A 72089-nucleotide genomic window follows, 5' to 3' on the forward strand; every position below is an offset into this window, starting at 1 on the left:
GAGGAGTAGGTGAAGTAGCAGGGTTGTTGGTGATGTTTGGCGGTGCAGAAGAGCTTGGAGGTGCTGAAGGAGGTGGCGATGAAGTAGCATCATCTTCTTCCTCAATAATTCTGGCAGTCACTGTGGCAGCAGAGGAAGAGAACTCAGAGTCTTCAAGGAATGGAGTTCCTAGCAGCACAGCCCTTCGAGGAGGTGTGGAGTCAAACTTGAATCTCTCAGTGAAGCCATCCTCTTGAAGATCAGCTTCAGAACACATCATTGAGAGCCCTTTCCATGTGCGGCGACATGTTTCATGGGCAACGAAAGCATTCTTGGTGGCAAGATTTCGAGTGCGATTAACATCCACCAAGAGGCTTTTCATCTGACGCTTCAGCCAGTCATGATGCCTATCCTGTTTCTGATGTAGAGCCACAAGAAGCTCTCGGTCATTGAGAACACGAGTGCGCTTCTTGGGTCTTGGAGCAGTGGCACTGTCAGTGGCTTCAGTTGAAGCAGGGTGTGGTGCACGTGTAGTGCCAGCCAAAGGATACACCCGAGAAACTGCTTCAACGCCTTCAACGTTCTGAGTAAAACTCTTATGTTCTCATGTTCTTGGGTCTTGGAGCAGTGGCACTGTCAGACTTAGAGGTTGCTTGGCAGGCTCAGAATATATGGCTTCAGTAGACATGTCCACGTTAGGCAAGAAGATCCGATGGTTGCGGGCTGAGGGCTGATACGAGATGGCGGAGTGTAGCTTGATCAGCCGCATGACCCAAGGGGTGTAGAACTTCAAACCAAACAAATCAATGCCTGATGCAACAAGTTGGCGTATGAAGAAGTCCTGTGCATTGAAGCATTTTCCATGAAGTATATAGAAGACCAAAGTCTTCATTGCACCCTGAAGCTTGGCATTGGAGAGTGCCCTTTGATAGGCCAGAGAGTTCGCCTGATGATGTGATAGATGGTTCTGGGCAGGTACTCAATGTCTTCAACGAAGAACTCTGTGGGATAAGCAGCATCTTGGGGCAATGGCTTCATCATGCTGAGCATTTGACTCATATCAGGTTCCGGCCACTGAAAGATGCTCCCAATAGCTTCAGCATGCAGCTGACAGCCTTGCTCGAAGAGATCGCCAGGAGTGGGCAAGCCAGTGAGCTCAATGATGTCAAATGCATTGGCTTCATGATGAACGTTGCTAGTCATCCACTCCAGGACCCAAGTCTTCGGATCTCTGCTATACCCTTTGATGTGAAGTGTGGCATAGAATTGTAGCAGTAGCTATTCATTCCAATGCTCTTCATCAGTAACAAACTGCAGCAGACCCACTTGCTTGAAGCAATCCAACGCTTCTTCTAGACAGGGCAGACCAGCTATAGTTTCAACATCAAGGCGCTTGTGTGGGAAGATGCGACTTTGGTTGTAAAGAATGCAAGAGTAATAGCTTCGCTAAGGATAGCTCCAGAACCGATCAGATGATATCCTTTCCCTTGAGTAGGGGTTCCTGGAGCTATTGAAGAACGTGTTGTCTGCCCTGAAGCCATTGATGTTGAAGGAACCAGGTGCTGATGCAGGACCTGGAAACCTTGGTAGTCTTGGGATTGGCTTCTGGACCTGAGGCCTATGCTCAACATGATAGTTGAATTGGGGACCGGCAGCAGACTCAGGAACAGAAGTGGCGGAATCAGTGGCTTCACTATCTTCTGAAGCTTTTGCTGGGGAGGGCTCCACATTAGCTTCATTGGTGGTTGTGGCAGCCTCAAGATTTTCATCCTCCACTTGACTAGCTGGAGGGTCGGTCACAGGCACGTTCTCCTGGAGAACTGCTTCTTGGTGGAACAAGGGATTGGGATCTTGTGGTACTTCTTCTTCTGCGGCTGATGCAGCCGGAATGTCTTCAGCAGAGACTTGAGGCCTTGGACCTTTGCGAAGCCTGCGGAACACAGACGACGCCTGTGGAGTTGGAGTGGGCTGGGCCTCATAGTCTTCTTCCTCTTGTGGGCGATCCGCCCATGAAGCATCCTGTGCAAGTGGCGTCAGTGGACGACCAATGCTGATGAGTTTGCTGTTTTCAAACTGAGGAAGGACTACATCATCTTCTACATTGTCATGATGACCAATGTCTTCAGCAGCGATGGGATCAGCTGCTGGAATGTCTTCAGCTTTAGGAGCCTCTGTGGAAGCAGGCTCATGAACTGTCAGTTGACATTCTGCGTCAGGATGAACCATAGAAATGGGTTCAACTATCAAGGGCTCTGTGGGAGCAGCCCGAGCTTTCTTGGTCTTTATCTTTTTCTTGGTGGGGGCAGTAGGAGAGGCTTCAGAGTGTTTCCTCTTCCTGGCTTCAGCCTCAGAAGTTCTTGTCTTCTTGAGCTCTGAAGCTGTTGACCGGCTCTTTGGCTTCGAGCCAGTCATTCTTGTTGGGAAGACAATCGGAACTGCTTCTTGCCTTGGTGCATCAGATTCAGCCGTAGCAGGATTCTTCTTCTTCTTTACGGCCATCCTGGGGTCGATGCCAGGATGCCCAAGTGCTTTGCGCTTCTCAGCCTCATTATAGGCTTGCACACATCTGTCAGCCAGAGTCTTCATGCGCTCACGCGAACCCTGAGCTTCTGCACGCTTCTTCACAAAGGCTTCCTTGAGCTCGTGCATCATTGTCTTGAAGTTCTTCACTTCTTGAACGCTGAGCTTGGCCATATGCTTCTTGAACTGATCCTTTTCATAGTCAATCTTCTGCTTCAGTTCAACAATGCGCTGGGCAATAGCAAGTTCTGAAGCAATGGCGCCTTGGAAGGCGACACTGAGGCCAATAGGTAGCTGCAGATCTTCAAAGCTGATGTTTGGCGTGTCAAACCACTCGTCAATGAAGTTGTGGATGATGGTGACATCAAAGAGAGGCAGATCATTGAAGATTTCTGCTTCTTCTTTCCTCTTGATGAGTTGCTCAAGAGCGTCATCTGCAAGATCTTCATCACTTGACAGATCAATGTCGTCATTGCGCAGGATGGCAGCAGCTGTTAGCTCTTTGCCAGTGTGAGACAGAGGCATCTTGGCCTTCTGGGGCATGGAGACGCGTGATAAATCTTCAGACTGCACACTGTCTTCAGGAGGTGCAGTTGCCAATGGCTTCGCCCTTGAGATTTTTGGTGAAGGGGCTGGCTTTGAAGCTTTTGGCTTCTTCAACTGCTTTGGCTTCGGCACTGCAGACGCGTCATCAGACTCAGTGTCAGCCGCAGGCTCATTCACTGCAGTCCCTTGAACCAAGATGTAGGTGATGAGGCCTTCAAGGTTGGTGAAAGGACCGATGACATTGGGTTCTGCATGTCATGTGCCATCTGCCCTTGGAGATGAGGGACCAGGGTTGAAGTCTAACCCAAAAGTCTTCTTGTTCTGCTTCGCAGTGTTTTGAGCAAACTGGAAGTTGCGCTTGAACAGATTGTCGTCACGACACCATAGCAGTGACAACGAGTGTGCATCAGCAGGCTGTGGTCCACAGACCATGCATGGATAGAAGCCTTGAGCAATGGCTTCATCTCTGGACCTGGGTAGAAGATTCTTGAATAGGATGTCTCCCCACGGTCTCTTGATGGCGTTTTTCTCAGCATACTCCTGGGTCACAAATCTGTATTTGAACCATTGTTCTGCCCAATATCTTCAAATCCATTGGATTCGGGTCTTGCGCTGACTGTAATCCTCTTCAGGATCTGTCTTGTACATTTCTGAGAGTTCATCTGGCAGATCTCTGGAGGTCTCACCATGACGCTTTCTGCCACCCTTCATTGCTGCCTTTTCTGAAGCCATAAACTTTAACTTGAAAGGCTTCAAGACGCTCAAAGGCTTCAAAGGTTTTCATTTGCTGGACCAACAGGAACTGGCTTCGGTAGAATTTATGTGATGCTGTAAGAATTCTGCAAATGAATGCAGACTATGAGAACCAAAGGATTCTCCCACGGACATGTACCTGTGATAGCATTAAGGTGCGAGGGAAGGGGAAGAGGTCATATGCATTCTCAGAAGATTTTGAAGATAAATCAGTTTAGAAGACATTGACCTCATCGTGCGAAGACATTCACTCATAGATAAGAAGTTGGTTCCAGATTTGTACGAATCCACAGATCAGTACAAGTGAGGAATCTAACTACTTTGTGAAGCACAAGTGAATATACTAGGCATGTTATGAGATGCAGTATGAGAGAGATCTAGCTTGTGTGAACAGAAACTGCTTGTGGTAGAAAGTGACAGATCAATAGGATCAATGGTGCTGTAAAAAGGGAGTTTTATTTACCACACTGAGAACTGCTAGACGGAGTGGGAGATGAGGCCGAGCAGTTCACTCTTCCGTGCCCTAACTTGGCGACGGAGGACACCTACGGCGACGGCGGAGAGGACGATGTCCGCGGTCGGCGTGAAGACGGCGACGGAGAGGTTGCGGCAGCGAAGCTCTTCGTCGTCGGCGTTGTCGAGAGCTAGCGGTGGCGCTAGGGTTCGTGCGAGGGTGGAAGAAGAGATAATGACCGCTGTGAGTGTGAATTAATAGGCACAGGGGAGGCACTGTGCTATTACACAGGTGCCCCTGGCGATTCGCATCTGAGGAACACGTGGCCAATATGTGGAATTTTGGGGTTTGTTCCACGTCCCACGCACGCCTGGATTATCGGGTGGTCGTTCCTACTTCTCCGGATTTCATGTGGAGGAATGAACATTGAAAACAGACTTAATGGTTGTCTGTGTATCTTCTGCTGACAAGGACGCAGAGAAGACATTCGACAGTTTCAATAGAATGCATATGACTTGGAGAGATAGAGTTTGAGATAGAAATCATAGAGAAGTTGGGGTCCGATCACATTCACTTAGTTCAAAAGATTCAACACGAAGGCATAGCTATAAGTGAATGCTGTAGAGGACAGAACACTAGCATATATATATATATATATATATATATATATATATATATAATCAACATAGTGAAGATAATCATGAAAATATGTTGAGTTCGAAGCCAAACCAAATGTGAAGACATTGCAAGGTAATGCCATGAGTGAAACACTTCAAAATAGAACGTTTGGTGGTGGCGTTACCCACCGTATAGGAAGTATTAGACCCAGACACGGTGCACAATTATCGTGGCGCACCGAAGTCAAATTCCACATTAATGTATTCACAATTAGAATGTATGCCTTCATTGATTGAAGATATACTTCACTTCGTGTGTTGTACATCTAAGTCATCAATATGCATATGGGTTAGGATGTGTGCCTGATCACAGGACATTTGAGGATTCCAGGATATTTAGCTCACACCATAACTTGTAGAACCACTTCTCATCCAAGGGCTTGGTGAAGATATCTGCCAATTGCTCTTAAGTGTTGACGTGTATGATATCAATGTCTTCCTTCACAACATGATCTCTGAGAAAGTGATGACGAATTTCAATGTGCTTTGTCTTCGAGTGCTGAACTGGGTTGTTGGCAATCTTGATGGCGCTTTCGTTGTCGCAGTAAAGTGGCACTTGCTTCAGATGAATGCCAGAGTCCTTGAGTGTTTGCTTCATCCACAGAAGCTGAGCGCAGCAAGATCCAGCAGCAATGTATTCAGATTCAGCAGTGGAGAGAGATACACAGTTCTGCTTCTTTGAAGACCAACATACAAGTGATCGTCCCAGAAAGTGACATGTGCCTGATGTAGACTTGCGATCAACTTTGTCACCAGCATAATCAGCATCCGAGAATCCAACCAGATCAAACTCTGAGCCCTTTGGATACCATAATCCTAGAGTTAGGGTGTGAGCCAAATATCAAAGAATTCGCTTCACAGCTAAGTGATGCGACTCCTTTGTTGCCGCTTGAAATCGAGCACACATGAAAACACTAAGCATAATATCTGGCCTAGATGCACATAGATAAAGTAAAGAACCAATCATGGAGCGGTATACCTTTTGATCGAACTCTTTACCATTGTCGTTAGGACCCAGATGATGTTTGGCTGGCATTGGTGTTGTGAAGCCTTTGCAGTCTTGCATACCGAACTTCTTCAGGCAATCTTTGAGATACTTCTCTTGAGATATGAAGATGCCATTGCGTTGTTGTCGTATTTGAAGACCAAGGAAGAACTTCAGCTCCCCCATCATGGACATCTGATATTTCTCTTGCATCATGTATCCAAACTCTTCACTATACTTCTGATTGGTGCAGCCGAAGATAATGTCATCCACATATATTTGGCACACAAACAGTTCACCATCATATGTCTTCGTGAAAAGAGTGGGATCCAGGGAACCAGGTATGAAGCCTTTGCTTTTCAAAAAGTACTTGAGTGTATCATACCAGGCCCTAGGGGCTTGTTTGAGGCCATACAGTGCCTTGTTGAGCTTGTATACCATATCAGGATGTTTTGGATTTTCAAAGCCAGGTGGTTGTGCAACATACACTTCTTCTTCAATCTTGCCATTGAGAAAGGCACTTTTCACATCCATGTGATAGAGAAGTATGTTATGATGATTTGCATAGGCCAGCAGTATGCGTATGGCTTCAAGCCTAGCCACAGGAGCAAATGTTTCATCGAAGTCAATGCCCTCCACTTGAGTATATCCTTGAGCAACTAGACGAGCTTTGTTTCTGACAACTTGACCATGCTCATCTTGCTTGTTGCGGTATATCCATTTGGTGCCTATTATGTTGTGCTTCCGTGGATCAGGACGCTTAACCAGTTCCCATACATTATTCAGCTCAAACTGTTGAAGCTCTTCTTGCATAGCTTGAATCCGTTCAGGTTCCATGAAGGCTTCTTCAACTTTCTTGGGTTCTGATATTGAGACGAATGCGAAGTTCCCACAGAAATTTGCTAGCTGAGTTGCCCTTGAACGAGTGAGTGGACCAGGTGCATTGATGCTATCAATTATTCTTTCAATGTGCACTTCATTGGCAACGCGAGGATGTACAGGGCGAAGACTTTGCTCTTGCTGTTCATTGTCGTTGTTGGAAGGAATGTCTTCAGGCTAAGCATTGTCTTCATGTTGATCAGGTGCTGAGATGATGAGTTCTTCTTCAGGATGAGCTTCAGAAGGTATAATTTCTCCAGTTCCTGAAAGTGCGTTATATCGACTAGAGGGGGGTGAATAGGCGATTTTTATGAAAGTCTTCAAAACGTGAGAGTTATGAAGACAAACAGTGAAGATTATGCCTATTACTATGCAGCGGAAGTTAGATTACACTAGTCCAGCCATGGTCATGTATTCAATAGAGTGAAATTGCAGTGAAAAACAGCTTCAGTGTAATAAGGATCAGGTAGGAAGAAGTTATGAAGCCAAACAGATCATACATTCATGTTGTGAAGACAAACGGTAAAGCAGGCATGTAATGGCTTCACAATGAATAACTGTAAGTAAAAGGAAGTGAAGATGAAACCAGTGACACTTTGAAGACAATGATTTGTTGGACCAGTTCCAGTTGCTATGACAACTGTACGTCTGGTTGAAGCGGCTAGGTATTTAAACCAAAGGACACACAGTCCCGGACACCCAGTCAAGGACACTTAGTCCAAGACACCCAGTCCTCACCGTTTTCTCCTTGAGCTAAGGTCACACAGGCCTCGCCCAATCACTCTGGTAAGTCTTCAAGGTAGACTCCCAAACCTTCACAGACTTCGTTCACCGGCAATCCACAATTTCTCTTGGATGCTCAGAACGCGACGCCTAACCGTCTGGAGGATGCACAATCCTCAAGTGTAATAAGTCTTCAGATCACACAGACACGAAGACTTAAGTGATGCCCAATTTACTCTGGCTCTGGGTGGTTAGGGCTTTTCTCCTCACTGGGAATTTTTCTTTCAAAGGCTTCGAGGTGGGTTGCTCTCAAACGACAAAAGCCGTGCACTGAAATCTGAGCAGCCAACCATTTAAGGTTGTGGGGGGTGGACTATTTATAGCCACTTGGCAACCCGACCTGATCTGTCCGAAATGACCCTGGGTCACTAAGGAACTGACATGTGTACCAACGGTCGGATTTCGAACTCACACGACAACTTTACTTGGGCTACAAGTAAAGCTGACTTGTCTGACTCTGGACAAGATTTTCTCTCATAGGCTTCGCTCGAAGACATAGGATTTGAATTAGGCATCACTTCAGTCATTCTGACTGGTTCTCTTCGACCCCACTTAACAGTACGGTGGTTCCTATGACACAACATGAATGAAATAAAACTACGAAGGATCTAGGTCTTCGAGTTCCAAAAGCTTCATAGGGAGTCTTCTCATGTCATTGTCTTCAATATGAATATCTTCATAAACCACCATTGTCTTCAATGTCTTCGTACATTTTTAGGGGTCATCTCTGGTAGTAAAACCGAATCAATGAGGGACTTCTACCTGTGTTTTCCTGCAATTCTCACAAACACATTAGTCCCTCAACTAGGTTTGTCGTCAATACTCCAAAACCAACTAGGGGTGGCACTAGATGCACTTACAGTTCCCATTAGCTTGATTGGTTCACTGGATGGAACTTTATCTAGCACACTTGGCAGCTGCTTTCTTTGTGAGCCGTTGGTCTCATCGAACCGCACATCCACTGTTTCAATCACTTTGTAATGAAAGAGATTGAAGACTCTGTAGGAGTGAGAATCCTTTCCATATCCAAGCATAAAACCCTCATGTGCTTTTGGTGCAAATTTTGAGGTGTGATGTGGGTCCTTGATCCAGCACCTTCCGTCAAATACTCTGAAGTAACTGACATTTGGTTTTTTGCCAGTAAGGAGCTCATAAGATGTCTTGTTCAGTAGATTGTGAAGATAAACACGATTGATTGTATGGCATGCAGTATCAATGGCTTCGGGCCAGAATTTTCTTAGGGTCTTTTATTCATCTAGCATCGTTCTGGCCATCTCAATTAGTGTTCTGTTCTTGCGTTCGACGACGCCATTCTGCTGTGGCGTGTACGGGCTGAGAATTCATGTGTGATGCCCAAGGTATCAAGATATGTATCAAGGCCAGTGTTCTTGAATTCAGTGCCATTGTCACTTCTGATGTGCTTTATCTTGGCGCCAAAATTGTTCATAGCTCGATTGGCGAAGCGTCTGAAGACATCCTGCACTTCAGTCTTGTAAAGGATTATGTGCACCCAAGTATATCTAGAATAATCATCAACAATAACGAAGCCATAGAGGCAAGCAGTAGTAGTTAGAGTTGAGTAATGAGTGGGACCGAAAAGATCCATGTGAAGCAGTTCGAAGGGTTGAGTAGTAGTCATGATTGTCTTCGAGGGATGTTTGGCCCTCGTCATCTTCCCTGCTTCACAGGCACCGCATAAGTGGTCTTTCTTGAACTTGACGCCCTCGATGCCTATGACATGCTTCTTCTTCGCAAGGGTGTGGAGGTTCCTCATGCCAGCATGTCCAAGCCTCCGATGCTAGAGCTAGCATTCTGAAGCCTTTGCTAGAAGACATACTGCAAGCTGTGGCCCTGCTGAGAAATCTACCACGTACAAATCATCTTTTCGATACCCTTCAAACACTAGAGACTTGTCAGATTCCATTAGTACAAGGCAACGATATTTTCCAAACATTACGATCATGTTCAAATCGCAAAGCATTGAGACAGACATTAAGTTCAAGCCAAGGGATTCAACAAGCATAACTTTATCCATGTGTTGATCCATTGAGATTGCAACTCTACCTAGACCCAATACCTTACTTTTACCAGTGTCAGCAAATGTGATGTGACTCTTGTCGGATGGATGTAAGGTTGAGTCCATAAGAAGACTTCTTTTGCCAGTCATGTGATTTGTACACCCACTGTCAATAATCCATTCTGAAGACGCTGGTGTCGTACCCTACAGTGCAGTTAGGGGGATAGGCTTCACCAAGAGCATTGTGAAGCAAAAACATTTGACGAACCAGTGGGTTATGAAAGCTTAGATCCAGGTTAGGACTAATAGGGAGAGTAGCAAGCGATTCAGGTATGAAGTACATAGTAAGACCATTTGGGCATTTGATCTTGCGCCCTACAAGATGTTTAAGGTCCCCAGCAATAGCGTCAGACGATTTTGGTTTTCTGCTGGAGACCTTTCCCTGCAAAAGAGAGTTAAGCCTTCTTAACCACCCACATCTTCAAGGGTGGTTTAGAAGCAATAAGTCTAAGTGCAGCATCTGAGAATTTTGGCTTTGAAGCCTTAGCAAACAGTCTTGCAGGCGGACAATAGTACTCATAAGAATAAGCAGAATAGTTCTTGGTCTTATGAACATGGCGGTTTGATGAACCACTCTCATATTCATATGCCTGAGTATGATTTTCCTGCAAAACATTTGCGTTAGTGCGACTCAGGTGAGTCCTCTGTCTGTATGAAGCCTTTGGATCGTATGAAGCCTTTGGTCTGAGGTTTGTCTTCTCCACGTGAGGTGTCATGATGACATTCACAGGAAGACTCTCCAGACACCTTTTCAGAACCCAGATCTTCTTCATAGGCGGTCCATTCCTGCAGTTAGTATCAATGTACCTGGCAAACACTTCACCATTCTGATTCTTAAACAGTATATAGTTTGCATCAAAGGATTCATCAATAATAATGGGGTTAGCACAAGTGAAGCCAGATAGATTGGATGGATCTACTGAAGGTTCCTTTGCAGCAACCCACATGGTTTTGGGGTACTGCTCAGGTTTCCAGTAAGAGCCATCTGCATTCATTTTCCTTACGAACCCTACACCCTCTTTCCTAGGGTTTCGGTTCATAATCTGCTTTTTCAGGACATCACATAGCGTCTGATGCCCTTTAAGACTTCTTTACATCCCTGTTTCAAGCAATGTCTTCAACCTAGCATTCTCATCAGCAATAGCGGTGGTATCCTCAGCAGAGGGGTTAGTTACCGCATCAACAGTTGAAGATATTGCAACAGTAGTAGCAGTAGAACATTCAGCAACAGAAGTAGCATTATCACGCTCAATGCATTTAAGACATGGTGGTTCAAATCCTTCCTGAGCGGGACTGATTTGTTTGGCGCGAAGTGACTCGTTTTCCGTTTGAAGATCTTCATAAACCGCTCTCAATTTCTGAAGATCTTGCTTCCTTTGAAGATAATCATAGGAAAGCTTTTCATGAGTTGTTGAGAGAGTTTCATGACGACTTTCAAGTTCCTGATACTTAACGTGAAGATTTTTTATGTCTTCAATTAAGGATTCAGATTGAGTCATTTCAGCACCTAACAGATCATCGCTTCTGTCTAACAGCTTTTGAATATGTTCCATAGCTTTCTGTTGTTCAGTTGCAATTTTAGCAAGTGTTTTGTAGCTAGGTTTTGAACCACAATCAGAGTCATCGTCACTAGATGTTTGATAGTGAGTAGTGCGTGTGTTTACCTTGGCACCGCGTGCCATGAAGCAGTAGGTAGAAGCGGAGTAGTCCTTGTCATTTCCATCGGTGTCGGTGATGAAGTCATTGTCTTTAGTGTTGAAGATGGACTTGGCAACGTATGCTGTAGCCAGACGTGCGACGCCTGAGTCGGATTCCTCCTCAGACTCCACCTCCGCCTCCTCAGAAGCAGACTCCTCCTCTGAATCCATTTCGTTGCCAACAAACGCTCGTGCCTTGCCAGATGAGCTCTTCTTGTGTGATGAAGACTTTGAGGAAGACTTGGAAGAAGACTTTGAGTATTTCTTCTTCTTCTTGTCATCAGAGTCATATTCCTTGCTCTTCTTCTTCTTTTGGTTCTCATTGTCCCACTGTGGACACTCAGAGATGAAGTGGCCAAGTTTCTTGCACTTGTGACATGTTTTCTTCTTGTAGTCATGAGCAGGAGCTTCATCATTCCTTGGACTTGATCGGGAAGACTTTCTGAAGCCTTTCTTCTTGGTGAATTTTTGGAACTTCTTGACAAGCATAGCAAGTTCCCTTCCAATGGCTTCAGGGTCATCAGAACTGATGTCAGATTCTTCTTCAGATGAGGAGACAGCTTTTGCCTTCAAGGCCCGAGTTCGCCCATAGTTTGGACCGTAGATCTCTATTTTCTCCGAAAGCTGAAACTCATGTGTGTTGAGCCTCTCAAGTATGTTAGACGGATCGAGTGTCTTGAAATCAGGACATTCTTGAATCATCAGGGCCAGGATGTCAAACAAACTATCAAGTGATCTCAGCAGCGTCTTGACGACTTCGTGTTTGGTAATCTCAGTGGCGCCGAGGGCTTGAAGCTCATTTGTGATGTCAGTGAGTCGGTCAAATGTGTGCTGGACATTCTCATTGTCATTTCGCTTGAAGCGGTTGAAGAGGTTGCGAAGGACATTGATTCTCTGATCTCTCCGGGTTGAGATGCCTTCATTGACCTAGGAGAGCCAGTCCCAGACCAGCTTGGATGTCTTCAAAGCACTCACACGGCCATACTGTCCTTTGGTTAGATCACCACAGATGATATTCTTGGCAGTAGAGTCCAGTTGAACGAATTTCTTGACATCAGCAGCAGTGACACCTTCTCCAGCCTTGGGAACGCCGTTCCCGACGACATACCATAGGTCGACGTCAATGGCTTCAAGATGCATACGCATCTTATTCTTCCAGTAGGGATATTCAGTTCCATCGAACATGGGGCACGCAGCGGAGACTTTAATTATCCCTGCAGTCGACATAGCTAAAACTCCAGGTGGTTAAACCAAATCACACAGAACAAGGGAGCACCTTGATCTGGTACCAATTGAAAGTGCGTTATATCGACTAGAGGGGGGTGAATAGGCGATTTTTATGAAAGTCTTCAGAACATGGGAGTTTTGAAGACAAACGATAAAATTAAACCTATTACCATGCAGCGGAAGGTAGGCTACACTAGGCAAACCATAGTCAAGTATTCAATGAAGTGAAAGCACAAAGACTAATAGCAGCTAGGTAGTAAGGATCAGGTAGGAAGATATTGTGAAGCCAAACAGAACACGCAGTCACTCAGTGAAGACAAATGATAGAGCAAACATACAATGACTTCACAAGGAGTAATAGTAAGTAAAGTGAAGTGAAGATGAAACCAGTGACTCGTTGAAGACAATGATTTGTTGGACCAGTTCCAGTTGCTGTGACAACTGTACGTCTGGTTGGAGCGGCTAGGTATTTAAACCTTAGGACACACAGTCCCGGACACCCAGTCCTGAACACGCAGCTCAGGACACCCAGTCCTCACCGTATTCTCCTTGAGCTAAAGGTCACATAGACCTCGCCCAATCACTCTGGTAAGTCTTCAAGGTAGACTCCCAAACCTTCACAGACTTCGTTCACCGGCAATCCACAATGTCTCTTGGATGCTCAGAACATGACGCCTAACCGGCTGGAGGATGCACAGTCCTCAAGTGTAATAAGTCTTCAGATCACACAGACAAGAAGACTTAAGTGATGCCCAATTCTATCTGGCTCTAGTGGTTAGGGCTTTATCCTCGCAGGGAATTCTCTCTCAAAGGCTTCGAGGTGGGTTGCTCTCAAACGACAAAAGCCGTACTTTCAATCTGAGCAGCCAACCGTTTATGGTTGTAGGGGGTGGGCTATTTATAGCCACTTGGCAACCTGACCTGATTTGTCCGAAATGACCCTGGGTCACTAAGGAACTGACACGTGTCCCAACGGTCAGATTTCAAACTCATACGGCAACTTTACTTGGGCTACAAGCAAAGTTGACTTGTCCGACTCTGGACAAGATTCGCTCTCATAGTCTTCACTCGAAGACATAGGTTTTTGGTTTAGGCATCACTTCAGTCATTCTGACTGGTTTTCTTCAACCCCACTTAACAGTACGGTGGTTCCTATGACTCAACACAAAAGAAAAAGAATTACGAAAGATCTAAGTCTTCGAGCTCCATAGGCTTCATATCGTGTCTTCGCTTGTCATAGTCTTCAATGTGAATATCTTCATATACCACCTTTGACTTCAATGTCTTCATAAAGTTTTAGGGGTCATCTCTGGTAGTAAAACCGAATCAATGAGGGACTTCTACCTGTGTTATCCCGCAATTCTCACAAATGCATTAGTCCCTCAACTAGGTTTGTCGTCAATACTCCAAAACCAACTAGGGGTGGCACTAGATGCACTTACAGTTTGGACCAAGCATGGAGAAAGAGGGGTTATGATGGAAGACAATGAAGAAGAAGAGGACGACGACAGCTATCCTGCCCATGGGTTCCCTGAATACGATGATACAACAATGAGGGAAGAAGCTGAGCCGGTAATGCGGGAAGAAGCTGAGCCGGCAATGCGGGAAGAAGCTGAAGAAGAGGCATCGGATGAGCCCTTTGATGATCTAGGTCGGGTCATTGCCGATGCAAAGAGAAACTGCGCAAGTGATTTGGAGAAGAAGAAGTTGCAGCGCATGTTAGAGGATCACAAAAAATTGTTGTACCCGAATTGCGTAGGTGACAAGAAAAAGCTGGATACCACACTGGAATTGCTACAATGGAAGCCAGAGAATGGTGTGTCTGACAAGGGATTTGGAAAGTTGCTGGTAGTGATAAAGAATATCCTTCCAAAGGACAACGAATTGCCCGAGAGTACGTACGAAGCAAAGAAGGATGTCTGCCCTCTAGGGTTAGAGGTGCAGAAGATACATGCATGCCCTAATGATTGCATCCTCTACCGCGGTGAGTAAGAGGATTTGAACGCTTGCCCAGTATGCGGTGCATTGCGCTATAAGATCAGCCGCGATGACCCTGGTGATGTCGAGGGCGAGCGCCCCAGGAAGAAGATTCCTGCCAAGGTGATGTGGTATGCTCCTATAATACCACGGTTGAAACGTTTGTTCCAAAACAAAAAGCATGCCAAGGCGATGCGATGGCACAGAGAAGACCGTAAGAAAGACGGAAAGTTGAGAGTACCCGCTGACGGGTCGCAGTGGAGAAAAATCGAAAGAAAGTACAGGAAGGAGTTTGCAGATGATGCAAGGAATGTATGGTTTGGTCCAAGCGCATATGACATTATTCCTTTTGGGGAGTAGAGCAGCAACCATTGCACCTGGCCTATGACTCTATGTTTGTATAACCTTCCTCCTTGGTTGTGCATGAAGCGGAAGTTCATTATGATGCCAGTGCTCATCCAAGGCTCTAACCAACCCGGCAACGACATTGATGTGTACCTAAGGCCATTAGTTGAAGAACTCTTACAACTGTGGAATGGAACAGGTGTACGTGCGTGGGATGAGCACATGGGGGAAGAATTTGACCTAAAGGCGTTGCTGTTCGTGACAATCAATGATTGGCCTGCTCTCAGTAACCTTTCAGGAAAGACAAACAAGGGATACCGCGCATGCACACACTATTTGGACGATGCCGACAGTATATATTTGGCTAATTGTAAGAAGAATGTGTACCTGGGACATCGTCGATTTCTTCCGAGCAGGCATCCCGTAAGAAAGAAAGGCGAGCATTTCAAAGGTGAGGCGGATCACCGGACGAAGCCTCGCCACCGTACTGGTGCTGATGTACATGATATGGTCAAGGATTTGAAGGTGGTCTTTGGAAAGGGTCCTGGTGGACAACCTGGTCTGAATGACGCTGACGGACGCTCACCCATGTGGAAGAAGAAATCTATATTTTGGGACCTGCCCTATTGGAAAGACCTAGAGGTCCGCTCCGCAATCGACGTGATGCACATGACGAAGAATCTTTGTGTGACCCTGCTTGGCTTCTTGGGCGTGTATGGGAAGACAAAAGATACACCTGAGGCATGGGAGGACCAGCAACGTATGCACGGAAAAGACGACATACATCAGGGTCATGCAAGCTACGCTCTTACCAAAGAAGAGAAGGAAATCTTCTTTGAATGCCTTCTCAGTATTAAGGTACCGTCTGGCTTCTCGTCGAATATAAAGGGAATAATAAACATGGCAGAGAAAAAGTTCCAGAACCTAAAGTCTCATGACTGCCACGTGATTATGACGCAACTGCTTCCGGTTGCATTGAGGGGGCTTCTACCGGAAAACGTTCGATTAGCCATTGTGAAGCTATGTGCATTCTTCAATGCAATCTCTCAGAAGGTAATCGATCCAGAAATCATACCAAGGTTAGAGAATGATTTGGTGCAATGTCTTGTCAGTTTCGAGTTGGTGTTCCCACCATCCTTCTTCAACATCATGATGCACGTCCTAGTTCACCTATGCGAAGAGATTAACGTTTTGGGTACTGTATTTCTACACAATATGTTCCCCTTTGAGAGGTTCATGGGAGTCTTAAAGAAATATGTTCATAACCGTGCTAGGCCAGAAGGAAGCATCTCCAAGGGCCATGAAAATGGGGAGGTCATTGTGTTTTGTATTGACTTTATTCCTGACCTTAAGCCGATTGGTGTTCCTAAATCGCGGCATAAGGGCAGACTGGATGGAAAAGGCACGCTAGGAGGGGAACAAATAATATGTATGGATGACATTCTCTCACTGAAGCACACTACACAGTTCTACAGAATTCCGCCTTGGTGGCTCCATATATGGATGAACATAAGAATTTGCTACGCTCCAAACACCCGGAGCGGTCTCAACACTGGATTACACGTGAACAAACCAGGAGTTTCGCCAGCTGGTTGCAGACACGTACCATGCATGACGCCTCTATTGAAGATGACCTGTACTTGCTGTCACAGTTACCATCTTCGAATATAATGACTTTCAAACGGTATGAGATAAGTGGTAATATATTTTACACGATCGCCAAGATAAGAAGAGCACCAACCAAAATAGTGGTGTCCGCTTTAACGCAAAAACCAAGACGGGAAAGGAAACATATTATGGTTATATACAGGACATATGGGAACTTGACTATCGACGTGGTTTGAAGGTCCCTTTGTTTCGGTGCAAATGGGTCAATATGACACGAGGCGGGGTAACGGAAGACCCGCAGTACGGAATGACAACAGTGGATCTCAACAATCTTGCGTATGCAAACGAACCATTCGTCCTAGACAATGATGTGGCACAGGTTTTCTATGTGAAGGACATGTCTACCAAGCCGAGAAAAATAAAAGATAAGGAAGCGAATGCATCATATGATGAGCCAAAGCGGCACATAGTTCTTTCTGGGAAGAGAAACATCGTGGGAGTGGATGACAAGACAGACATGTCAGGAGATTATGAAAAGTTTGATGAAATTTCTCCATTCACAGTGAATATTGACCCGAGCATCCAGTTAAATGATGAAGATTTTCCATGGCTGCGGCGCAAAGGGACACACACGAAGAAAAAGTTTCACACCCAAAGATCTGGGATGTGATCGGCTTCACTATCATCACTTTCTTCTATGTTTCACAACCAGGGGGGAATCTCTGTAATAGTTAGGGTAGCTAGTTATGTGTTTTGGCATTTGAAACGCGAAGACATTTTATGTGCAAGCAAATTCTTTCATGCATTTACTGATTTTTTCAGCTAAATGACCGTGAAATTGAAAAGCATTTCAAATGAACTCAGAAAAGGTTGAAAGTTGGCATGGTATCATAATTTCACCCGCATAGCATGTGCAAAAAGTAGAGAGGGTTACCGCAAAAACTGGATGCACTTCGTGTACAAAATGGACAATTTCTTTTGAAGTATCAGGGTTTCGGACAAAAATTCATCCGTTACAAAGGCATTTCATTTTTTAAATAACCTAAGCATTACCAAATTGAATATAATGATAAAACACACTAATATTAAACATAAGAAAAAAGAATCACTGAAAAATCTATTTTCAAAGTTAAGTTATTCACAAACTAGTGATTCACACAAATTTTAAATAATTCAACATTTAAACTATTCAAATTTGTAAACTACCGGTACTAACAGAAAGTTTGTAATTTTTTGTACCTAAAGCAAAAATATTCACAAAGAAACTCTCAATACAGCAAAAAAACAACTCAAAAATAAATAAAACAAAAATAAATAAAGCAAAAAAATAAGAAAAAAGCCCACCTACTGCGCCACAGCGGCCTGCATACGACTAGAAACCCAACCTGTTGTTGGGCCAGGATGCAGGCCCGCAAAGGCCCAGTAGGCCCACAGGGCAGCACAGAACATTTAGGCCCAGTAGGCCTGCTTTGGAGATGAGCTCGAGGGAGCTAGCGCACTGGGGCTTATAAACCAGTGCGGACGCCCCTCGGCTAGCGAGGTGGGACTAAACATGATGCACCGCACCTGCGCTAGTGCACCCCCTTTAGTACCGGGTGGTGGCTCAAACCGGTACTAAAGGGGGGGGCCTTTAGTACCGGTTGGAGCCACCACCCGGTACTAAAGGGGTGCCGTTCCCGCCTCTTGGCCTGGCTAAAACAGACCTTTAGTACCGGTTGGTGGCTCCAACCGGTACTAAAGTTTGTTCTATATAAGAAAACACTTCAAAAAATTTGTTAGTTTCTCATCTCTCCCTCTGCTTCTTTCTCCTCTACCCCGTCGCCGCCGCCCCTCGTCGCCGCCCCCGTCGCCGTCCTTCGCCGTCGCAGTCCCCGTCCCCGTCGCCGCGCCGTGCCCCGTCGCCGCGCCCCACCCCGTCCTCCCGTCGTCCACGCCTAGCCTGTCCCCGTCCCCGTCGTCGCCGCCCCGTCCCCGTCGCCGTCTCTGTCTCCGTCCCCGTCCCCATCGCCGCCCCCCGTCGTCGCACCTCGGCGGTGAGCTCCTGCCCCGGCCGCCACGTACCACACACACACATTCACACACACACACACACATTGTTATAGAAATGTTAGCAATCTTTCAGTTTTTTAGTTATAGAATTATTAGAAATGTTAGTTATATAGAAATGTTTTTTAGTTATAGAAATGTTAGTTATATAGAAATGTTAGTTATATTAGAAATGTTAGTTATATAGAAATGTTTTTTAGTTATAGAAATATTAGAAATGTTAGGTTTAGTTATGGAAATATTAGAAATGTTAGTTTTAGTTAAAAATTTAGAATTTGTATATATGAAATCACAATCCATCATTTAAAAAATGTTACTTTACTTTTGCGGCATATAGTATTTGTTGTCGATGATGCCCGGCCCGCATCCTCGCCATCAACCCGTTCGCGACGACGTCCTGCTTCAGAGGACCCATGTCCGGGACTGGGCTCCGCCGGGCTGGCACTGGGAGGTGCTACCTTCAGGGGCGCGACGCTTGGTGAGGAACCCGGCCCCATGTCCTGCTGTCGACCCTCATCTCCTTTGGTGGCGTTCGCGTGGGCCACTTTCGGTGCAGAGGGAGCCGGCCCTGCCGGAGGTGGTACGTCGCCGTGTCAGGGAGGAGGACGAGCACGTCCATCGCTACATGGCCGCTATGGACGTCAGGTTCTCCAATACCTGGCAGGTTCTTTGGGGAGATCACCCGAGCTATGATCCAGTGATGGTTCCTTCACTTTGGTTGTCCACCGCCAAGATTACTCTCTAGTATTCGATCTTTATTAGCTAGCTAGCTAGGTAGTGATGTATTCGATATATAATATTCGAGATGATTTATTCGAGATTATATATATTATTCGAGACGATGTATTCGAGATTATATCTATTATTCGAGACGACGTATTCGAGATTATATTCGATGATGCTTATTATGTACTATGATTGATTCAGTTTTTCCTTATTAATTGATTGCATCCATGCATTGTAATTTGAATATGTTTCTTTTGGATTAGTTAAATAAAACCTATGGCGGACAATACCGGCAGAGAGGGAGAAGAGGCCCTGTTCAATATCATACGCAATCCTCGCGGGCCATATGATGATCAGAATGAAGAAGATTATGACAGCTCTGAATATCTAAACAACACCGGGGAGGGTGATATGATATTCGATCGCGACGACCGAATTGATGAAGTCATGAACTATGAACATGACGAAGAAAATGTTGATCTTGAAACAACAAAGACCGACGAGGTATATATATTTATGTAAGCAGGCATTTGGTGATCATCACATGTTTTAAATGACTTGAAGATATATTAACGAATCGATCTTTCTTCTTTCAGCCATCCGGATCGAGCAAATCTTCAGGCAACAGGAAACGAGGCCCGAAAAAAAAGTTGAAGGAGGGCGTAAAGTACAATATCGGGGCCATCAAACCTAATGGTGAACCACTAGTGCCTAAGAAGATTGCGAACAAGTTCATTCGTCAGTGCGGAGTCCTTGTGAAGGACCAACTCCCGATCTCCCTTCAAGAATGGAGAGAGCCAGCAAAGCCACGTCCAAGAGTTACTTTTGTCGATGATAGACAAAAACTTTTGCTTTGGGAAACGCTCATGGAACATTTCTCCTACCAGATCATTTCACAGATGCAGATGTGGAGAAAGTCAAGGACGCTGCTCTTAGGAAGATGGCGGTTGCATTCAACAACCACAAGAATCATGAATGGGACAAGTACGTCAAGGGAGGAAGGAACACTCCAGTATTCGAGGGAACACTAGAGAAGCAAAGTACTCATTGGGACGATTTCGTGAAATTCAAGGATTCGGAATTATCTAAGGAACGGTCGAGAATAAACAAGGCCAATGCCACAAAAAAGGATAAGTTCCATAAGCTGGGGCCATGTGGCTATGCGGTGGGAATGCCTAAGTGGGATAAGTCTGAGAAAGAGATGGAGGATGCAGGTGTCACTCCAGAAACATTGAGCTGGCCCCCCAGGTGCAGGACTTGGTTCTATGTGCATGGGGGGAGTTGGACCCGAAGACAGGCAAAGTTTCGAAGAAGGCATGTCTAGACGGAGCCGAAGATAGGCTACTTGTTGCAATAGAAGAGGCTCGATCGGGGGTGTTCCAGCCCAACAGAGAGAACGACGAGCTTATGCGTGCCCTAGGAAATCCTGAACACCTGGGAAGAACACGAGGCAAGGACGCTATTCCGTGGTATGAGGGATTTTCAGACTAGAACGCCTACTACAGAACCTGTGCGAGAAAGAAGATTGTGGAGGAGAAGAAGAGGAAGATGGAGGAGGAGCAGAGGAAGATGGACTATGAACGCCTTCAAGGCCTAGAATCAGCGGACGCGGACTTGGCAATCAAATTCCAGCGGCAGCAGGAGCAGATCGACTCACTTAGCCAGCAAAGGGGGTCTCAGCAGCTGCAGCAGCTAGTGGATGATCCAGCATTGGATAGCACCATCCCATCCATGCCAAGAAGCAGCATGGGTTCCGCCTCGGGCGATGCATTGCTGGATAGCTACCCAGTGGATGACATCATGGAGAACACTAACTGCGAGCTACACTTCAAAATTAAGAACATATCCATGAAGGTGGCGGACGCCCTTGCTTTTACAAATCCCCCCGAGGCAACTTCCCATTGTAACCCGATTCCAGTGGGCTATGCTCGTGTCTTGGTTGATGAGGTGGTGGACCAATATTTGGGGCTAGAGCTTGACATTCCTGGAGGTGATGAGGAGCACACACTGGGAGAGGCCAGCCATCGTATCATCCTATGGAGAAAGGATTGCATCATCTTTCGAAGGCCACCGACACCGCGTCATCCGACTGCTCGTCGAAGTCCGCCACCGAGTTAGCAGACTCCCGCTCCTCCAAGTCCACCAATGCGTCAGGACACTCCTCCTCCAAGTCCGGCACAACTTCAGGCCACTCCTCCTCCTCCAAGTTCGGCAAAGCATCAGGCCACTCCTCCTCCAAGTCCAGCACAGCTTCAGGCCACTCCTCCTCCAACTCAACCACGTCAGCCATCTTCGCTGCCTCAGCAATCATCGAAGAGAGCCTCCTCAGCTATGGTGCGTAGCAGTACAAGTCAAGGTAGTACAGACGGAGGCAAGCGATTTCAATATGGTCCACGCAGCCTCGCGCCTCTTCCGTAGAGGCCTTACGAAAAGTCCGAGGAGGAAAACGCAGCCATATTGAAGGCCGAGGTGGAAGCCCATTTTGCACCGAAACCGCCACCACCGCCAAGGGAGAAAGTGCCTAAGGAAAAGATTGACCACTTCATTCGTATGGCTAGAGCACCAGCTCCCAATCATGTTGACACAGACTATGAGCACCACCTCAAGAAGTTAAATCGAGCACGTCTACAGAAAGAGGCGAGCTCGAGCTCAAGCAAATCCGCTAGCAAAACATGCGGTAAAACTGTTCCCCAGCTGGGAGAACAGGCGGCGCAATCAATCCCCCCGCTTGTTGTGCCAACAACACATGAGAGTAGGCGCGCCCAATATTATTGTGGGCAAACCGTTTACGTTCCTGAGCTAGGCGATGTGGTAATAACCGAGGAGCATATTGAGCAGGCTAAAAGCCTCATGATAACTGTTGGACAACTCCTCGATATCGAGCCCATGTCTCCGACTAGAGAGGAGGAAATAAAACAGAAATATGTCCGGGGCCAACCTTTGGTCGAGCCAGACGAGGTCAAGAAGCTCCCAACGAGAATGTATGAATTGCATCAATGGTACATGGACATTACCAAGATTTCCAATCGAGAGTCCCTCATGGTGAATGTCAAGAAGGATCATTACTACCATGAGAAAGCTATGTCCGTTGAGTATTCAGAACTATTTCAGTTATACAATCAAGACGCACTCGACAAATCTATCGTCAGTTGCTATTTTTTGTAAGTGATTTGTTTCTGTAATTTAAGTCTCAAGCTAGCTGAAGTGATCATTTTGAACAATCATTACCTGTAATTATCCTCACTATATCCTTTTCTGTGGTATTATGCAGGATGAAGATTTATGAAATGAAAAAAGGTGGACGCTATGGCATTGGGTTCGTTGACCCAAATACCATTAATGAATACACATGGAAAATAGATCCATATTACGAAAAAAGTGTAGAGGAAAGCATGCTAGAGTTTTTCAAGCGCCTCAAATACAATGAAGATATACTACTTCCTTACAACTTCGAGTGAGTCACACTGTCTTGTACTACAAATTCTGTTTTTGCCTACTAGCTAGCTACATGTTTTTGCTTACATATAACCACTTAATTAAGACATGCAAACGTGTGTGCATGTAGATTTCACTGGATCTTGTTAATCATTAAAGTTGATGAAGGAACAGTTGAAGTACTAGACTCACTACTTAAGAAGCCAACTGATTACACCATCGTGAAGGGGATAGTCAACAGGTAATTTCAATCATTATTAACTATATCTCGGCCTATTTAATTAGTTCGTCATTTCCTGATAACAACTATTTAATAACCCATTTATTCATTTTCTATGTCGGCGGGCAGGGCTTGGGCAAAGTTCATCAGCGTCACTCCAGGCCAATGGAAACGAAATCTGAAATGGTATCGACCCATGGTAAGTAATTAAGTAGTACTAGCTAGCTGTCATCTCTTTAATTATCATGCTTGATTAATTATTATCTGATCAAATTCCATTCTCGTAAAGGCCCTGAAGCAAGTGTCGGGGAATAATCAGTGTGCATACTACGTTTGCAAGAACATTCGCATGATGGCGTCCGAAAGGAGCAGATCTCAAAGACAGGAGTGGGTACGTTTGTCAGAACACTATTCACAATTTTTACACCATTATCGATATCTAGTCACACAACTAATACACATGCATATTGATCTCCTTCTTAAAAGTACAAAGAGGTGCGGGAGAAGCTCCTACCAGAGGACCGCATAGAAGCAATTCAAGAGGAAATAGCCGGATTTTTGCTCGACCAGGTCATAGATCCCAAAGGAGAATACTTTTACCTGTTACCGCCCCCATGAACCACTTCCAATTTTTATCGTGCTCCGAAGGCGCCAATTAGGCTAATGCCACTGGCTCCGAAGGCACCAATTAGGAGAAATTGTATATAGCTAGCTAATTGTATATATATATACATGTGTGTATATATGTGTGAATTAATTAATGGTGGTTGTGAGACATTCGATGATATATATATATGATCAGTTCTACTAGAAATTCTATTTATATATATGCATAACGTGTACAGTATGTAGTATCGTAAAATACCAGCAAATGAAAAAGAATTAAATGGAAAACACAAAATTAAATGAAAAAGAAATCATAAACCCAAAACCACCCAACCTTTTAATACCGGTTGGTGTCACCAACCAGTACTAAAGGGCTCCCTGCCCCCGGAGCTGGCTCGTGCCACGTGGTTGCCCTTTAGCACCGGTTCGTGCTGAACCGGTACTAAAGGGGGGGGGGGATTTAGTGCCCACACTTTAGTGCCGGTTACCGAACCGGCACTAAAGGGCCTTACGAACCGGTGCTATTGCCCAGTTCTGCACTAGTGTATGAGGCCTACCGTATGATGCGTCACAGGGCCCATCTCGCCCTCGCAGCATGGCATACTATGATACTATCGCAATATTTTCTTTTATTTATTAGTGTATGTTTCATCAACTAGTACCACTATAATGTAATCAGGCTTTTTCATTATCTGTGCAAACAGGGTTATTCCAGTGCATTTTGGTGGAACTGCACAAATATACGGATAAAACCAGCATATATGCAGAGTGCGAGGTGCCAAGTAAAAATTACCGACACCAACCATGCTCCATCTAAGCATTGGCATCCACCACCACCAGTGGGATGGGTGGCGCTCTCTATGGACGGATCTTTCTCAGCAGCAAATCCTTGAATCAAATACTAGTAGCTTAGATTCGCACTTTTATAGGGAGTACTCTTTTCTGAAACAAGCACCAATCTATTTTTCTTTATTTGTACAGTGTCACAACTTTGTTTTTGGTCCAGAGCTATTCTAGGGTGATTGGCGTAGTACTCGAATACTGATTGTAAGCATGATTTTCATTTGCCGTCACACTGATTGTAAGCATGAGCAGATGGAAGATTAGGTTAGTGTGAAGCTTACCTTAAACCCTACCATCACCGTTGAAATGAGGCAAGCGGTGTGGGGATTGTGGAGAACGGCAGGGAAGCGATGTCGCGCCATCCGGCCTCCTCTTGCAGTGGGAGAATGAATACTCCTGTGGCTCCGGCTGGCATTGCACCCTCAAGAACGACACACTATACTCCATTGATTCGTTATCCTCTGGATGCTCAACCTTTGACCTGTACGCCCACCACCTCCACCTGACTTTTGCCTTGGGCAAATCTGTCTGCTCCATCGCCTAGAGGAGATACTCGATGAACTCGAAGGACTGCAGCATAACTGCTGCCGAGGAGTACATCGCTGCCCTCATTGCCGCTGTCTCACTCTTTCGCATACATTGCCACATGGCCCTCACTGTCCTCGAAATCTCCCACTTGTTGTCAAACCAAGTAAGGATCTCCTTCAACCTGGCTAACTTCGCTTTGTCGCCGCCGGCGATCTGCCCGATTCGCTGCTGCATCCTCTCCATAGATGTCCTTCTGAGAGGTCTCGTGCTAGCTTTGGAAGATGGGAGGAGAGAGGGTGGTCTTGCAATGGATAAGAGGGAGAGGCGAGATGGTGGTTTTTCAATGGAGATGATGAGAGGAGAGAAGGTGGTTTTGCAATGGAGAAGCGGAAGAGGAGCGTGCGACAGCGATTTAGGATTGGACGAGAGGACCGGCGCGCTGTGACTGGATCAAAATCAAAATCAATTTATCCTTCAATTAAGAAAGAGACCCCACATTAACTAGTCTCCCTTGCATTCTGGGTCATATTTGACCATGATTTTCACAAATAAAATATATGTTATACGTTGCAAAAATAATATAATTTGAAAGTACATTCAGATACGAACCAAATGATACAATTTCTAATGACATGCATTCACATTTTGCTTGTCAAATATAGTACATGGTTAAACTTTGACCCAAAATACGCAAAACAAAAAAAATACTTCCAAGACCAGCGCCGCTCCTCCCTCTTAAACCATCGCCGCTCCTCTCTTGTTCCAATCCAAATCCAGCGCCGCTCCTCTCCACTTCCATTTCAAAACCACCGCTCCTCCTCTCCTGTTCCAATCCAAAACCAGCGCCGCTCCTCTCCCATTCTAATCCAAAACCAGTGCCGCTCCTCTCCTCTTCCATTCAAAAACCACCACCGGCGAGTGAAGGTGCTGTGGAGAAGTAGATCGGTGGAGGAGTACGACTGATACGTGAGGATCGCAGATGGCGACCCTGTGAAGCTAGCTAGGATGTTGGAGATACAGTCTTGGTTTGACAACAAGGACCAATTACCGGCGACGGTGACATCCATGGACAAATATTTGCAACACAGTGAAAAGGCGGTGACACTCCCGAAGGGAGTCACATGGGAGTACATATAGCAAACAGATTCACCGAATTCAATCATGAGGCAGCGGTAGTGGGATTATCGATCCAAGATGGAGCATCCACCAGAGATTGAAGGATCGAGCATCTATAGGGTGCCGTTTGTGAGGGTGATGTGCCAGAACGAGCCGGTGGAGTCTTCGTCGACCGAACCCAACTGCAAGTGGAGAAAAGCAGTTGGCCCGATGACGCTTCCCCGCCATCCTCTCCCTTGCTATTCACCTTGTCTCACGGGGCGGTTGTCCACCACTAAGGAATATGAGGGGACTGCCCCCCCAACCCAACAGTCAGGTAGGTTGTGAATTGTCAGGAGGAGCTTAGGGTTGTCAGTATTTGCAGGTTCTGAATTGTCTTTTATGGTATGTATTTTGAGAGTACTTTCAGATATGAATGTCTTTTGAATTTCAGATTTGAAGTATTGAGCATAGGAAGTATTTTATGAATTCTACAGATCTATTTTAGCACTTAAAAAATGTAGTTTCATATAAAAGTGCAGACAAAGTGATTCTCAGATAAGAAACTGCAAGTTTTAGTTTTAGATAAGAAGTTGCAAGTTTCAGAGGCAGAGCATTTATATTAACACGCCCTTTTGAAACAGGGATAACATCATGTTGGATGTTTTATTCATGTTCGAAAATGGAACTACCAGCCAGTTAACATCATGCTGATCAACATTCATGCATAGCACATCTTCATATGATGCACAGTCAAAGAGATATGCTATTTTTAGAATGCCCACACAATGTCGAGTGTGCGAAAAATAGAGAAAAAGAGGGATGAAGTTTTGGCAAGTGTTGGAGGTGGTGTGCGTAGATGACAATGGGGACCCACATGTCAATAATGGCACAGGCAAAAAAATTGGAGATATTTTTCACTGGATCAGGTGGAATCGAACACGGGTGGAACAACGGTCGGGTAGTGTCACTTGGCCACTAGGCTAGTTCAGTATTTACGCTAGAAATTTGGCATAGCATCTACCATTATTGTAGCATGCCTTCCCCGGCCCCGGTTCGTTCTTGTCTGGGGCCTAAATGTCATCCTATGCCTTTGTGCGCTCACCACAGTGCCGCTGTCTGCCATTGTGAACATGTTGAACAAACAAGAGGAATCGGGAGAGGAGTGTACATGGAGAGGTAGACATTCGAGACCCACCAGGTCCATGGCCGCACACAAGCAAGTGCCTCATTGAAAAAAATACTTCCCCCTATTGCTATACTAATGTTGGGGCCCATGGGTTTGTCAACATAGTTACATTTTTTTTAGGTACCTCAACGTAGTTACTAAAGGAGATAAATTTACAACGAAGTCGGGGATCTGGCAGGTATCATTTATTATCAGTGAGCCAGCAAGTATCAGCTGGGTTGTGGGCTGCCCCGTCTAGGATTTTTTTTTAACATGCGCAGCCCATGATATGCCGGTTTGTATTTTCTTGAGGGACATCATGTATCGACTGGCCTATGGACCTCCATCCTAGGTTTTATTTTTCCTCAAACATCCGCATCCCAACTTATGTATTTTTTTGAAGAAAACGCAGAGGTCTGTTCTATTTTTCTATATAAGAATAGGAACGCGAGGTCCAACTTATGTTTCCCTTCTAACTATATTATATATATATATTTATATTATTTTATATGTTATTATATAATATTGTTATTGTCATCATATATTTAACAGATATTTACATATATAAGAAAAAATATCTCACGTATTATTAACTTATAAAAATAATTTTTTAACAATAAAAACCTGGATTTTTTTACATTAAGGCAATGAAAATCTTGGTACTTATTCCGCTGAGTACTTATTCCACTGCAAGTAGTTCTTCACTCAGGAATTTCCTCACCCACAAATTCCTCAGTGAAGAATTCATAAAAATAGCCTATTCCCCCCCCTCTAGTCGATATAACGCACTTTCAATTGGTATCAGAGCAAGGTACTCCCTTGTTCTGTGTGATTTTGGTTTAACCACCTGGAGTTTTAGTTATGTCGACCGCAGGTATGATCAAGGTTTCTGCTGGGTGTCCCACCTTCGATGGGATGGACTACCCCTACTGGAAGAATAAGATGCGCATGCATCTTGAGGCAATTGATAACGATCTCTGGTATGTTGTGGAGAATGGTGTTCCCTCCGTCACGCCCACCATCAACGCTGCTGACGTGAAGAGATTCAAGCAACTCGACTCTCAAGCGAAGAATATCATATGTGGCCATCTGAGCAAAGGGTTGTATGGCAGAGTGAGTGCTTTGGAGACAGCTAAGCTTATCTTGGACAGGCTATCCAAGGTCAATGAGGGAGTCTCAACACGGCGTGACTCTCGAGTTGACATTCTTCGAAATCTCTTCAACTGCTTCAAAAGACTCGACAATGAAAATGTTCAGCAAACTTTCGATCGCATCACTGAAATCTCAAATGAGTTTCAAGCACTTAGTGCCGCTGATATCACCAACCATGAGGTGGTGAAGAAATTGTTGAGATCGCTTGATTCCTCATTTGATACCTTGGCGTTAATGATACAAGAACGTGGAGACTATAAGTCACTTGATCCCGCTGATATCCTCGAGAGACTAAACACTCATGAGTTCTAGCTTGCTGAGAAGAGAGATCTCCATGGACCAAGTTATGGTAGATCACGGGCTTTGAAGGCCAAGGCAGTATCCGAATCTGATGGTGAAGATTCTGATAGCAGCCTTGGTGACCCTGAAGAACTGAGCCAGGAGCTAGCAATGCTCGTGAGGAAGTTCCAAAAGTTCTCAAAACGTGGTCGTTTTGGTAAATACTCAAAAGGTGGTGACTTGAGATCAGATTCCTCATCCCATGATTACAAGAAGAGACTCTACCATAAATGCAAAAAACCTGGACACTACATTCAAGATTGTCCTCGATGGGAAAAGAAATCGAAGAAGAAGAAGAAGTACAAGGATTACAGTTCTGATGATACAAAGAAGAAGAAGAAATCTTCAAAGTCCTCGTCATCAAGACCCTCAAGGTCCTCATCTCACAAGAAGAGCAGCCCCAAGAAGGCTCGAGCATTCATTGGCAAGGAAATGGATTCTGAGGCTGAATCTGAGGAAAATGAAGAAGAGGAGGAATCTGAGGAGTCAGACTCTGGTGTGGCGAGCCTAGACCTCGCTATAGCGTTCGTCAGCAAGTCCATCTTCAACTCTGAAGAAAAGGACCTCCCCAACACTACTGATGACGGCGATGAGGACTACGCTCCCACCTATTGCTTCATGGAAAAAGGCTCAAAGGTACTTAAATATCCCTCCTCTGAATCTAGTGAGGATGAATCTGATGAAAACCTCAAACCCAGATATTCTAAACATGCTAAGATTGCTGTGAAACTGCAAAAGGCTCTTGAAAAGCTTCAAAATATGCTATATAAAAGCGATGATATGTTGGGCGAGGAAATGGATCGCACTAAAATCTTGACTGAAAATCTTCAGAGACTTCAGTCGAAGTTTGACAATCTTCAAGGTCATCATAACACTCTCCTATCTGATCATGAGAACCTTTCTTATGAATTTCTTCAAAGAAAGCAAGATCTTGAGCAGTTAAGAGTGAGTTATGAAGATCTTCAGAAGGGGCGTGATTTATTACTTGCTCAACAGATCAGCGCTACTCAGGATGAATTTGTTCCTCCATGTTTGAAGTGCATTGAACGTGAAACTGCTAATTCTTCACCTGAATTCTCAAATACTTCCATTGCTGCAAATTCCTCAACTACCTCTGTTATCACTAATTCCTCATCTGAGGACATTGCTAGTATCACTAATGATGCAAGGCTGAAGGAATTGTATATGACAGGCATGTACAAAAGCCTCAAAGGGCACTAGGCTCTTTGTGATGTGCTTAAAAAGCAAATCCTCAACAGGAGCCCTAGGAAAGAGGGTATTGCCTTTGAGAGGAAAATCAATGCTGATGGGACCTACTAGAAACCTGAGCAGTATGCCAAAACCTCATGGGTTGCTGCAAAGGGACCTTCAGTGGATCCATCAACTTTATCTGGCTTTACATGTGAATCTTCATACTCTTCTGATGAGTCATTTGACTCCAATTATAAACTGTTCAAAACACAGAATGGTGAAGTATTTGCTAGATATGTTGGCACTAACTGCAGGAACGGTCCTCCTATGAAGAAAATCTAGGTTCCCAAAAGGTGCCTTGAAAATCTTTAGGTGAATGTCATCATGACACCACCTATGAAGAATAGGAACCCCAGATCGAATTCCTCATACGGACCAAACTCCTCACATGGATCAAAGTCCTCATATGAGCATCATCATGCTAACGCGTCTGTTTCACAAGGAAGATCTAAGGATTATGGATATGTGCATTATTCTTCAAATCATTATGTTCATAAGTCCTCGAAGAATTTCTCTACTTACTCTTATGCTTACCCTAACCCCTCTTATGTGAAACAAAGTGGATTGTAATCTATGCCACCCTTCTCTTATGGAGCTCGCAGAGTGATGAACTCTTTGCCACCCCTTCAGATGTGGGTGGTGAAGAAAAGAACTAATCTCTTATGCAGGGTATATTATTTTGTGGTATGTTTGCCGAGATCCGATGAATTGTGGGTTTATGATCAAGTTTATCTATGAACAATATTTGGTTCTTCTATGAATCCTTATATGCATGATTTGATATCTTTGCAACTCTCTTTGAATTATTTGTTTAGTTTGGCCTACTAGATTGATCTTTCTTGCAATGGGAGAAGCGCTTAGCTTTGGGTTCAATCTTGTGGTGTCCTTTCCCAGTGACAGTAGGGGCAGCAAGGCATGTATTGTATTGTTGGCATCGAGGATAAAAAGATGGGGTTTATATCATATTGCTTGAGTTTATCCATCTACATCATGTCATCTTGCCTAAAGCATTACTCCGTTCTTATGAACTTAATACTCTAGATGCATGCTGGATAGCGGTTGATGTGTGGAGTAATAGTAGTAGATGCAGAATCGTTTCAGACTACTTAACACGGACGTGATGCCTATATTTCATAATCATGCCTAGATATTCTCATAACTATGTGCTTTTCTATCAGTTGCTCGGCAGCAATTTGTTCACCCACCGTAATACTTGTTATCATGAGAGAAGCCACTAGTGAAAACTATGGCCCCGGGCCTATTTTATATCATATAAGCTTCCGATCTACAATTCTAGTTTACTATTTATTTTATTTCGCAATCTTTACTTTTCAATCTATACAACAAAAATACCAAAAATATTTATCTTACTATCTTTATCAGATCTCACTTTCGTAAGTGACCGTGAAGGGATTGACAACCTGTAGATTGTTTGCGAGGTTTTTGATTGTTTGTGCGGGTACTAGGCGACTTGTCTGTAGTCTCCTACTGGATTGATACCTTGGTTCTCATGAGGGAAATACTTACGCTACTTTGCTGCCTCGCCCTTTCCTCTTCAAGGGAAAACCAACGCATGCTCAAGAGGTAGCAGCGCGCCCTATGGGCTTGTGGCCCACTAGTGCACCCCCTCATGAGTTTTTTGTGCCAAAAAATCTTAAATATTATAGAAAAAATCATACTAAATTTTCAGGGCATTTGGAGAACTTTTATTTTCTGGTCATTTTTTATTGGACGGATAATTCAGAAAACAGAAATATAATGGTATTTTTGCTTTATTTATTCTAAATAACAGAAAGTGAAAAGTGGGTACATAAAGTTGTGTTTACTAAATTCATCTATCTCATGCCCGTCAAAAGGAATCCATTAACAAGGTTGATCGTCCTATTAACAAACTTCTTCCGAATGACATGAAACCGGAGAATCTTCGTATAACACTATGTAATCTCAACAGGGATATGCATGTCCCCAACAGTAAGAATATCATATTTCTTTTTGACAGTAGGAATAGGGAATTCAAAACCTCCAATAGCAATAATTGAAATTTTTCCAATAGAATTGATGCTATTGACTTGAGGTTGCTTCTTCATAAAGTGTATCGTATGCTCATTACCATCAACATGAAAGTGACATTGCCCTTGTTGCAATCAATAACATCCCCGGCATTATTTAAAACAGGGACTACCAAGGATCATCGACATAATTTCCTCCTCGAGAATATCAAGAATAACAAAGTCCGTTAAGATAGTAACATTTGCAACTACAACAGGCACATCCTCACAAATACCGGTGGGTATAGCAGTTGATTTATTAGCCATTTGCATAGAGGTTTCAGTTGGTGTTAACGTATTCAAATCAAGTCTGTGATACAAAGAGAAAGGCATAACACTAACATCAGCTCCTAGATCACATAAAGCGGTTTTAACATAGTTTGTTTTAATGGAGCATGGTATAGTTGGTATTCCTGGATCTCCTAGTTTCTTTGGTATTCCACCCTTAAATGTATAATTAGCAAGCATGGTGGAAATTTTAGCTTCCGATATCTTTCTTTTATTTGTCATAATATCTTTCATATACTTAGCATAAGGAGATAGTTTCAAAATATGAGTCAAACGCAAGCGCAAAAAGACATGTCTAAGCATTTCAACAAAGCGCTCAAATTCTTCCTCATGTTTTTTATTGGATGGTTTAGAGGGGAAGGGCATGGGTTTCTGAACCCATGGTTCCTCTTTCTTTACCATGTTTCCTAGCAACGAAGTCTCTCTTATCATATCTTTTATTCTTTGGTTGTGGGTTATCAAGATCAACAACAGGTTCTATCTGCCCATCATTATCATTTCTAGGTTGAGCATCAACATGAACATCACCATTAACATTATCACTAGGATCATGTTCATCACTAGATTGTGTTCTAGCATCAGAAATAGAAATATCATTTGATTCTCAGTCCTATCACTTTTGTTTTTCTTTTTATTACTAGGAGGACTAGGTGCATCAGTGTTAATTCTCTGGGGATCTTGCTCAATTCTTTTAAGATGGCCCTCAAGATATACTGGTATAGTGAGGTGCTATAAAATGGTTTTTAACCCCTTTCAGCGATGGCGTTTTGAACCGTCGCCAAGTGAGTGACTGCGATAGGGGGTCCTTCCCACATGGTGTAGCGACCAGACATCAAACAGTCTGATCTCTGTGCTCCGGTGTCATCCCTGGATCAGTAATGCTGACACCACATAGTACTCGGAGGATTTATAGCAGAGTAGCAATCACACACTTATTACATCGAGTGTCTCAAAAGAGAACTTATTACAATAAATATGGCTTAAGGCCATCTAGTAACGATAACAGCGGAAGGCTTGGAAGATAAGTGAGTCCATCAACTCCAACGGCATCACTGAGTATAGAACCACGACCTAAAACTCCTTAATCATCGTCTGAAAAGTCTGCAACATTAACGTTGCAGCCCGAAAACGGGTCAGCACATGGAATATGCTGGCAAGGTAACACATAGAGAGTAATGGAATGCAACAGCTATACTATATGCATATTTGGCTGGTGGAAAGCTCTATGGTTACTGTTTTTGCATAAAGCCAATTTTTCCCTACTTCAAAGGAATAAAGTTAATTACTATCATGGTGGTTGTGAAACATTGAGAATGGTTGACAGCATTCTCAATCCCAATTAAAGTAACATCATTAAAACCCATCAAAATTAATTTAGAGTAACATGTTGAGATTCACATGAAAATCCAGGTACTAGATACTCAAGATGTCCATAACCGGGGACACGACTAACCATGATTAGTTTATTACACTCTGCAGAGGTTTGCGCACTTTTCCCCACAAGACTCGATCGCCTCCGTTTGTTTTCTCGCACTACATGGTGTTTGAGAAGATGGATGACCGAGACATAGTCTTTCAGAAGCGCTAGCACCTTACGATCGGGTAGACCGTACCACCTACATCCCCTACATCTGCTAGTCTACCACTGTAAGAGTTCGCACAACTTAGTCAACTACGCCAGAGCCCATAATGGCTTGTGGCTGCACACGAAGTTTCTAGTATGAATAATCTCATGATCCCTTTGAGCCTGGGTGGCGGTCCAAAGAAAAACAGGCAAGTCCTGGTAACCCCAGGTGCCTCAATCCACCCAGATGTGTGTTAGGTTGCCACCTTAGATAAACCCTTAATTAACAATCTCACATCTGTCATGGATATCACTCACCCAATCCACGTCTACTAGCATAGCATGGCATATAAGCAAACGTAGAAGTAACTCCCAAAGGTTTGATAATAAACAGGTAATAGGTACTACCTCATCTACTTCCCATCCCACGATTTAATTAGATCCTAATCATGCAATGTGTGAGGATTGATCTAATGCAATAAAACTGGGTTGCAGAAAAGGTATGATCAAAGTGTTACTTGCCTTTCCGATGATCCATGAAACCTGGAGATTCGAAGTAACAGGCGGCGCACTCCGGGTATTCTATCGAAGACAAACAACAAGCATACAATAAGTACTCATCTAATGCACAGGTAAAACTCAAATAAGAGATCTAACCAGAAAGTTATACTTAAGAACCCTGGTTGGCAAAAAGAATCAAATCGAATGAAGCGAAAGAAATCAAACGGCGAAAGAAAACAACTTCGTTCCAGTAATCTGGATCTAGGGCAAATTTTACAGTAGCTAAAACTTGTTTAAGTTGATTATTCGGAAAGAGGGTTTCGAGACGAAACTCCAGGCGCTTGAATCGCCTGATTCCGATAAACGAGCGAAAAGTTATACTAAAATATAAATCGGATCAGAAATCGCGATCAGAAAATAACCGCGGAAAATCCGACAAAAAAGACAAACGACGAACAGATTTTTTTTTAAAAAAACTGCACGGAAAACGAGGCAGCGGCGAACCTCAAAAGGCGCGCAACTCCGGCGGGCGGCGGCGGCGGCGGCTGGAGCTAGGGTTAGGGTTTAGGTGGCGGCGGCGGCTGGGCTTTCAGGCCCCGGGGCGGCGGCTTTTATAGCCTTAGCCGGCGGAGTCCAGGCCGAATACGGCCCGTAGTCAGTTACGCGTTTTTTTTATAAATCCGCTCGGAAGAAAAATAAAAATAAATACTAAACGGACTCCAAAAATCACGAAATAAATTTTGCCGGGTTCCTAAAATCAAGCCCGATAAAGTGAACATTTATCTAGGCCCAAACTACAACTTTGAAAAACGCGCATTTTTCCTAAATTCAAATAAAAATACCGAAAAACTCCGAAATAAAACTTATTTGATTTTTTTATTAAATCCTCAATATTTCTATATTTTGGGAAAGTCATTTTATTCCCTCTCTCATATTTTTGTAATAGAAATAATTGATGATAAAATAAATAAAATCAAATGATCCTGTTTACATAATTTGAGAAAACTCAAATATGTAAATAACGAAATCCCCAACTCTCTCCGTGGATCCTTGAGTTGCTTAGGATTTTCTAGGATCAAAACCAAAAGCAAAATAAAATATGATATGCATGATGACCTAATGTATAACATTCCAAATTGAAAATTTGGGATGTTACAAACCTACCCCCCTTAAGATGAATCTCGCCCTCGAGATTCGGGTTGGCTAGAAAATAGGTGAGGGTGGTCTTTGAGCAAATCTTCCTCTCGCTCCCAGGTGGCTTCATCCTCCGTGTGGTGGCTCCACTGAACTTTGCAAAACTTGATAACCTTGCTACGAGTAACTCGGCTGGCAAACTCGAGGATCTTGACTGGTTTCTCCTCATAGGTCAAATTGTTATCCAACTAAATTGCTTCTAATGGCACTGTGTCTCTCAAAGGTATGTCAGCCATCTCCGCGTGACACTTCTTCAACTAAGAAACGTGGAACACATTATGCACTCTGGCCAATCCTTCTGGCAATTCCAACTTGTAGGCCACTTCTCCCATATGCTCCAAAACTCGATATGGTCCTACAAATCGTGGCGCTAACTTCCCCTTAACTCCAAAGTGCTTAATCCCTCGAAGTGGGGATACTCAAAGATAAGCTCTATCTCCAACTTCGTAAACTGTCTCCTTGCGTTTAGAATCTGCGTAGCTCTTCTGCCTGGACTGGGCTACCTTGAGCCTATCGCGAATCAACTTCACTTTCTGTTCAGACTCTTTGATCAGATCTGGTCCAAACAACTGGCGGTCTCCAACTTCGTCCCATGACAACGGTGTCCTGCACCTCCTTCCGTACAAAGCCTCGAAAGGTGCCATCTTCAAACTGGTCTGATAGCTATTATTGTAAGAAAACTCTGCATATGGCAAATTATCGTCCCAACTAGATCCATAATCTAGCGCACAAGCTCTCAGCACATCCTCCAAAATCTGATTGACTCTCTCAGTCTGTCCATCTGTCTGCGGGTGAAAAGCTGTACTAAATTCTAACCTGGTACCCAAAGTCTCATGCAACTGCTTCCAGAACTTTGAGGTAAACTGGGTTCCTCTATCCGATACGATGCTCCTCGGAACTCCATGCAAACATACGATCCTGGTCATGTATATCTTTGCCAACTTAGCACTAGTGTAAGTGGTCTTTACTGGGATGAAATGTGCTACCTTCGTCAATCGATCAACTACAACCCAAATCGAGTCATAGCCTGAGTGAGTCCTTGGCAATCCCGTGATAAAATCCATACCTAGTTTATCCCACTTCCATTCGGGTATCGGCAATGGTTGCAACAATCCTGCTGGCTTCTGATGCTCTGCCTTTACTCTCTGGCATACATCACAAACTGCTACATACTCCGCAATATCCTTTTTCATTCCGGTCCACCAGAAAATATCCTTCAAATCCAAATACATCTTGGTACTTCCTGGGTGAATCGAATACGGTGAGTCATGTGCCTCTCGCAGAATCAACTTTTTGACCTCCGGGTCATTGGGCACGTAAACACGGTCTTCAAACCATAGGGTGTCGTGCTCATCCTCACGAAATCCTTTAGCTTTTCCTTTGCTCAGTTTCTCCTTTATGGCGGCAATCTCTTTGTCCGTTTTCTGAGCGTCTCTGATTCTATCCATCAAAGTTGACTGAATCTCTAGTGCTACTACATAGCCTCTCGTAACTATTTCCACACATAGTTCACAAAGATTTTCTGCTAACTCCTTGGGTCTTACTCCCGTCATTAGTGTATTTACATGGCTCTTGCGGCTTAATGCATCAGCTACTACATTAGCCTTCCCGGGATGATAATGCAATTTCATATCATAATCCTTGATAAGCTCCAACCATATCCTTTGTCTGAGATTCAACTCCTTCTGCGTGAAAATGTACTTCAAACTCTTATGATCCGTGTACACCTCACAATGATTTCCAATGAGGGAATGTCTCCATGTCTTCAATGCATGCACTACGGCTGCTAACTCCAAATCATGCGTAGTGTAATTCAATTCGTGGGGCTTCAGTTGTCGTGAAGAATACGAAACAACTCTCCCTTCCAGCATAAGCACTGCTCCAAGTCCTCGACGTGAAGCGTCGCAATACACCTCATAATCCTTGGTTTGATCTGGCAAAATCAACACTGGTGAGGTCACCAAACGTTTCTTCAAATCCTGGAAACTTGCCTCACACTCCTCGGTCCATTTGAACTTAGCATCCTTCTTCAGCAACTCCGTCATAGGCTTTGAAACCTTTGAGAAATTCTCAATAAATCTCCGGTAGTATCCTGCGAGTCCAAGAAAACTCCGGATCTCTCCAACTGTTGTTGGTGCTTCCCACTTGGTCACGGTTTCAACTTTAGCAGGATCTACTGCTATACCTTCTCCAAATATAACATGTCCGAGGAATCCTACTTCCTTCAACCAAAACTCACATTTGCTGAATTTGGCATATAACTGATGTTCTCTGAGCTTTCCAAGTACCAAACGCAAATGCTCCTTATGCTCATCTTCATTCTTCGAATAAACCAGGATATCATCAATGAACACTACGACGAACTTATCCAAAAATTCCATAAACACTTTGTTCATCATGTTCATAAAATAGGCAGGTGCGTTAGTCAGTCCAAATGACATAACGGTATACTCATATAGTCCATATCTTGTGGTGAATGCTGTCTTAGGAATATCCTGTTCTCGAATCTTCAACTGGTGGTATCCTGATCGCAAGTCGATCTTGGAAAACACTTGAGCTCCTTGCAATCGATCAAACAGATCATTGATCATTGGTAGTGGGTACTTGTTCTTGATCGTTACTTCGTTCAATCCTCGATAGTCAACAACCATCCTTAACGATCCATCCTTCTTTTCCACTAGAAGTACTGGTGATCCCCACAGCGAAGAACTTGGGCGAATATATCCCTTATCCAGTAACTCCTTAATCTGCTTCTTAATTTCCACCAAATCTTTTGCTGGCATCCTATATGGTCTCTTCGATATTGGCCCAGTGCCTGGCAAAAGCTCAATCAAAAACTCAATGTCTCTATCCGGTGGCATGCCTGGCAACTCTTCGGGAAATACATCTGGAAAATCCTATACCACTGGTACTTCCTCCTGCACAACTCCTGTTAGGCAATTCACTTGTGTCCTTTTTGGTACATGCCGGGATACATACTTGATCCTTCTCCCTTCTGGTGTGGTAAGCAAAATTGACTTACTAGCACACTCAATATTCCCTTTATACTTTGATAAACAATCCATGCCTAATATCACATCCAATCCTTGAGATTCCAATACTATTAGGTCTGAGGGAAAAACATAGTTACCAATCCTTAATGGTAACCGATCACACCATAGACTTGCCACATACTCTGCTCCTGGCGAGGTTACTAATATGGGTGACCTAAGGGCTTGGGTTGGTAGGTTATACTTATCCACAAATCCCCTTGAGATGTATGAATGCGATGCACCAGTATCAAAAAGAACGAGTGCAGTAAATGACTTAACCAAAAACTTACCTATTACTGCATCGGGCTGAGCTTCAACTTCCTCCACATTAACGTGGTTCACCTGTCCCCTATTGAAAGGGTTCGGCTTCTTTCCAGAACTTCCATTTCCGTTTTGTCCTTCAGGACAGTCATTTGCATAATGTCCTGACTTCAAACACTTATAGCAAGTGACGTGGCTCAAATCCTTCTTGGCCGGGGTCGATGGGGTGCTGCGGTTCTGTCCATTACTTCCTCCATTCCCATTACCATTCTTGGTGCCATTGTGATTGTGCGAGCTACCTACTCCATGGGTATGCTGAAAATGTCCTCCTGGTCTGGGGGTAAAACGAGGCTTCTGCTGAGCTCCTGAATTATACTTTCCTTGTCCATACTTCCTCTTGCGGTTCTCAATTTGCTGCTGCTTCCCTTCAATCATAAGAGCATGATCTACCAACTCCTGGTAGTTGTTGAAGGTGGCTACCATCAACTGCATACTCAACTCATCATTCAGTCCTTCCAGGAATTTCTCCTGCTTAGCTGCATGTGTAGCAACGTCATTTGGGGCATAACGTGCTAGCTTACTAAACTCCTCCACATACTGGCCAACTGTCCGTCCTCCTTGGCGCAATTTACGAAACTCACGCTTCTTCATGGCCATTGCTCCTGCTGAAACATGGGCAGTATGAAAAGCTTGCTGAAACTGGTCCCATGTGACAGTGTCGACTGGGAAGGTGGCTGTGAAATTCTCCCACCAAGATGCTGCGGGTCCTTCTAACTGATGTGCGGCAAACTTCACCTTCTGCACATCTGTGCATCCTGCTGTGGTCAACTCCCTAGATATCTTGCGGAGCCAATCGTCTGCTACTATCTGCTCGGTGCTACTGGAAAACACCGGCGGATTCAGCCTAAGAAAATGGGCTAAGTGGTCAACAGGTGGTGGTGGTGGTGGGTTGTTGTTGTTGTTCCCCTGATTCTGATTCTAAACTAGCAACTGCATCAGGGTGTTCTGCTTCTGGATCAACTGGGTGAGCTCCGGCGGAAAGGCAAATCCGAGGTCACGTCTCGGAGGCATCTGAGGGTTTAGAAAAGATGAGATGTAAGAATAGAGGGGGTCTAAAGGGAAAACACTACCCATATGCACATGAGGCAAAAGCACACAATTCACTTCAATCAATCAAACAAGACATACAATCGATCTAACTATCACAAAAGTGCTCGGACTACTATATTTACATGGTGGACTACTACTACTTATGAGGTGGTCTACTAGAAATATTCTACGGTTGTAGACTCCATGATATCCGCTCCTGCTTCATCAACATAGTCATCATCGCTACTATCTTGTTCCGAGTCGGTGCCGTCAATGATGATGTTGTCCTCCGGGCTAATCTCCTTGGGTTCTTCGTCTTCATCTACTGGTGTCGGGCCTCCCATAAATATGCCAATCTTCTTGATCAGGTCGTCATTCTTCTCCACCAATACTTCAATTTCTTCTTCATAACCTTCGCGTGTAGCCTTGAGTTCTTCCTCCAGTTCCTTGATTCTAGTCTTAGCCTTCTTCAGATCTATCATGTCGGCGCACATGTGATTCTCCTGTCGTCGAATGTGCTGGTTTAACTCCTGAATAAAAGCTGCAATTGATCTATCCTTCCTGGAGCTGATCATCTCCCAATGTTCATCTCGGCGCCCACAAATCTGGTAGATAGTATCCTTGAGATCCTTGCGGTAGACTTCTCCAATGCATCCCATGGCGATGTGAGCTACCATACTCTTTCCTAGACTCCAAGTTGGTGCATCAAAAGAAAACTCTATGGGCTCAGTAACTGGCATGAACGTCCTTCCTAGAACTTGAACTTGAATCATCCAGCGCTCTTCTTCAGGTAAAGTGGCGTTGTAGGTTCCCGTGAAGCTTGGTATTCCTATGTTCACGTATCTAGTGACTTCCTTCAAGTGGCGTCCAAAGGGTGTATCTTCATCCGGTTGGGTGAACTTGTTCCTTGCATCCGCCATCCTAAAGAGTAGAAAAGATGAGGAGTCAGAAGAGAAGAGAATGAGTAGTGATCTAGGTCTTTAGCTTAGTGGTCGTGTCCTACAGTCAGCGTGTGCTCTGATACCATCTCTGTAGCGACCAGACCTCAAACAGTCTGATCTCTGTGCTCCGGTGTCATCCCTGGATCAGTAATGCTGACACCACACAGTACTCGGAGGAGGATTTATAGCAGAGTAGCAATCACACACTTATTACATCGAGTGTCTCAAAAGAGAACTTATTACAATAAAATATGGCTTAAGGCCATCTAGATAACGATAACAGCGGAAGGCTTGGAAGATAGTTGAGTCCATCAACTCCAAGCATCACTGAGTATAGAACCACGACCTAAAACTCCTTAATCGTCGTCTGAAAAGTCTGCCAACATTTAACGTTGCAGCCCGAAAACGGGTCAGCACATGGAAATATGGCAAGGTAACACATAGAGAGTAATGAAATGCAACAGCTATACTATATGCATATTTGGCTGGTGGAAAGCTCTATGGTTACAGTTTTTGCGTAAAGCCAATTTTTCCCTACTTCAAAGGAATAAAATTAATTACTATCATGGTGGTTGTTAAACATTCAGAATGGTTGACAGCATTCTCAATCCCAATTAAGTAACATCATTGAAACCCATCAAAATTAATTTAGAGTAACATGTTGAGATTCACATGAAAATCCAGGTACTAGATACTCAAGATGTCCATAACCGGGGACACGGCTAACCCTAATTAGTTTATACACTCTACAGAGGTTTGCGCACTTTCCCCCACAAGACTCGATCGCCTCCGTTTGGTTTCTCGCACTATAGGGTGTTTGAGAAACGGATGACCGAGACATAGTCTTTCAGAAGTGTTTGCACCTTACGATGGGTAGACTGTACCACCTACAACCCCTACATCTGCTAGTCTACCACTGTAAGAGTTCACACGACTTAGTCAACTATGCTAGAGCCCATAATAGCTTGTGGCTGCACACGGAAGTTTCTAGTATGAATAATCTCATGATCCCTTTGGGCCTGGGTGGTGGTCCAAAAGAAAAACAGGCAAGTCCTGGATACCCCAGGTGCCTCAATCCACCCAGATGTGTGTTATGTGGCCACCTTAGATAAACCTTTAATTATAAAATCTCACATCTTTCATGGATATCACTCACCCAATCCACGTCTACGAGCATAGCATGGCATAACAAGCAACGTAGAAGTAACTCCCAAAGGTTTGGTAATAAACAGGTAATAGGTACTACCTCATCTACTTCCCATCCCACAATTTAATTAGATCCTAATCATGCAATGTGTGAGGATTGATCTAATGCAATAAAACTGGGTTGTAGAAAAAGGTATGATCAAAGTGTTACTTGCCTTGCTGATGATCCGCGAAACCTAGAGATTCAAAGTAACAAGCGGCGCACTCCGGGTATTCTATCACAGACAAACAACAAGCATACAATAAGTACTCATCTAATGCACAGGTAAAACTCAAATAGAATCTAACCAGAAAGTTCAACTTAAGAACCCTGGTTGGCAAAAAGAATCAAATCGAACGAAGCAAAAGAAATCAAACGGCGAAAGAAAACAACTTCGTTCTAGTAATCTGGATCTAGGGCAAATTTTACAGTAGCAAAAACTTGTTTAAGTTGATTATTCGGAAAGAGGGTTTCGAGACGAAACTCCAGGCGCTTGAATCGCCTGATTCCGATAAACGAGCGAAAAGTTATACTAAAACGAAAATCGGATCAGAAATCGCGATCAGAAAATAACCGCGGAAAAATCCGACGAAAAAGACAAACGACGAACAGAATTTTTTTAAAAACTGCACGGAAAACGAGGCGGCGGCGAACCTCGAAAGGCGCGCAACTCCGGCGGGGCGGGCGGCGGGCGGGCGGGCGGGACTAGGGTTAGGGTTTAGGTGGCGGCGGCGGCTGGGCTTTCGGGCCCCGGGGCGGCGGCTTTTATAGCCTTAGCCGGCGGAGTCCAGGCCGAATACGGCCCGTAGTCGGTTCGCGTTTTTTTTATAAATCCGCTCGGAAGAAAAATAAAAAGAAATACTAAACGGACTCCAAAAATCACGAAATAAATTTTGCCGGGTTCCTAAAATCAAGCCCGATAAAGTGAACATTTATCTGGGCCCAAACTACAACTTTGAAAAACGCGCATTTTTCCTAAATTCAAATAAAAATACCGAAAAACTCCGAAATAAAACTTATTTGATTTTTTTATTAAATCCTCAATATTTCTATATTTTGGGAAAGTCATTTTATTCCCTCTCTCATATTTTTGTAATAGAAATAATTGATGATAAAATAAATAAAATCAAATGATCCTGTTTACATAATTTGAGAAAACTCAAATATGTAAATAACGAAATCCCCAACTCTCTCCGTGGGTCCTTGAGTTGCTTAGGATTTTCTAGGATCAAAACCAAAAGCAAAATAAAATATGATATGCATGATGACCTAATGTATAACATTCCAAATTGAAAATTTGGGATATTACACATGGCCCACAAACCGCCGGGGATAGACCCTCCGGTCACACACGCTCGGCAAAGTGAGGTCGTGTGCGATCGACAAGCGATCAAATAAGGTTATATGTAAAGTTGTGCGAGAAAACAAAATTATGCAGGCCAAATTATTTCCGGTTGTAGGTACATCCCACACAGTTTGTCCCAGCTAAACATTTCCATTCGTATGTACATTCCACATAGTCTATCCAAGGAATACGTTTCATTAGTATGTACATCCCACACAGTTAATCCAAGAAGTACATTTCCGTTCGTATATACATCCCACATAGTCACTCCAAGGGAAACATTTCCGTTCGCAGGTGCATCACACACAATTTTCCCCATTAAATCATTTGTGATAGCATTGCCATTGCACACGATATTAACAATTTTACCGTTTACGTTATTGAATGCATCACATATGTTGCATAAAAGAAACTGTGTAGCAAAGGTTGTCCATCACACACACTTTTATGTGGTAAATGTTTGTGCAAGGTGGCCTAACGCAAACAGTTTTCAAGAGGATGTCGTGTGTGATTGTTCATTGATCCAACCAGTACTGGAATCAGCTACTTTGCCATCTTCCAGCTCTTTGCCGTCTGCTAGCAGACGGCAAAGAAGCTCTTTGCCATCAGCTACCCAAAAGCAGACGGCAAAGAACTGGCTGATGGCAAAGAAAGCCTTTGCCATCAGCCAGTTCTTTTCCGTCCGCTAGCGGACGGCAAAGAGCGACCGAACGGCAAAGATTCTTTGCCGTCGGCTAGCAGACGGTAAAGAGGGAGGGGCCCCACTAACGGCTAGCAGACGGCAAAGAGCAAATAAGCGGACGGCAAAGGGGGCGGACGGCAAAGATTTAACATATCTAACGGCGCGCCCCCCACCCCGCGCCCTCTCTCTCTCTCTCTGTTTCTCTCCCTGCTCCCATACGCGCGCCGCCGCCACCACCACTCGCCGCCGCCGCCCCGCCCCCCCGCGCCCCACCGCCCCGGCCGGCGCCGCCGCCCCCCCCCCCCCACCGGCCCCCCTCGTCGCCCCCGCCGCCCCGCCCCCCCCCCCCGCCCCCCCGCCCGCCCCCCCCGCGCGCCGCCGCCCCGGCGCCCCGCCCCCCCTCCATCGGCCACCTCCTCCACCGGCCCAGGTGAGCTCTACCTCTCCCTCTGTTTTTCCTTTTTTCTGTTTTTTAGTTTTAGGTTTATGTTTAGTTTAGATTTAGTTTCAGTTTTTAGTTTTTAGGTTTTAGTTTTAGGTTTAGGTTTAGTCTTAGTTTAGTTTTAGGTTTAGATTTAGTTTTTTCCTTTTCTGTTTTTTAGTTTTAGGTTTATGTTTAGATTAGATTTAGGTTTAGTTTTAGGTTTAGTTCAGTTTTAGGAAAGAAAAAGAAGAAGAAGAAAAAAACAGGAGAGGAGGAGAAGAAGAAGAGGAAAAAGGAAAAGGAAGAAGAAGAGGAGGAGGAGAAGAAAAAAGAAAGAAGAGGAAGAAGAAGAAAAAAAGGGAGAGGAGGGAGAAGAAGAAAGAGGAAAAAGGAAAGGAGGAGGAGGAAGAAGAAGAAGAAGAAGAAGGAGAAGAAGGAAAAAAAGGAAGAAAAGGAAGAAAAGGAAGAAGAGGAAGAAGAAGAAAAGGAAAGGAGAAGAAGAAGAGGAAAAAGGAAAGGAGGAGGAAGAAGAAGACCCCGACCCCGACACCCCGACAGTCCAAGCCTGACCCGACACCCCGACCCCGACCCTGACACCCCGACACCCTGACCCCGACACCACACCCCGACCCCGAAACAACACCCCGACACCACCCACACGGCACTACCCCGACATCGACACGACACCCCGACCCCCCGAACCCCGAAACAGCACCCCGACCCCGACACGGCACCCCGACACCGACAGGACACCCCGACCACCGACACCTCCCGAAAAGGTGTTCTTTGGCCTTCCAGAGGCCGACGGGGTCATATATTTGTGAATTATTAGTTAGGTCATATATTTTTCGATTTTGTTATGAAAAACATCATATATAATTGTGTTGATCGTGTAGTTTTAAATGTGCATTTGTTTCATCGCTGCGAGGTTTGGTGTTCGACGACCTCGCCGTGCGTTTGACGAGCTCTGCCCCTTCGTTCGTGGGTGAGCACAAATGACAAGTCCTCCTCCCCCATTAATTATTTGATCTATTCCGATGAAACTTGATAGCTAGCTATATATGTGTCTTGAATCATCAGTATGCGTAACCAATATGTGTCTCCCGTTCGAAAGCGTCATAGTTATAAATATGCATGCATTTGCATATTTATAACCTTGATTCTTTCGAATAGTCCAACGCTATCCATGGACAGCCCGAGTATGTGTAGATTGGGTTCGTTTTCCCATATGCTTTGCTCCGGATCCGACACATATATTTCGTCAGTGCCTCCCCTGTTGTTCTCCGGGTACACATCCTCTCTGTTTATTGCAGAGACGTGTATTAGGAGAACAGCGGGGAGGTGCTGCCGAAATTTTGCGTCGGATCCGGAGCATAGCATGGGAAAATAAACCCAATCTACACATACACGGGTGGGATTAGGACCTATCATTACCTATTAGAGTGTAGGTTGCATGGACGTAATAAAACTGACAAAGTAGATCAACTGATGAATATATACATGGTGAATTACATATATAATTGTTGTGTGTCTAGTAGCTCTGAAAGTCAAGATGAGTGACCGTGCTTGGATGTATACCGGTCACACTGGTCAGGACAAATGGAGCGCTGAATGGTTCACAAAAACTAAGGGGTTTGTGCAAGCCGCATTTGCAAATGGCCAAAAGAAAACCTGGTGCCCCTGTTTCCGGTGCGGCAATTGGGAAAAGAAGACAGAGGCTGAAATGGGCAAACACCTGCAGAAGAGTGGTTTTACGCCCGATTATACAGTGTGGACATTTCATGGTGAGTCTGCCCAACGTGACCGAGCTGAGGTGGATCGTCGTTGCATCGACGAGCATGGTACCGGGATGGAAAACATGGTGCAAAGCTATGATGATGCTCGGGATTCGGACGAGGAGATGGAGTAATCTGCAAAGGCCTTCAATGAAATGTTGGAGTCTTCAAAACGTCCGCTCCACGAGCACACTGAGCTTTGTCAGTTGGATGCCATCTCACAAGTAATGGCTCTGAAGGCTCAGTTCAACTTGGGCAGAGAATGCTATGACGCAATTATGACAGTATTTGGACGCTTTCTACCCAAAGGCCATGTAATGCCTGCAAACCTGTACCAGTCGGACAAAATCCTCCGTGCACTGAAGATGCCCTATGAGAAGATACATGCCTGTGAGAAAGGATGTGCCTTATTTAGGCTTGACTATGCGGACTTGAACTATTGTCCCATTTGCAAGTCTTCCAGGTATATTGTGGTAGACAACGGTATGGGTGAGAAGACACAGACCAAAATCCCCGTTAGTGTTCTTCGGTATATGCCAATCGTACCAAGACTTCAACGTCTTTCCATGGTCGAAGAGATGGCCAGACAGATGACATGTCACAAAACAGGCAAAAGAACCAAACTAGATGCAGATGGGAATCTGATGATGGTACACACATCGGATGGTGTTGCGTGGAAAAAGTTTGATGAATTACATGCTGACAAAGCGGCAGATCGGAGGCATCCTCGAGTCGGCATCAGCACGAATGGGTTCAGTGTATTTGGTATGACGGCAGCCCAATACAGTTGTTGGCCCGTATTTGTCTTTCCACTCAATCTCCCCCCCGGACAGATTATCCAAAGAAAGAACATTTTCCTGACGTTGATAATTCCAGGACCCAACTATCCGGGCAAAAATATGAATGTGTACATGCAGCCGCTTAAGGATGAATTGCAAGAAGCCTGGGATAATGGGTTCAAGACATACGACGCCTTTAGCAAACGGAACTTCATAATGCTTGTCTGGTACATGTACTCGACGCATGACTTGCCGGCGTATGCGCTATTCGTTGGCTGGTGTGTGCATGGAAGGTTCCCGTGCCCCACATGCAAGGGAGCTCTTGAGTTTCGTTGGCTTCAGGCCGGTCGCAAGTTTTCTTGCTTCGACATGCATAGACAGTTCCTGGATCCTCGCCATAAGTTCAGGAAAGACAAGAAGAACTTCATCAGGGCTCTGCACCACCTGCATTGACAGGCCAACAGACCCTGGATCAGTTAAATGCTCTCGAGCCAGATCCACAACGTCCAGGGTACTTCAAGGGGTATAATACTAAGCACGCGTGGACTCACAAAACATGCTTATGGGATCTGCCTTACTTCAAAGACCTCCTTTGCCCACACAACATCGACGTGATGCACACTGAGAAGAATATCGCCGAGGCACTTTTTGGTACATTGTTCGGCATAGATGGGAAGTCAAAGGATAATACTAAGGCTAGAGTCAATCTGGAGGCGCTATGTGATAGGCCGTTACAAAACATGAAAGAACCGAAAGGAAAGCAGAACTAGACGAAGCCAAAGGCATGGTTCAATCTTGGAAGGCCAGCTATGAGGGAAATTCTCTTGTGGGTGCAACAGCAGTTGATGTTCCCCGATGGGTATGCAGCGAATCTAAAGAGGGGAGCGAATCTTGATAAACTGAAGATATTTGGTCTCAAGAGTCATGATTGGCACATATGGATTGAGCGGGTAATGCCGGTGATGTTGCGTGGCTTCATCCCTGAGGATGAATGGCTAGTACTGGCAGAACTCAGCTATTTCTTCCGTGTTCTTTGTGCGAAAGAACTATCGCCTGGCGTGCTAGAAGAAATGGAAGAGTTGGCACCGGAGTTGATCTGCAAGTTAGAGAAGATCTTTCCACCGGGCTTCTTTAATCCAATGAAGCATTTGATTTTGCATCTCCCAACCGAGGCAAGATTGGGAGGGCCCGTGCAAAATCGTTGGTGCTACCCAACTGAGAGGATGCAGAAGACGCTTCGAGAAAAATGTAAAAATAAACGTAGAATTGAAGCATCGATGGCTGAGGCATTCATCACAGAGGAGGCGGCAAACTTCGTAACAGCGCACTACGAAGCCAAAAATCGTCATTTGCATAATCCGAAGCCTCGGTACAATGCTGACGAGCCTAAAAAGGGTGGATCCAACCTCAGCCTATTCAAAGGGAATCTCGCATCAGCTAGTGTTTCACATCCAGTATCTTTGGATAACGAAGAATGGCGGACCATTTCGTTGTATATCTTCAACAACCTGATAGAAGTGCGGCCGTACATCGAGTAAGTTCTCGGTACATTGTTTCGCAACTTCTATTTCCTTTGAACTACTCTTATTCCTGGATATGTCATACAGTCGATACGTCACCATATTCTCGTATGGAGTGGAGATCCAAAAGGATTCTGTCGAAGAGTATGAGCTTCTCGCAAAGCAAGGAGGTGGCTATCCCGGTTTCATCTCTTGGTTCAAACAAACGGTAATTTCTATTAGACAATTTCATTTCATTCGCTAATTTGTGCATAATGCAACAATCCTTTCATATTAAACTTGTAGGCTAATTCAGAGTCTATGGACGCCGAATTGAGACAAGTTGCTAATGGTTTTGACTATAAGGTCCGTTCATTTGACAAGTACGACATCAACGGGTATCGCTTTTGTACCTATGGCAAAGAGCTATCTATGGCCGACCGAAAGTCTACAAATTGTTGTGTATCTGTTATCGGCGAAGGAGGTACCGAGTATTATGGGAGAGTTGAAGCAATTTATGAACTTCTGTTCTATGGTGAAAACCCACCGAATGTCGTAGTCTTCAAATGTTATTGGTTTCAGCCGAAGGAGACTAGAAGGACTCATGAACATAGAGGGCTAGTTGAAATCAACCAAAGCACTCATTTAGATGTTCCTGATGTCTATATTATGGCTCAACAGGCGACCCAAGTATTCTATCTACCGTGGGCCTGCCAAACTAATCCAAATCTGAAAGGTTGGGATGTCATTTATGAAGTGCCGCCCCGTGCTAGACTTTCTCCCCCAAAGGAAGAGGATTATGAACCTCACATTAACCCAGACACATATGAAGGATAATTCTTCCAAGAGACACGTCTTTCCAAAAAGCGTTTCAAGAACCGCTATACTTCACCCCAAAACATTGAAGTAGACAGCGACAATGAATCCGACATCACCCCAGAGGAGGAACAAGAAGAGCCGGAACAAGAAGAGGTTACTGCTGTGGATGACCTGTCAATGCTTGACCGATTACGTCAAGGTGGCCTTGCACATGTTGATGCCAATGAACCCTATGAGCCCGTCATTGATTATAGTGATGATGATGATTATGCATTTATTGATGATACTGATCGAGATTATTAGTAGTGCCAGGTATTACATTTTTTTATGTTGTACTTGATGATGATACACTTAAGTGATACACATATTATTATTCATGTCGGTCTTTTTTTATGTTGTACTAATTTCGTTTACTGTTTGTCATGGCAGGTGTTGAAAGATGGTGGGCGCTGGTCGAGAGCGTGGTCTGAGGTCTTCCATTCCAGACGCACCTCTCCGCCGAGCGTTGCTGGACAGTATGGCCACACCGCCGGGCCCTTCTTCGTCGACCGCGGTGCCCAGCAGGGGACGAGCTCGAGGTAGGAAGAGAGGAGGTGGGGCACGTGGTCGTGGGAGAGGAGGTAGGGTGACTGCTACGGCGCCTTCCTCGCCGCCACCCCCGGCTATTTCACCCGAGCACGTGACTGCTAGGGTGGACTCGTCCGAGGAGGAGGCTACACGGACTCCGGTCCACGAGCCTCCGGTCCATGGGTCTTGGGCCCACGAGCCTCCGGTCGACTGGCCTTCGGCCCACGAGAGTTCGGCCCACGTGACCCCGGAGGAGCACACGTCCGGATGGGGTACCTGGCCGGATCAGCCCGAGGAGCCGAGTGGCCATGCTGATGATGGCGGGGAGCCGACTGATCTTGAGGAGGAGGGGGCACCGTCTACCAGCGTGGTGCTACACGGCTCCCGTCCGTGCCGGTGACCCGCGAGCAGAGGTGGTTGATTTTCCCTGATGGGGAGAGGTAAGTAAGTGCATTTAATATTTTTGTACCTTGTGCATTCACGTTTTTTCAAATAACTAATGCGTTGGCCTTGTCATGCTGCAGGGGTTGGGACCACCATCATAGTGTCCGCCGGCCCAACTCCGTCCTTGGAGTTCTTTGCCGGCAAAACTTCCCGGGGTTTGTCACGTTGCCTGGTGAGGGTCGGCTTCCAGAGCTTGGATTGAGCTGGGAGCACTACGTGGCTGCCCCGGCCCCGCCGGATGAGATTATCGACGGTGTCATGTGCGACACGAGGGCAGACATGGTGATCAGAAAGTTTTGGGTAATTTCTCCTTTACACATTTAAAAATCTTCAACTAGCTAGTTATTAATTGTACTAATCAATATTGTCTCATTTGATTGCAGACATTCTGCAGGTGTGAGGAGGGATACGAGGAGGACGCGGCACATGTTATCGAGAACGTCTGCAAGCGCCTACTCTAGAACTTACGGCACGAGGCTCGGGTGCAGGCTGTTCGAGACTACTACGCCTTGCGTGGTATCAAGAAGACCAAGCCGGCGTGCCGCGATAAGTTCCTGAGTAAGGAGCAGTACATGAAGGTAATTCTTAAGGCCTTCTCTACTTAAGTTCCTTCATTTAGTAATTCTTAGCCATAGCGCTCAAGTTTCTATTTGCTAACTTAGGCGCCTCCGAGATGGTGTGCGGATCGGATGGATTGTTGGGAGGTGTTGGTCAATGAGTGGTGCTCAAAACAATGGCTAGCCCTCCACAACGAGGCCAAGGACAAACGTGCCCAAATGGAAGGTGTGCCACACCATCAAGGCAGCTCCAACTTATATCAGTTCGGGCGCAACTGGGTATGTGGTTTGCTTCATGATTCATGCAATTCATTCATCATGCTAGCTTGAGCCCTTTAATTACTAATTTTCATTGTTTCTCTCTTTCAGGCACGCTACAATAAGGCGGATAAGGTGCCAGAGGTGTACGACCTGTATGCCATGGCCCACACTGCCTCTTTCAAGAAATTCAAGGCTTTCTCTCAGTCTGACCTCGATGATGCAAACAACTTCACCAACATCTCCTCCCACAACAAGCTCGTGAGATATAGAGATGAGGGGAAGGCGAGGAAAGGGGAGGACTTTAACCCGAGCCAGGGTCCCATTGATCCAGAGCTATTGATGATATCTGGTGGCGGGAGGTCCCATGGCTCCATAGCCATTGGAGATGGACTTATCCATTGTCCTATCACTCTCCCGGAGATCAAGGCGCGCCAGTCGAGTTCCGCTCCTGAGATAAGGCCTCGTGAACGGCCAGTGCAACTCGCCATCAAGGTTAGTGATACGTACTCATTTATCTTTCTCCATTACATTGTGTGCGCTTCCATCAATGATTACAAATGGTCATGTGAGTGGTGTTGCAGTCTGCTATACAGAGTGAGAGAGATAGAACGGAGAAACTTCTGGCGGAGGCGGCGGAGAGGCAGCGGGAGTTGGAGGAGAGGACGACAAAGATGATGGAGGAGGAGAGGGCACGGAATGACATGCAGGCAAGGGCCATGTACGAGCTCCTTGTGGTAAGTTTCTTCTGCAGATTAGCCAAAACATTCATGTAGTGTTTGTCTCATTAGTAACTAGTATGACTGAGTCGTCAAAACCAAATGTGCAGTCTGTGTGCGAGAAGACAGGTCAGACCGCTCCGCCGATGCCAGTGATTGCTCCTGGGACCACAGTGAGTTTTATTTGAATGGACATTACTTGCTAGTCTTAACATTTGAGTGTCATCATGCTAACAAGATATTGGAAATGATCTTTGGTGCAGCGTAACTCCAGACAAGCATCGCACGATCCTTCTCCAGCTACCGACACGAGCCACCCCGCTCCTACACCTCCTGGATCTTGGTAAGTTTATCTAGTGTTTTGCTTAACACATGCATAAAGACCTAGACTTAGCTTTATTTCCTCCAATGCTTACCATAATGACCTAGACTTAGCTTCTTCACCTCCAAAATGACTTAATAAGCTTACTGACCTCCAAAACCATCCATTTTACCTAAGTTAGCTCTAAAACGATCTGTACTTAGCTTACTTATGTCCAAAATTGCATAATTAGCTTAGTTAGCTCATAGACGATCCATTTTACCTAAGTTAGCTCTAAAATGACCAATTTTACCTAGGTTAGCTTATAAATGATCCAGTTCATCCAAGTTAGCTCAAAAATGACCCATTTTACCTAGATTAGCTCCTATATGATCCATTTTACCTATGTTAGCTTTAAAATGACCCATTTCACCTAGGTTAACTCCAAAATGACCAATCTTACCTAGGTTATCTCATAAACGATCCATTTCAACTAATTTAGCTCATAAACGATCCATTTCACCAAGTTAGCTAAAAAACGATCCATTTCACCTAAATTAGCTCTTAAATGATCCATTTCACCTAAGTTAGCTCAAAAAGATCCATTTCAACTAAATTAGCTCATAAATGATCCATTTCACCTAAGTTAGCTCAAAAACGATCCATTTCAACTAAGTTAGCTCATAAATGATCCATTTCACCTAAGTTAGCTAAAAACGATCCATTTCACCCAAATTAGCTCTTAAATGATCCATTTGACCTTAGTTAGCTCATAAATGATCCATTTCAATTAAGTTAGCTCATAATGATCCATTTCACCTAAGTTAGCTAAAAAACGATCCATTTCACCTAAATTAGCTCTTAAATGATCCATTTCACCTAAGTTAGCTCAAAAAGATCCATTTCAACTAAATTAGCTCATGAATGATCCATTTCACCTAAGTTAGCTCAAAAACGATCCATTTCAACTAAGTTAGCTCATAAATGATCCATTTCACCTAAGTTAGCTAAAAACGATCCATTTCACCTTAGTTACCTCAAAAACGATCCATTTGACCTTAGTTAGCTCATAAACGACCCATTTCAACTAAGTTAGCTCATAAATGATCCATTTCACCTTAGCTAGCTCTTAAACGACCCATTTCTACTTAGTTAGCTCATATATGATCCATTTCACGTAAGTTAGCTCATAAATGACATACTCTTCTTGTTCTACTCTTCTTCTTGTTCTTCTCTTCTTGTTCTACTCTTCTTGTTCTACTCTTCTTCTTGTTCTACTCTTCTTGTTCTAACTTTCTTATTTTTCATTTTGCAGATTTCATTCACTTGACGAAAGCTTTCATAGATGGAGTGCTCCTTATCCCTTTCTCTGTTTCTTTTGTATCGTTGAACTATGCATGTATCGTTGGATGAAACTATTGTAATATATATGGTTGGATGCCTCTATGTTGAACTTGTTATGTATGATGGAACTATGAATGTAATATATATGGTTGGATGATGAAGTTATGTGTTGGATATCTTATATGTTTTCTCTGTAATGGCCTTTTGAAATATATCTATATATGTCATATATATTTGTGATGAAAATTGTTGGATTTAATAAAAAACAGATAAAAGAGCCAATATGCAGGCTCTTTGCCGTCTGCCACCGACGGCAATGGGCTCTTTGCCGTCTGCCACGGACGGCAAAGAAGACACGTGGCATCCAGCTGTGCTTCCTGGGAGCTGACCCATTTGGTCAGTTTGCCTACAGTGGCAGACGGCAAAGACTTTGCCATCAGTGGCAGACGGCAAAGAACCTGCCATGTAGTGACGTGTAGATGACATCATACGGCGGACGGCAAAGACCCTAGCAATTTTGCCGTCAGCGGCGGACGGCAAAGGCCTGCCGTTAGCCAGTTAACGAATTGACAGCGCAATTATTGCCGTCCGCTCTCTTTGCCGTCCGCCGCAGACGGCAAAGACTTTGCCATCAGTAGCAGACGGCAAAGTAGCTGTTTACCGTAGCCTACTTTGCCGGAGCCTTTTGCCGTCCGCGGCTGACGGCAAAGGCCTTTGCCGTTCGCCATTCATGCCTTTGCCGTCCGCCATGGCAGACGGCAAAGTAGCTGATTCCTGTAGTGAACACGGTTTATTTATAGAAACTATGTGCGCTCCCTGAGGTCATCGCCCATGGTGTTTTCACAATAACCGTTTGTAATAGAAAACCCCAATTAGCAGGCTAATTCTCCTATTATTAATAATCCATTTATTAATCTAATTCAAATTTCATATTAAGCACACAATATATTTCCTTTTCATATTAAGGAAGTAGGATTTCATAATTGAAATACATTATAGTACAACATCATATAGGTTCAGCACTCAGCTACCCCATTACACAATTTCACCAGCACCAAATTTCATATGCAGCATCTATAACCTTTTGAAATTAGCATCATAGACGGTACATAGACAGATGAATCTTATCTGAAAAACTGCTGAAGCGGAAAGTGAATATTGAGCCTTCATTGATGTTGAGGATCTTTGCAACTTTATGCCAGTGCCTGTGGATGATTGACTATCCATCCTTCGTCCTCTTCAGGAACACATCAATATTGAACCGTGGGTGTTGTATGAATGCCTTCCTCGCCTCCTGACCATACAAGTGGTTTGAGAGGCAATCATTAGTGAACTACTTTGGAAAGGCCTGTAAACAAGGATGTGCATAAATATCCTCTCTATATTGGAAATGGGGCAAAGGAATAAAAAAGGCAAGGTATAATAGTTAGTACCATCATGTAGTGAACTAATGTCTTGTTCATTGTGCAGACAAAGATCTTGTTGTTCTTTGTTGCTAATTTCTTTATCCTAACAATCTAACTTAGTTTCTTGATTTGACCATGGACAACTAATTTCCCCATATGCAGAAAGGGTCGAACAGTGGGTCAAAACCTCTGACAGCAGGACATACATGTGCAAGACCAAATTGTTAAAAACCTAAATATTATAATGTTTCCTGCAATTGCACAATAATGTGCTATTAGACAAAGGACCATGCCTGTGCAAACCGCGATTGTAAACCTCAATGCTTCCCATTGTTTCTCAACAACACATATAAGGTAGTTAGTGGTCAGGCTAAGTAAGGGTTCGCATGCTATCAATAAAATATGTTGATGAAAAATAAGCACATTGCAGATTCATCAGATTAATTCAAGCCACATGGGAAACCATTTATCCAAAACAAGCATGCTTAAGAACTAGGAAATATATATAGCAATTGTATATGCTTCTCATGTATTAAGTGCAGCCAAATTCGATTTATTGCTCGCATGAACAACAATAAAAAATTCTACCCACGACAATTGGACATCGCATTGCAGAACTAAACCAAGCAGTTAACTAAACACCACAACCAATGAACCAAACAATTAACTCAGCACCAGATTGCACGATATAACATACTCCTAATAGAAGATCAAATAGTTAACCAAACCAAGCATGGTTAACAACTTGGAAATATAGCAATTGTATTTGTTTCTCATGTATTTAGAATAGAAAAATTCAATATATTCTCACATGGTATACAATAACAGAATGCACCCACAACAATTGAACATCGCATTGCATAATTGAACCAAACAGTTAACTAAACACCACAACAAATGAACCAAATGTTACTGAGCACCACATTGCACAATGTATAACATACTAGAAGATCAGACAGTTAACCAAACCAAGCATGCTTGATAACTAGGAAATATAGCAATTGTATTTGTTTCTCATGTATTTTGTAAAGATAAATTCGATTTATTTCTCACATGGAAGAAAATACAAAATTGCAGCCTGAAGAATTGAACATCACATTTTCATAATTGAACCAAGTAGTTAACTCAACACGACAACTAATTAACCAAACAGTTAGTAAGTGAGCACCACATTGCACGACATATAGAACATATACACTAGAGCAACAGATTGCATGGTAAAAGTAGATAGGACAATTCACTAGAATTTGTTAAGGAAAGGCAGGAGTAGCACATGCAACGGGTAAACCGAGCATGCTTAACCGACATAGCTAGCAAACTAAACATAGGTCCTTATAGTGAGCTAATAAGACAAGCTACTCCTCATCGTCGGAGATATCAATGATGATTGCCTCCTTGGACATGGAAGAGGGTGAGGCCTGCACAACATGAGTGCCCTTGTCATAGTGGTGAGTTGCCTGAGACGCTCCGGATACCAACCTGCTGGCTCTTGAGTTGAGGTAAGCACGGGCACGCTGAGAAAACACCTTGTAGTATTCATCGAAGGCACCGATGGTGGCCTCAAGAAAACGCCATGAATTGTCATTTAAAGCAGCCAACCGCATCGCGGCGTCGGCACGCGAGGCATTGATGGTGGCCTCGACGGCGAGGTGCTCCTCCATGATCTGGGGGTCGACATGAATGGCAGATATCGCGACCTCATCCGTGCGAGCGGCCGCGATTTGCTTCTCCGCTGCCAAATGCTCCTTGAGCTCGTGGCTATACTGCATGCACCATGGCTTAGGGTGGTGCTTATTTGGGGGAGGGGTCGATGATTTGGGTGGAAGGTGTCGCGCCGGTGGTCGGGGCATGTGGGTTGTGGAAGGAGGAGGAGGATGGGGTCGGGTGTAGATTACCTTCCTGGATCGACAAGCCCGAGCAGCGTGAAGGAGGGTCGCTGGCAAGGAGGCGGCGCTGCAAGAAAGGAGTGAAGGTTTCAACTTGGAAAGGAAGGTGGAAATGGGGGAAAAGTGGCTTTTGGTAAGGGAGAGGGGGCGGGGAGGTAGATAATTCCGCGGAAGCCAAAATTTTTGGATCGGTGCAATGAAAGAACTGGCGTGCTAAGTGTCATCAGACACGGTCCCTTATTCAGCACTGTGTAGGATATGTGAACATCACAAATGATTCATATAGCATAACCCTTGTGTGATGAGTTTGAACGTGCAAATTTTGGTTCGAATTTCCCTGGTTACAGTGGTCATCCACGTCATTGCATTATTTGGGTACACAAAGGAGAGTGCAGCACACCCGCACTTCTTAATCGAGCAAGTTTAGCAATTAATAGAGCTAGCTGACCTAAACATTACTCTAACAAATTAAAGACCAACGCTCTTAATTAAACAAAACAAAGAGTACTACTACAGCTGCTGCTCGTCGATCTCCGTTGCCTCCTCCATGTCCATCTCGCGCCCGGCGATCTCCTGGGGAAGGGGCTCCATGGCATCCACGAGCTGGGTGTGGGCGGCCATGATCTGGGCTTGGAAGGGATTAAGCTCGAATGCTCTCGGCGATTGCCAACTCTTCAGCCGTGGGTTGTCGACCGTTGTAGGAGAAGCTTCGTTCGATTTGTGCAATCACCACCACGAGTTGGGCATAGGCGGCCTCGACATGGTCGCAGGTAGTCTCCATCAGGGCTAAGGCCGCCGCTACGGAATGGACAACCGTTTTGTCGCTCTCACCAGTTTCTATCCCCGAGGAAGATGTTGCTGCCACCACCTAAGAAGCAACATCGGTCGTTTGGGCTGCCTTGGCCGCCCAATCAGAGATTACGGCCGCACTCACGAAGCTTGTTAGCATGCGCCTGGTGGCTGCGGCCACGCTCTCGCTGGAGTGGACCGCCGAAGTTGCCCTCACGAAGCGGATCCATGTCCCCATCAATAACCGGTGATGATTGAACACTGAAATGATATTTGGGGATCGATCTAGTGTGCTTGAAATGCCGGCTATGGACTGTAGCCGATACACCTTCTTGCATAAGCCATATGCGTACAATACTCCAATGATGCTCCAAGATAATTTTTGCTGCATCTCACATGGTTGGTGAAAATAAACTTTGTGCAATCTAATTGATTTTTCGTCTTGATTTGAATTACATAATGGGTCACAGCTGCAAACGATGGTGTTTGAATTGCAAGAACTTTTATCTGCAGTGAACATGCAACTATAGGTGTGTTGTCAAAAAAGTTGGAATTATTCAGGGTTCATTTGAAATTTTTATACATTAACTTTGTTTTCTAGGCATTTCATGTGCACAATTCAAAATTAAACTACATGCACATGCTCCGGTGCACCAAAATGGGTTTTAAAATGATATATGTGTCCATGGGTTGATGCTTATGTCCCATGCAAGAAATGGGGATGAATTTCAAACACCACGGCACCATGGCTCTCTCGAAAACATTGAGGTACTTTATTTTGTATTTCTAGTAAATCGAAAACTCATCTAAAATTCATGAACCTTGGCACGCTATCATGGAATGGCATCAACATGCTGGGGTAAAAATATTGTCCAATTTAGGGTAGGTTAAGGTGTAAGCTTCTCACAAACCAGAGCTTCTCACAAGAAGTCTCATGGTTCCGGTAGGGAAACGTGTCACCTTTGTGGACGAAATGATACTCGTTGCCTCTTATTGATTTCAAAACATTTCTAGTGTCAACATAGAACAATAGGAGCGTTGTTTCATTTTTTGGGATTTTTCGTGGTTCGCTTGGACATTTTTATACATTAACTGAGTTTTCTATACATTTATATGCATAATTAAAATTTGGACTACATGCACATGCTCTAGTGCATATAAACGGGTTGAAAAATCAAATGTGTGTCCTTGGTTGCAACCTTAGGTCCCATGCAAGAAATGGGAATGAATGTCAAACACCTTTGCCACCGTCGCTCGGCCGCTAACATTGAGATACATGGTTTCAAAATTCTATTAAATCAAAAACTCATTCGAAATTCATGAAACTTGACATGCTATCATGGATCGGCATCAGAATGTCGTGGTAAAAATATTGTCCCATTTGGGGCAGGTTGGGGTATAAGCTTCTCACAAACCAGAGCTTCTCACAACAAGCCTCATGGTTACGGTAGGGAACATTTCACCTTTCTAGCTGAAATGATATCCGTTGCCTCTTCTTGATTTCAATTTTTTCTCTAGTGTCAACATAGAACAACAGGAGTGTTGTGTTAAATTTTTGAATTTTTAGGGTTTTTTCGGACATTTTTATACATTAACTGAGTTTTTAATGCATTTATGTGCATAATGCAAATTTGAACTACAGGCACATGCTCTAATGGACATAAATTGGTTGAAAAATCAAATATGTGAACTTGGTTGCATGCTTAGGTCCCATGCAAGAAATGGGAATGAATGTCAAACACCTTGCCACCGTTGCTCGGTCGCAAACATTGAGATACATGGTTTTTAAATTCTAGTGAATCCAAAACTCGTCTGAAATTCACGAAACTTCGCATGCTATAATGGAGAGGCATCAACATGTCGTGGTAAAATTTTTGTCCCATTTGGGGCAGGTTTGGGTATATGCTTCTCACAAATCAGAGCCTCTCACAACAAGCCTGATGGTCTCGGTAGGGAACGTGCCACCATTGGGGACGAAACGATATCCATTGCCTCTTATTGCTTTCAAAAAATTTCTAGTGTCAACGTAGAACAACAGGCGTGTTGTGCTAAATTTTGGAATTTTTGGGGTTCGTTTGGACATTTTTATACACTAATTGGGTTTTCTAGGCATTTTATGTGCATAATTCAAATTTGAACTATATGCACATGCTCTAGTGCATATAAATTGGTTGGAAAATCAAATATGTGTCCTTAGGTGTATGCTTAGGTCTCATGCAAGAAATGGGAATGAATGTCAGGCACCTTTCCACCGTTGCTTGGCTGTGAACGTTGAGATACTTTGTTTTTAAATTCTAGTAAATCCAAAACTCGTCTGAAATTCAAGAAACTTGGCATGCTATCATGGAGCAGGATCAACATGATGTGGTAAATTTTTATCCCATTTGGGGCAGGTTCGGGTATAATTAAGCTTCTCACAAACCAGAGCTTCTCATAGCAAGCCTGATGGTTTAGGTAGGGAACATGCCACCTTTGGTGACGAACCGTATCCGTTGCCGATTCTTGCTTTAAAAAAATTTCTAGTGCCAACATAGAACAATAGGAGTGTTGTGTCAAATTTTGGGATTTTTCAGGGTTCGCTACAGCATTTTTATACATTAACTGGGTTTGTAGGCATTTTATGTGCATAATTCAAATTTAAACTACATGCACATGCTCCAGTGCAGAAAAATGGGTTGACATATCAAATGTGTGTCCTTCGGTGCATGCTTAGATCCCATGCGAGAAATGGGAATGAATTTCAAATACCAGGGCACTGTTGATTGCCAGCAAAACGTTGAGATACTTTGTTTTTAAATTTTAGTAAATCCAAAACTCATCTGAAATTCATGAAACTTGGCATGCTATCATGAAATGGCACCCGACATGTTATGCTATTTTTCGTGTCCATTTTGAGAGAAGGCGCACAAGAATAACAGCCAACAAAGACATTTTGAAACAAATAGCTAGCACTTTAACATCTCAAACATTTTATATAATTTAGATCATGTATATTCTGTTAACCATTCACATGACACCACGCCTCACTCTTTTAATGACTAGGAGGTGTCGTGCGAACATGTGCTTGACTGCACGGGAAGCGTGAGAGCTGTACTCCAATGCACACGCTCACCAGGAAGCATGCGAGCTGTACGCCATGGAAGATCACTGGGAAGCGAGCCCTTTAACTTCCATGGCCACCCGCCTTGCTCGCATCCTCTCCATTAATGGCCCAAGCCATAGTTTAATACATTTTTTAAATACAAAACACTCATAGCAAATATTTTAGTTAGTACACCTGTATGCAAACCGACAGCTTCCCCAGGAAGCCAAGGGAAAATGTGCCAAGCAGGATTTGTGCAGCTCTTGATTGCAAACCTTTTAGATAGAACACCCGTATGTAAACCGATAGCTTCCCCATTAGGCCAAGGGAAAATGTGCCGAGCAGGATTTGTGCAGCTCTTCATTGAAACGTTTTAGATATAACATACCTATGCAAAGTGAGAGCTATGGTCTTCTGTAGTAAGCCAAGGGAAAATTCGCCACGCAGGATTTGTGCATCTCTTCAACGCAAACTATTTATATTGAATAAGGTATGCAAAGTGAGACTTCGGCGCTAAGCCAAGAGAAAATCTGGCAAGTAGGATTCGTACCTCCCTTCAACACAAATGGATTTTTCGGACGACCCATGTGCAACCACGTACAGACAAGTTGGTAAGATTTGCATCTGTCATATTAGGTATATTGCCATTTGTCAAACTAGAAAAATTGACATTTGTTGATCTAGTAACATTACCATTAGTCCACCTTGTAACACTGCCATTTGTCAAAATATGCATCTCAAAATCACTAGCACTATCTAATTTTTGGAACTAAAATTCAGTAATTAAGCATAGATTTCATTCATAGATTAAGCAGTCGTTCTTTATACAAACAGTTCAACTCGACAGCTGAACGGCCAAACTTTTCCCCAATTGTTGCACTATATATACTAGCTAATTTTAAGTACGTTGTACAGTTCTACCACATCTATAGTCAGATGAACTGCACAAAATGGCGCCTAAATACTACTACTACGGAGGGGCTTTGTACTACTTCCGGTAGCCTCTCCTCTGCTAAGCACGCTCAGTAAAAGGTGGAGGAGGAGGAGCCTACCGACAACTTGGACAACTGCAATACGGTGCCTGCCATTGGTGCACCTTCAGCGACACTCACCTCGAACACCCTCTGCCGCTCTAGACGACCCCTCTCGAAGCGGTGGGGCTCCTCGTAGATCTCCTGATTCCTCGCCTCTGCGTCGGCGTGTGATGCGGCCACGTCGGCGGTAAGGCTCTTTGCATGCTCGATGAGGCGCAAGGTTGCTGACGCACGTACGGGCCTCCACCTCAGCCTCCCACCTTCGGGCGGCGGTAGCGGAGCAGGTGATGACCCCGGCAGTCGACGGTGGGCTGGCGGCCACGGAGGCCGACGATGGGGTGACGGCCACGACCACCACCTCCCGCCTTCGAGCCGCGGTGGCGGAGTGGGTGATGGCCACGGTGGCTGGCAGTGGGGTGGTGGCCACGACGGCCACCATCTTGTTGGGGAACGTAGCAATTTCAAAAAAATTCCTACGCACACGCAAGATAGTGTTGATGCATAGCAACGAGAGGGGAGAGTATTGTCTACGTACCCTCCTAGACCGTAAGCGGAAGCGTTATGACAACACGGTTGATGTATGTAACACCCTCGATGCGGCTATATCTCCTACGTGTCGAAGCACGACTTAGAGGCATAACCTCATTGAAAACAATGTCGCAAGTAAGGTAATCTTCACAACAACCCATGTAAATAAATAAAAGGAGAAAAGATACATAGTTGGCTTACACTCACCACGTCACACAAATACATGAATAACATTACAATCATCCAATACACTCATGGTCCGACTACGGTACCAAAATAAAGATCAACCCCCACATGCGACATGGTCCCCGATCACCCCAACTGGGCACCACTACTGATCATCTCGAAAAGACACATAGTAACGGCGAGAGTCTTCATCAAACTCCCACTTGAGCTCAAGCGCATCGTCTGGAACGGTATCATCGGTCCTTGTATCTAGTTTGGAAGTAATTTGTGAGTCACAGGGACTCAGCAATCTCGCACCCTCGCGATCAAGACTATTTAAGCTTATAGGTAAGGCAAAGGTATGATGTGGAGCTGCAGCAAGTGACTAGCATATATGGTGGCTAACCTATTAGCAAAAGAGAGCGAGAAGAGAAGGCAAAAGCACGGTCGAACAACTATGATCAAGAAGTGATCCTAGAACAACCTACGTCAAGCATTACTCCAACACCGTGTTCACTTCCCGGACTGCGCCGAGAAGAGACCATCACGGTTACACACGCGGTTGGTGCATTTTAATTAAATTAAGTTTCATGTTATCTACAACCGGACATTAACAAATTCCCATCAGCCCATAACCACGGGCATGGCTTTCGAAAGTTCAAATCCCTGTAGGGGAGTCCCAACTTAGCCCATCACAAGCTCTCACGGTCAACGAAGGATATTCCTTCTCCTGAGACATTCCGATCAGACTCGGCATCCCGGTTACAAGACATCCTCGACAATGGTAAAACTAAACCAGCAACACCACCCAGATGTGCCGACAAATCCCGATAGGAACTGCACCTATCTCGTTCTCAGGGCACACCGGATGAGCAAGACGTCGGGTAGGCCAGCCCAAAATTGCCCCTGGTAGCCCCGAACATCGCTTAGTTGGACCAACACTTAGAGAAGCACTGGCCCGTTGGGGGGGGGTTAAAATAAAGATGACCCTTGAGTCCGCGAAACCCAAGGGAAAAAGGCTAGGTGGCGAATGGTAAAACCAATGTTGGGCATTGCTGGAAGAGTTTTATTCAAGGCGAACTGTCAAGGGGTTCCCATTATAACCCAACCGCGTAAGGAATGCAAAATCTGGGAACATAACACCGATATGACGGAAACTAGGGCGGCAAGAGTGGAACAAAACACTAGGCATAAGGCCGAGCCTTCCACCCTTTACCAAGTATATAGGTGCATTAAGATAAACAAGATAATATTGTGATGTCCCAACAATAAACAATGTTCCAACAAGGAACGATCTCCAATCTTCACCTACAACTAGCAACGCTATAAGAGGGGTTGAGCAAAGCGGTAACATAGCCATACAACGGTTTGCTAGGACATGGTGGGTTAGAGGTTTGACCTGGCAATTTTGGAGGCATGATAAGCAACTGGTAGGCATCGTAGCAAAGGCATGGCACAAGAGCGACCATCTAGCAAGCAAAGATAGAAGTGATTTCGAGGGTATGGTCATCTTGCCTGCAAAGTTGTCAGAGTTGACTTGATCCTCGTAAGCGAACTCAACGGGCTCCTTGTTCATGAACTCATCTCCTCCCTCTACCCAAACAAGAACAAGAAGCAAAAGGAACACAATCAACCACGTGCAATGCTCAAACAACATGATGCAAAGATTGTATGATCTGCGGGATGCGGTATGTGATGCATATGCAAGATTTGACAAGGAATGATAGAACCGGGCCTCAACATGGAAATCCAAGAGTGCCACTGGAAAGGTGAGGTGATTTCGGTTGAAATCGATATAAAGATCACTGGAATCGGATGCACGGTTTGGAAATGGCAAGCAAAACAAATATGGCACCGGTCTGCGATAATCAGCAAGTAACCAACTAAATGCATCAAGATAAATATGCTAGAGCACTCAAACATGATAATAAAATACATGGCAGGGATCCACTCATGAAGTTTGACAAAAGATGAACACTGAGCTACGGCTAATTCATCCATTAACAGGTTTAAACAAGCATGGCAAAAGAGCAAATGATAACAGGTTTCAGAGTTTGTGAAATTAACACAAGTCTGGAATTTATCATGAGGAAGCAATCTTTAGAGCATGAAAACTACGTGCTACAGGAACTTAACATGGAAAATAAAGGCATGGCATGAAGCTACTCAAAGCACTTAACAAATGTCCCTTAGTGACCTTGAACCAAAAGGGATCAGAAAGTACAATTGCAAGCATGTGAACATAGCAAAAACATAAACAGATTCTAACTTTGTGAAAAACTGGAGCATGCAAAACAGTCAACGAGTAGGCATGTTTACGAGCTCGATGCACTCACTACGGAGCATGGCATTACAAACTAAGCATACACCCATATAGAATACATGGCATAGAAACTAGACATGGCAAGAACAACAACACAGCATGCATGGAGCAATAGCAACATCCTCGGCAAAATCGCTAAACATGTCAACAATCTGCCATGATCATTTTATAGCAAAAGTAGAGCTCGATTGACTCAATCTAGGTTGCTCCATAAATGCAAAGAAAGACATGGATGGATAGAACAACACAATGTTAACAAAACATCCTTACTGATCATCCTCAAAAGAGGCACGGATCACTAGGAAACAACATGAACATATGGCATAACAACAAAAACAGAACAAGGACTTTGTGAAATTCTAAGTCCCTGAAATCACCATTACCGATTACGCTACTTTGCAAGCTTGTGCTAGTCACCAAAAATATCACAAAAATACATGGCAAGCACCCCTATAAAGATGGCATGGCATATAAAAAAACACATGTAGAGCTCAGGATCATAGCATGCACACATTAATCATGGCAAAAATGACAAAATGCCATTTGCTGAGACAGATCTGACAAATTCATCACATAGCCCTCTTCCAACAGCATTTCGGGCATCAATATGTGCTCAAATTAAAATGAAGCAATGAGGAGAAATGATGTACTCGTCGAGACAAACATTTTGATATGCTACACGCACGAATCGGAGCTACGGATGCAGAGTTATGGCATGTCAAAGTATGCAAGAAAATTAGGGTTTTGGGACAAAAGTCAACCGCGGGATATTTCCAGATCTGAGATCCGGCCGGAGTAACTGTAGTAGGGGCGCGGAAAACGAGGTTCGCCGGGACCTGTTCGCTGGAATCGTCGCCGGACTTGACGGGGACGGAGGAGACGGCGGCCGTACCTTCGGGGGACGCCGGAGGAGCTCGCGGGGTGCTCGCCGGCGCCGGGCGGCAAGGTTGCCGCGGTGGGGCGGCGAGGTGCGGCCGGCCGGCGATGGTCGGCGGTGACCGGAGCGGAGCGAGCGTCGGCGGGCGGCGGCGCGACGGAGGAAGGAGAGGCGACGAGGCGCGCGGGGTCTCGGGCCCGTATGCCGGCGGGGAGGGCCGGCCTCGGGCCAGGCGTGCCGGCGCGGGCGAGGCGGCGAACTAGGGACCCACCGGGACACGTGGCGCGCCCTGGTTCATCGCGGGCGGCGGCGGCGACTTTGTCCGGCCGGACCGGACGTGTCCGGCGCGGCGCGGTGGAAGAGGAGCTAGGTTAGGGGTAGAATGATCCGTGAATTTTCAGGGAAGGCCTTTATATAGGGGTAGAGGAGGCTAGGAAGCTCCAAATGGAGTGCGGTTTTCGTCCACGCAATCGTGGTCGAACGCTCTAGATGATGAAGAGGGTTTAGGTGGGTTTTGGGCCAAATTTGAAAGGTGTTGGGCTTCAACACACATGAGGCCTTCTCGGTCCCTCGGTTAACCGTTGGAGTATCAAAGGAAGTCCAAATGGCACGGAACTTGACAGGCGCTCTACCGATAGTAAACCAAGGCCGCATGACAAGTCTCGGTCCAATCCGGAAATGTTTAACCCCCACACACGAAAAGAGGTAGAAAGGACCACCGGAGAACATAGGAGCGCCGGAATGCAAAACGGACAACGGGGAAAAAGCTCGGATGCATGAGACGAACACGAATGCAAATGCAATGCACATGATGACATGATATGAGATGCATGACAAAGACAACAACACATGGAGACAAAAACCCGACAGCGGAGAAATAAAATAACTTAGCGCCCGAAACAGCAAGAGTTGGAATACAGATAAGGTAAATGACATCCGGGGTGTTACAATGTAGTCATACGTCTTCATGATCAACCGATCTAGCACTGAAGGTATGGCACCTCCGCGATCTGCACACGTTCAGCTCGGTGACGTCCCGTGAACTCATGATCCAGTAGAGCTTCAAGGGAGAGTTTCGTCAGCACGACGCCGTGATGACGGTGATGATGATGCTACCGGAACAGGGCTTCTCCTAAGCACCGCTACGATATAACCGAGGTGGATTATGGTGGAGGGGGGCACCGCACACGGCTAAAAGATCAATGGTCAACTTGTGTGTCCATGGGGTGCCCCTCCCCCGTATATAAAGGAGTGGAGGAGGGGGAGGGCCGGCCCTCTCTATGACGCACCCTAGGGGAGTCCTACTCCCTCCGGGAGTAGGATTCCCCCCTTCCAAGTAGGAGTAGGAGAGGAAGGAAGGAGGAGAGAGGGAGGAAGGAAAAGGGGGCCGACCCCCTCCCAATTCAGATTGGGCTTTGGGGGCGTGCCTCGCTCTTTTTCCTTCCCTCTCCTCTATTCCACTAAGGCTCAATAAGGCCCATATAATCCCTGGGGGTTCCGGTAACCTCCCGGTACTCCGGAAAAATGCCTGAACCACTCGAAACCATTCCGATGTCTAAATATAGGCTTCCAATATATCGATCTTTACATCTCGACCATTGCAAGACTCCTCGTCATGTCCATGATCAAATCCGGGACTCCGAACTATCTTTGGTACATCAAAACACATAAACTCATAATACCGATCGTCACCGAACGTTAAGCATGCGGACCCTACGGGTTCGAGAACTATGTAGACATGACCGAGACATGTCTCCGGTCAATAACCAATAGCGGAACCTGGAAGCTCATATTGTCTCCTACATATTCTACGAATATCTTTACCGGTCAAACCGCATAACGGTATACGTTATTCCCTTTGTCATCGGTATGTTACCTGCCCGAGATTTGATCATCGGTATCTCAATACCTAGTTCAATATCGTTAATGGAAAGTCTCTTTACTCGTTCTGTAATGCTACATCCCATAACTAACTCATTAGCTACATTGCTTGCAAGGCTTATTGTGATGTACATTACGGAGAGGGCCCAGAGACACCTCTCCAACAATCGTAATGACAAATCATAATCTTGATCCATGCCAACTCAACAAACACCATCGGAGACACCTGTATAGCACCTTTATAATCACCCAGTTATGTTGTGATGTTTGGTAGCACACAAAGTGTTCCTCCAGTATTCGGGAGTTGCATGATCTCATAGTCATAGGAACATGTATAGTTATGGAGAAAGCAATAGCAACAAACTAAACGATCATCGTGCTAAGCTAATGGATGGGTCAAGTCAATCACATCATTCTCTAATGATGTGATCCCGTTAATCAACTGACAACTCATCTCTATGGTCAGGAAACATAACCATCATTGATTCAACGAGCTAGTCAAGTAGAGGCAAACTAGTGACACTCTGTTTGTCTATGTATTCACACATGTACTAAGTTTCTGGTTAATACAATTCTAGCATAAATAATTAAAATTTATCATGATATAAGGAAATATAAATAACAACTTTATTATTGCCTCTAGGGCATATTTCCTTCAGTCTCCCACTTGCACTAGAGTCAATAATCTAGATTACATTGTAATGATTCTAACACCCATGGAGTCTTGGTGTTGATCATGGTTTGCTCGTGAGAGAGGCTTAGTCAATGGGTCTACACATTCAGATCCGTATGTATCTTGCAAATCTCTATGTCTCCCTCCTTGACTGGATCGCGGATGGAATTTAAGCGTCTCTTGATGTGCTTGGTTCTCTTGTGAAATCTGGATTCCTTTGCCAAGGCAATTGCTCCAGTATTGTCACAAAAGATTTTCATTGGACCCGATGCACTAGGTATGACACCTAGATCGGATATGAACCTCTTCATCCATAGTCCTTCATTTGTTGGTTCCGAAGCAGTTATGTATTCTGCTTCACACGTAGATCTCGCCACGACGCTCTGCTTGGAACTGCACTAACTAAAAGCTCCACCATTTAATAAAAACACGTATCCGGTTTGTGACTTAGAGTCATCCGGATCAGTTTCAAAGCTTGCATCGACGTAACCGTTTACGACGAGCTCTTTGTCACCTCCATATACGAGAAACATATCCTTATTCCATTTTAGGTATTTCGGGATGTTCTTGACCGCTATCCAGTGATCCACTCCTGGATTACTTTGGTACCTCCCTGCTAAACTTATAGCAAGGCTCACATCAGGTCTGGTACACAGCATTGCATACATGATAGAGCCTATCGCTGAAGCATATGGAACACCTTTCATTTTCTCACTATCTTCTGCAGTGGTTGGGCATTGAGTCTCACTCAACTTCACACCTTGTAATAAGGCAAGAACCCTTTCTTTGCCTGATCCATTTTGAACTTCTTCAAAACTTTATCAAGGTATGTGCTTTGTGAAAGTCCAATTAAGCATCTTGATCTATCTCTATAGATCTTGATGCCCACTATATAAGCAGCTTCACCGAAGTCTTTCATTGAAAAATTCTTATTCAAGTATCCTTTTATGCTATTTAGAAATTTAGTATCATTTCCGATCAACAATATGTCATCTACATATAATATCATAGATGCTACAGAGCTCCCACTCACTTTCTTCTAAATACAGGCTTCTCCAAAAGTCTGTATAAAACCATATGCTTTGATCACACTATCAAAGCGTATATTCCAACTCCAAGAGGCTTGCACCAGTCCAAAAATGGATCGCTGCAACTTGCACACTTTGTTAGCACCTTTTGGATCGACAAAACCTTCTGGTCGCATCATATACAACTCTTCTTTAAGATGTCCATTAAGGAATGCAGTTTTGACGTCCATTTGCCAAATTTCCTAATCATAAAATGCGGCAATTGCTAACATGATTTAGACATACTTAAGCATCGCTACGGGTGAGAAGGTCTCACCGTAGTCAACTCCTTGAACTTGTCGAAAACCTTTCGCAACAAGTCGAGCTTTGTAGACAGTAACATTATCGTCAGCTCCAGTCTTCTTCTTGAAGATCCATTTATTCTCTATGGCCTAGCCGATCATCGGCAAGTCAACCAAAGTCCACACTTTGTTCTCATACATGGATCCCATCTCAGATTTCATGGCCTCAAGCCATTTTGCGGAATCTGGGCTCATCATCGCTTCCTCATAGTTCGTAGGTTCGTCATGTCAAGTAACATGACTTCTAGAACAGGATTACCGTACCACTCTGGTGCGATCTTACTCTGGTTGACCTACGAGGTTCGGTAGTAACTTGATCAGAAGTTTCATGATCATCATCATTAGCTTCCTCACTTACTGGTGTAGGAATCACTGGAACTGATTTCAGTGATGAACTACTTTCCAATAAGGAGAGATACAATTACCTCGTCAAGTTCTACTTTCCTCCCACTCACTTCTTTCGAGAGAAACTCCTTCTCTAGAAAGGATCCATTCTTAGCAACGAATATCTTGCCTTCAGATCTGTGATAGAAGGTGTACCCAACAGTCTCCTTTGGGTATCCTATGAAGACACATTTCTCCAATTTGGGTTCGAGCTTATCAGGTTGAAGCTTTTTCACATAAGCATCGCAGCCCCAAACTTTAAGAAATGACAACTTGGGTTTCTTGCCAAACCACAGTTCATAAGGTGTCATGTCAGAATTTGATGGTGCCCTATTTAACGTTGAATGCGGCTGTCTCTAAAGCATAACCCCAAAATGATAGCAGTAAATCAGTGAGAGACATCATAGATCACACCATATCTAATAAAGTGCGGTTACGATGTTCGGACATACCATTATGTTGTGGTGTTCCAGGTGGCCTGAGTTACGAAACTATTTCGTATTGTTTCAAATGAAGACCAAACTCATAACTCAAATATTCTCCTCCACGATCAAATTGCAGAAACTTAATTTTCTTTATACGATGATTTTCCACTTCACTCTGAAATTCTTTGAACTTTTCAAATGTTTCAGACTTATGTTTCATCAAGTAGATATACCCATATCTACTCAAATCATCTATGAAGGTAAGAAAATAACGATACCCGCCGCGAGCATCAACACTCATCGGACCGCATACATCAGTATGTATTATTTCCAACAAGTCTGTTGCAAGCTCCATTGTTCTGAAGAACGGAGTCTTACTCATCTTGCCCATGAGGCATGGTTCGCAAGCATCAAGTGATTCATAATCTAGTGATTCCAAAAGCCCATCAGCATGGAGTTTCTTCATGCTCTTTACACCAATATGACCTAAACGGCAGTGCCACAAATAAGTTGCACTATCATTGTTAAACTTATATCTTTTGGCTTCAATACTATAAATATGTGTATCACTACTATCAAGATTTAGTAAAAACAGACCACTCATCAAGAGTGCATGACCATAAAAGATATTATTCATATAAATAGAAAAACCATTATTCTATGATTTAAATGAATAACCATCTCGCACCAAACAAGATCCATATAAAATGTTCATGCTCAACGCTGGCAACAAATAACAATTATTTATGTCTAAAACTAATCCCGATAGTAGATGTAGAGGTAGTGTGTCGACGGCGATCACATCAACTTTGGAACCATTGCCCACTATAGCGACCAGACCTCAAACAGTCTGATCTTTGTGCTACGGTGTCATCCCTGGATCAGTAATGCTGACACCACACAGTACTCGGAGGATTTATAGCAGAGTAGCAATCACACACTTATTACATCGAGTGTCTCAAAAGAGAACTTATTACAATAAATATGGCTTAAGGCCATCTAATAACGATAACAGCGGAAGGCTTGGAAGATAAGTGAGTCCATCAACTCCAACGGCATCACTGAGTATAGAACCACGACCTAAAACTCCTTAATCGTCGTCTGAAAAGTCTGCAACATTAACGTTGCAGCCCGAAACGGGTCAGCACATGGAATATGCTGGCAAGGTAACACATAGAGAGTAATGGAATGAACAGCTATACTATATGCATATTTGGCTGGTGGAAAGCTCTATGGTTACAGTTTTGCGTAAAGCCAATTTTTCCCTACTACAAAGAATAAATTTAATTACTATCATGGTGGTTGTTAAACATTGAGAATGGTTGACAGCATTCTCAATCCCAATTAAAGTAACATCATTAAACCCAACAAAATTAATTTAGAGTAACATGTTGAGATTCACATGAAATCCAGGTACTAGATACTCAAGATGTCCATAACCGGGGACACGGCTAACCATGATTAGTTTATTACACTCTGCAGAGGTTTGCGCACTTTTCCCCACAAGACTCGATCGCCTCCGTTTGGTTTCTCGCACTACATGGTGTTTGAGAAGACGGATGACCGAGACATAGTCTTTCAGAAGCGCTAGCACCTTACGATCGGGTAGACCGTACCACCTACATCCCCTACATCTGCTAGTCTACCACTTAGAGTTCGCACACTTAATCAACTATAGAGCCCATAAGGCTTGTGGCTGCACACGGGAAGTTTCTAGTATGAATAATCTCATGA

Source organism: Triticum urartu, chromosome 4, assembly GCF_003073215.2.
Source record: "Triticum urartu cultivar G1812 chromosome 4, Tu2.1, whole genome shotgun sequence".
Lineage (NCBI taxonomy): Eukaryota > Viridiplantae > Streptophyta > Magnoliopsida > Poales > Poaceae > Triticum > Triticum urartu.